The following is a 57687-nucleotide window of genomic DNA, read 5'->3' as shown; positions in this document are numbered from 1 at the left end:
TCCTTATCCATGAAAGAAGCTGGTCAGTGTACTTGCATACGCCAGGTCATTTTAACCAACATTTGTACATGTATAGCCAGCAATTACAGAAAGTTGCAGGACATCCAGAGACTCATAAGAAAGCCTCTGCCTCTTCTGGTAAAGCAGAAACGGACTCCAGCAGACAAATATTTACTCAGATCTGTGAGTCACAGATGCTGTAACTTCAGGTTACAGCTTCGTCTTCAAGCCTGCAAAGCACATCTAGTTCATCTTTACCAACTACAGCAGTCTGCTGTGCCTGCTTTTTTACTTTACTCCAAAAGTTGAAGCTCTATGACTTGATTCTGCATCCCTTTAGGTAGAGATATAGGATCCAGTTATGTACAGAATTTGATGATGCATATTTAAGAATGTAGTTAACTTTTCTGATATTTAGTATGAGGAAAAAGAGCAAGATTTGGCCAGTTTGTTATTTTTTGCGATGATCTGAATTTGACATATTCTTGTGCCCAGGGAAGAATCCAACACACGCTGAAGTTAGTGGAAGCATCGTGTTCTTTTTCCATAATAGATGCTCTCAAACTAGTTCTTTTCTGATGCATCAATATACATCAATATACTTTCTGTTCATCAACAAAGTGGAGGAAATTGCTATAGGTAGAAAGAAAAATTCTTAAAACATATCAAAAAGGTAAAATTCATCAAAAGTGTCTATTCCAAGACAATTAGCATGCACAATCTTCAAAAGATTAGTAGTTTAATGTATTCAGATGGTTCAGAAGACATGACTGTGTTCAGAGGGTATAATTTTTGGTGATGTGGTATGAGAGTTGCTGTCTACAGGGTGTAATGATCTGTGACCACAGACAAACTGACCCTAGGATCGTCAGCCAACCACAAACACAGCACTGGGATTTAAATGTGGCTTCCAAAACCACAAACCTCCACCCACTGAGCTAAAACAGCAACTCTACTAGATCAGCTAATAGAGAGGACTGATGAACAAACACACAAGGAGGTGCAACATGTTTTTATTGCAGCACACGTGTACTTCAGTGATCACATCATTAGCAGGTACCAGAAGGTTAGGCAAAATAAAAGCTTCTCACACACAGACAGAGGCCGTACAGAGGGAGATCTATATTTGACAGCAGCCTTGGGACATGCTTCGTCCCTTTTTAAATAGACGAGCATTCTCCCTGGCTAGTGTCCCCTTTGGAGCCTTTTCTCAGCCCTGCCTAATTCATAATGATTCAGTGTTTTCTGTCTTCATAACTAGAGGTGGAGCGTTGTGATAGAGCCAAATAAACAGGAAAGTAATGGATGTACTGGAGAAAACTAAAGGTTCAAAAGGCGAAGCAGCAAAGTTCCTAAACCCATGACTCTTATCTGGGGGGACGGGGGGGGAGAAAAAACCTAAATAGGGAGAAAGGGTATAATTTTCATAAACCAAGAGATGTTGTTCAACATTATCAGCTCCAACAATGAACTCCTCCCTTGCCAGGTTTCCATAAGAGCCTATTAAAACTGGAGAAAACAAAATGCTTCACGTGGCTAGCCTTCACCAGGAGCCTTTGTCACACTCAAGTCACTTGTGCTGCTATTATAATAAACTTAACAGGGGCAACATTTACAAATCTTCAACATCAATGTTAAAAATGAAGTGAGGAGGAAGGTGAAAAACAAGTCATCTTTGGTGGAAACTTTGAAAGATTGAAAGACTGACAACAACTAAACAGAGCTTTGCAAACGGGCCTTCAATTACTTCAATGCTTCATCCGATGAAATCCATATAGGATTTAGGATTCTCTTTTCCAAAATTCCTTGTATGTACAGACAACATATTTTTTAAAAATGCAGATGATGCCATCATATTGCAGAAATGTGACTAGCTGGAAATAACTGGGTTAAAAAACCATTCCAAATAAAAACCATCAAAAAATGTACTCACATTCTCCTGGATGTTTATATTAAAATCTCTAATTCCAAAGGATTTGAAATGAGTCGGTTCATTTTGTTCAATTAGCTCCGTGCTGAGTTTTGTTAAGAGGGGTCTCGGTTCCTCAGAGACATTTTTCAGAAAGCTTTCAAGTAATTTCAGTGAAAACCTTGTAAAATTAACAAGTCAGATCTTCAATGGGTATAAAATATCAGAACGCTATTGATCCTGCCATTCTGGATCAGGAGGAAATAGGGTTAGCTCATGTGAAACTACTGGCAAAAGAATAAAACCAGCTCTAATGGTTGTTTTCTCCTCCCATCCCAGTCTTTTGACTGCCTGTTAAATTGTTATCTGACCATTATATATTCAATGGCTACTTAAGCATCTAAATTCCAGAAAATCTTTTTTTAAAGTCAACACTGGCAGCTACAAAACTGCCATCTAGGACTATCAAAACTTAGCTCTTTTGGAGCCTATATTTCCATTGCTAATGTTGCTATGGTACCAAAACCTTTTTACTAGGTATGTACATATCTGTCTGTAATCTGACAGCAGTAAAATGCAGAGTTCCTTTCTCATAGCTCAACTCCTTCAGGGCTCATAAAATGTGCATTCCTTCACTTCTCTAAAAATAGAGTTTGATTTGGTAGATGATCGCACTTATCAACACCTCCCCATGTCCCCCCCTTCCCACACATTCCCAAGTTAGCTGAAAGAGCAATTCCTGTTTTACTCGATAGGCCAGTCATTAAAGCTCTGGGTGCTTTTAACATTTTTGATCCCTCCTTCACCAGAAGTTTTTTCCCACTCCCAGAAGACAACATAAACTGCCAGGCTGTGGTTATTCCAGGATGGTCTCTGTGTCGCTTCCTCCTGTAGTTCACAGAGAATAGTTAATTTTACGTTGAAGGACAAAAGGCATGAAAAAGTGAGAATGATTGTTAATGAGTTAAGGGACTCCTTGGAAAGGGCAGACTGGGACCCTTCACTTACTCAAATAAATTATTTCCGTAAAGTAGAGCGGCTTCACCAAGGCTATGTGAGAGCCTTGCATTAAGTCATTGCATTACTGCAGCACCCTAGAGCAGCGGTTTTAGGTTCCCTTCAGGCAAGGAAGGGGACTAGACTTCGAAGCCAGTCATCATACACAAAACAAGGACACTGAGAAATGACATAGATATCTATTACTAAAACCGTATCCTGATCTGGTGTTTTGGAAAGGACTGATCTGTTCGTATTATTCACTCAGATTGAATATCAACCAGAAAAGTCTTGCGAGTTTATAATTTTGCCTCCAGTTTATATTTAGAAGTCAAGCTATTTATTCCAGTAATAATAATTTTTTTCTGGCTTATGGAGTTAAAAAAAGGCTATTTTTGCTGATTTGTACCTTTGTAAAAATAGTCAATATGTTCATTTATTTTGGATTTTGGTTTTGAATACAAGTTTCTAAATAATTGACTGAAAAATATGTACTAATATTTTTGTATATATAGGGTAATATATTTAATGTGTTTATACTGTAACAAAATAGTCCCCTAAAACATTGGACACAGGAGCAAAGGCAGAATTATTTTTATGAAGAAACTTATAAGTTTTCCTAGTGAAATAGTTTGGGTCATACTTTGCTTCTGTGTTAGCAGAGGAAATAAAAACAAAAACATTCTTTTGGAAGTTTTGAATGATACCTGAGAAGTTCCAGGAATTTGCTATCAAATGCATTTAGTATCTTCTGGAACAAATTAGTAACATGAATCTGAGATCAAAAGTGTTTGTCACTTAGGAGCGGTCACTGTCTGTTCCCAAGGGGCAATTAATTGCACTAAATTCTGCTTTTCTACCTGTTAAGCCATAAAAACGTGATTATACAGCTCTTCACTAATGCCTCTGTAATGAGGTGTGGTTAGCTCAGCGCCATGGGAGGTTTGATTCCACTGATGGTTTCCTGTCCCTACATGAAGGATAGAGTTTTTTCAGTTGATGGAGGTGTGGGTTTTTTTCCCCTTTAATTCTTCCAGCTCCAGGGGAATGCAACAGCTAGAGATTAATGACATGATCTCAAACAAAGGTGCTGGAGTATTATTAAAGAGGTTGTAATCTATTCAGTACTCCAAATGGAGTCACATGGTGGAACTGCTGGGCCTTTTCCATCTCTTGACTGCCTGGAGTTCCCTCCAGTCTTGTGGTGAGGGGACCGGGCAACTGCCAAGGAACTAACGATCTTGGAGACAAGGGGAGGGGCCAGCAAAAAAAAAAAAAAAAAGGAAATGTTCAATTAACACCTATTTAGCTTTTATAATAATGCTCAGACATGATTATACTGTCTGGTGTTAGAGGCCTAGGTCTCATTAACAGCACTATATCTATTTATGTATGTTTTGGCAAAGAAGACTGAATCCTAGAATTTTTCATAATGACAACCTTGCTGTTGTTAACTTCACCCTACATTCTTGTGATTGTGCTTCATTCCAATATTTTCGTCCTTTTTTCCTACAAATAAATCTGTTGGATGTACAAGATTGTTTTGAAACCAACTGTTATTTTCTTCTGAAAATAAACATCTCTTTGCATTTCTCAGTAGGGGACATGCTTTGAGCTTACTCATGGTTTTCAAACTATTCCTTCAGAGTGCTTCAGGTCCAAGCTTTCCCTGTGCCTGCAGCTGATCCACAAAAAAATGGAGCCCTTTAAGAGCTACACCAAAAACATGGAGCTTCAGGCTCCCACCACGGGGCCTATGGTACAGCACATTTTCCCTATAAATTCAGATGTGCTCAGATGTGGTCACTCCTTGATAGAGCTGAGCCCATGCTTAAGTATCCCTATGATGCTCTTACTCTGATTTCCTACTTCTGTCCCTTGTGAGGAGTTTAATCAAGCCACTCACCTAACGAGCACCTAACAATGACAGCAAACCTCCAGGACAAGGTTTAGCACAAAGCACTGATGTCACAGATAGAAATAGCCTTGCTTTCATTTTGTCTCAAAGGTCCCCTAAATAAATTGTCAGCTGGAATGTGATCAGTAAGGGTTTTGTTTACCTTGCTTTCTAAAGGGAATTTGCACCCTGAGTAAACACTTCTGTTCCTGAATGTTCTAGGGTGGCCCTCTTTCCCTCTTCCTTCAGCGTTTCCCGATGGATACTTTAGACAGTTTCTCACTCAGTACTACCTGTTTTGTACTCCTCATGCACTCCCTCAACCGATTGAAACGAAGGCCCTGAATTCCTCTAGGCAGGAAGTTAAAAATGCTGCAGTGCCCACTCTCAACATAGCTAAGCCCTTTTGCTCAACTGTTTTAGTGAGTCCTCAGCAAGTGGGAGTGCAGGGTCCGCAGTCCAAGGACCTGAAGTAGTCGAGCAGTAATTCCTAAATGACGTGAGAAGTGTCCCCAACCAGAAAGTCCCTTCCCACACTGGCAGGTAGGTACATCTAGAGTAGGCAGCAGCGACAATTACACTCCTCGTATTTACTCACTGCTGACCTCAGTTTGCTTCCATGCTGCAGGAGGGAGTTGGAGCCAAGGTCCTGCTCCTTCAAGAAGGCCACGCTGTCCTCCTTGAGAAGACCGCAGTTTTGTGTCTTTCATAGCACATGGGCCTTGGCAGGTGATAGCCAACGTGCCAACTAGCAGTGTTACAATTGTAGGGTAAATGGGGGAAGCGACAGTTCCCATGTGCTAACAGGTTGCAGTTCTCTTTTTGGCAGGGTTGACATGGATCAGTTGATCAGCACGGCTCAAATGATACTGTCTACAGCATGTCACAGATATTGATAAGCCAACAGTTGTTCCTGTCACCTTTCATCCTAGTAAAAATAGTGCTATAGAAATAGAAACTGAAAAAAGTTCACTTTTTAATAAAATTCTCTTCTACCAAGGATCCAAAAAGGGCAATTTATATTAAAAGAAATTCAGTGTCATCTGTAATTTCAAATGGAATGGCACTTCAAGCACGCTGCACGTAAAAATTACAAAATGTGATTTTTAGATTATTTTGAGGACATTCTTATGTTAATAGAGATTAAACTGAAATGAAAATCTGGTTTTTTACAACTTTCAGTGGAATGAAAACATTTTTTAAAGAAAAGATGTTTTAAAAAAATAATTATCTTTGAATGAGTCAAAATACTTTTTTCTGATTTTGACTTTATATGTTACAACAATACAAAATAAGACCATAAAAAATAACACCATAAGAAAATAATGCCATAAAACCATTACAGTTTTACAAAATAACACCATAAGAAAAACATTATGTTGAAATTCCCCAAATGCCTTTATTTTCCATCAGGAAGGAAAAATTAGACTAATATGCTCCAACAGAAATTCAAACTTATGGATGAAAATTTTCCAAAATTGAGCTCTAGCTGATTTTCCTCTATACCTTATGAAACCATTACGGTCACTGCCTCTGTCAGAAGGATCACCTGGACTTGCACAGAGGACCATCAAACAAATTGTTGTCATAAGGTGTTGTCAGGGAAGCTCAAGCTGGAGTCCTAAAGCTACTATCATAGCTCTTTACTATTCTGCCATATTAATACAACCTCTGGATTTATTTTGTGAAGAATTACATTCTACTTTCAGAATAAGTATTCAGTTTTGTACAGTCTACTGTTTTATAGGATTTTGTCATAACTGATTACAAGATATGTTGATAAATAATGAGAGGAAACATAAAATGGTGAAATTTGAAGATTGCACAACTAGAATGACATAATTGGAAGAAACTCAGTCATTAACACTCCAGCATCGGCATAAAATAAGACACATGGCATAATCTGAACCCTCTGTACTTCTAGTCCAACACAAATATCACACAATTAAGCAGCAATAAAAAACATATAACATATATCTTGGCTAATACAGCTTCTGAAAAGATGATTCTTATATTGTCTGACTTGATGTGATGACAGCTGTAATACTGTATCCCATGGATTTACACATAGTTGTCTAGAACACTTTGTTTTAAGGAAAAAGAGTGGGTGGTGAAATTACCTTTGTTTAGTCATGTTGATTTTCACATGATCTTTAAGATACTCACATCTCATTAAGTAGACAGAGAACAAGAAGGCTCATTATGTGGAGAAACCTTAGCTTAGGCATTGGGATTTTTCCTTCACATTTTCAACTCATATAAATGTGATATGGTCTCTCCACTAAAGGTGCAGCATTAAAGCTCCCACAGATGGATTCGTGTCAGTAATACAGCATGAGACCATAGCCAGAATACACAAAATGAGCTTGAAGAACCCTTCAAATTTAAGCCATTTAATAAATAGCTCTTTTGTTTAAAAGCCGCATATATATGAAAAAAATAAGATATCATGAGGCACGCAGGCTTTAATGACACTTGTTTCAAATGTGACCATATCGCCTTATCCAACATTATGGCACTCTATTTCTCAACCCTACAGTTCCACAAAATATCTATTTTTTTTATTAACTCACTGAATTCAGATTACAGTGGTCTATAGGGACTAACTCTCCCTATTGTAAATATAATTCCTTCTGTCTACATAAAATGCATCATATCACTTTCTCTTTTTTATATGTCAATGCAGACAGTGGAGGGAAGGTTGTAAGTGGCAGACTATGGCTGGATGCCACTGTAATATTGAAAACAAAGCTGTCAGCTTCTTCCCTCTGCTAAAAACAAAGCAAATGGTGAAACTGGAAGATTGTGACTCTGCCTCCTTCCCTAAAAATCTTCCCTGGTAGGCTAAATATCTGAAAGTTCAAGTTTAGACAATATTTTGCTTTCCAAAATAAGGATTGATTGAATTAGTGGTTGAGCATGTGAATGAATCATGTCTTCAATGAAACTCCTTTGGCAGCTAATTGTTCTAATTCCTACACAATATTGAATACAAGCTGGAACTTGCTTCTATTTGTCATTCTCAATTTCTGAAGGTTGGCCATAAAAGGTCTCTTTGTCCCACCAAGGCCAGTGACAAAGTCCCCTCCAATCTGATCACCAGCCCTTGAGGCTTGACTGAAATACTGAATATCCACAGCCACCAAAAATAGATTCTGGCTCTGAATTCTTATGAGTAATGAATGAGTAAGCAGAGAGGCAGGCAAAATATCTAGATCCTCTAGTTTTCACACCTCTTGCACAGGTGTGAAAACCAGGGTCCTCTGTTCTGAAAGGAACTGAGTGAAGCTCGGTGGTATAAAACTGGTGTAAGATGGTGAAAAACTGAAATGAGAATGCTAAAGTTCTCCTACATTCCTTTTAACCCCCTAGCTGGTTTTAGGGGAAGGAAGTAAGCCAACTGCCGAGAAAAGAGGTGAGATGTCTTAAAGATGAAATTAGGCAGTAATGCATGTTGTCCAATGCATATATTAGAGGAAGGAGGAGCCATGCCTTACCCTTTGCCCCTCTGAGGGACACACTTCAGTCTGACGCTGGCTTCATTTTTACCCTTAGTTTTTTTTCTTTACTTGCTCACAGTCAGAAGAGCTATCATACAGTAGAAGTTAGAACTGGAAAAGACCCATGAGATTATTAAACTGTCTCCCAGCCAAGGCAGGACTGGTCTCAATAATATATCACTTTTTTCTTTTGTTCAGTACTGTCTTGTGCTTCATGTGACTGACTTATCTTGTACCTTCACTGTATTTGGAAAAAGTGGTGTGTATTGGAAGTACTCTGCTGCACTTTTCTTCTGTAAACTTTGGCTTCTAAGACCATTTTCTTTTAAAAAAAGGGATAAAATAAATCTCCTGTCCTTGACTGGCTATTAGAGGGCTGAATGTTTTTCAAAATGAAAAGTTGAAATAACAGTCCTAATGACAGAGTGATACAGAATGTGGGAGAAAGTTTATTTTGGTATGTAAAAGGGGGCCATAGAATTACAAGTTAAAGGGATTAAAAAGGATTTTACAAAAATGGTTTATCTTTGCCAGCAGATCATCTAAGCTAGAGGTTTCTTTCAACTGTCACTTTAGTTAAATCTAATGGGCATGTTTCTATCATCTTTATGTTTATTCTGCCTCCTACCTTTTATGCAATTCCTCTTTCTCTCACTTTCTCTGATTTCTGCCTTCCCTTGGCTTCCAGGCTATATGTCTGCTTCACTCTCATCTAGCTTTGTTGATCAAATCCTGCAGTTGTATCCTTACTTCTTACTCCTCCTTACTCTTATTGATCTACCAGATACAGTTTTTATACAAAATGTATCAGCAAGTTTATCTGTGTGCAAACAGTTCCCAAACTGTATTTTTTATTTCTTCCTCAAGTTCTAATCCCTATATCCAGACAGATTTATATCTTTTCCTTTGTCTTTAAAATCACCTTCTGGGAGCAAGTGAGAGAAATCACAGAAAAAAAAATGAGTAGGGTCTTACTTTCCCCTTTTTAGAACATACAGAGTCTAGGTGCACAGCTCAGATGTATGCAACTTGCAAATCTTAAACTTCTGAAATATAAGCGGAAGCTATTTGCTGAAGGAAGTGACAGGTGGGTTGTTTTGAACAATCTGATCCTGCGCATGAGGAGTCTCAGAACCAATTCAAGACAATATGGCAGACAAGCTTCCTCCTAATAACTGAACTTGTTTCCCTTCTCAAAAAATGTACGTCTCTAAAAAGACATTTCTATCTTGCTGAAAGAGCATGAAACTAAGCAGGGAAAAAAGGGACCTTAAGGCTATTTGGTATAGGTTTGTCTATTTAATTTTCAGTGGACCGTGTCAAGAATGAGACTGGCCAGATGCTAGGATCTGTAATCTCTTTCCTCTTTATCTACGTAAGCTATTTATCCAGCTGTATTTAAGCAAGTTTTTTTCTAATGCTTTCTTTATGAATGTGCATCTTTGCTGAGTATTTTAGCCGCTAATACTGCCATTATGTTGTTGACTATACTCACAGTCAGCTTACCTCCTAATTCAAAGTGAAATGACTGCTACAGACTTGATTTTTAAGTGGAACAAATTTACCATCCCATGGCTCTGTCTAGAAGGAACAGAGAAAGCACAAGACAGAGAACTTAGTTTGGATCCCATCTCTTCTAGCACTTGTTTACATCTCATGATTTCAGACAGAGAGTATCTGTTTCAGTCTTCACTATCCTCTTAATACAGTTGTTTCATCAGGGTTAAAATTCTCTGACTTTGTAGCTACCACTTCGCCCATTCCAACTGAATTATAGGTACAATATAGTTTTAAAAAATTTTGATGCTGACTAGTGATTAATTCTGGTGTCCAGCAGTTGGTTTTGTTGTTGGGGATAAACTGGGAAATTTTTCATCTTCTTCACAATGTCGGGAAAACCCAGATTGGTGGAGGACTTGGACCTGAATGCTGGTCATTTCTGTAGGAATGTTTCAGGTCATTCCAAGTTACAGCTCATACAGAAAAATAAAAGAGCCAAGTACCAGAAGCAAGAGAGAACTGGGATTTTGCTCATGGACCTTAAACCTAAAGAAGCTCATGTCCTGAGGTGTCACCTTGTGAGGTCCCTATTCTACTACATTTTCTACAGAAGAGGAGGGGAGGAGAGTCAGGGTGTTAGAGACTGTGGAAAAGCTACTTTGTGATTACACAATAGAAGAAGCACTGTAGCCTTGCTCTGGACCTCCTCAGACATAACAAGTGTTTTGTTAATGAAGTTGTGGCCTTGTCCATCTGTGTTCCTCCTTCTGATCAGCTCTCAGACCCTAGCCATGGTGGTGTGGCATGACAGGAAAGGGAGAAACCTGCAGTGCTGCTCCCACGACACACAGGGCTGGGCAGAGCTGAACCAGCTTCCACTGGAGTCACTGGCAAACTTTGCTGTCTGGGCTAGTGCCAGATCAGATCAATGGAGTTGTGCTCAATTGAAAGCCTTTTCATTTAAGGGATGGGATGGAACAAGAATGAACACCTCTGGTTACTAAAACATTTGCACAAACAGGACAAAACTTAGTTCCTGTTATAAATCACGTGGCAAATAATAAGAATTAGTCTTTTAACCAGTCTCATCAACCTGTTGCAATAGTTGCTTTAAGAACAACACTGATAGTGCTTGCACTTATATTTGCTGATGGCAGGTTCTTTTCACTCTAAACTCCCTTCATGGACTCGCAGCTTTCATAAACCTCGGTGCCAAGCGTAGCAGTGGAATGAGCATCAGGGCTTTCATTGCACAGCTTATGGGTAGAGAAAAACAGACAGAAACATTTTCTTTGGTTTTATCAGACCATGCATTCATTTGGCACCATTTACAGAAATGGTTCTCAAAGTGTAGCTTGCAGAGCACTCACTGGTGGTCCATGAAAAATTAGCTCATCACATAGTACATGTTTTGCTGCCTTTCTTCTCTTTTCTCAAAAAGACAGCCGAAACTGCATTAAGCACTGCTTTCCCAGTGCTTCTTCTCAAGGCAAGCAAATGCTGTACTACTTGCAGGAATGTTATAGGTTTCTGAACGCATTGGTTAAAAAAATCTATCAGTTCTTCCACTGGCATCTCCTGAAAGCACACAGCTGGCCCTCCTTAACTATCTGGCAAGCACCTGGTGCACAGCAATAAGAAATTATAATACTTGTATTCTTTTTTTAAAACATGACAAGGAGTCAATACAAAAACAAATCACAGTAATGCATGATTATTCCAACCTTGGTTTGTGCACAGTCAGCATGCTGAGATATTCCAAGCCAAGAGGATCTTTTCCTTGCTTTTAAAGAAAGATTTATTCATAAGGGTGAAGAGGGCAAATTCCCAACATTTCAGCCCTCAGCTGGCTTTTGTCAAGGGTTTCTAATGCACACACATGGTGAGGCTTGGCTAAGGCGCAGGGGAAAAAAGTTATGAAGTAAATTCTATGGATTGATATATATTCTTTGTAGTAATGTTAAGATTTGCCAAACTACTCATGGATGAGGAATGTGAAAGCTTAGGAGTATATGCAGATCTGCATATACTTTTACACGCACAGATAAATAGCGCTGTCTTTGTTCTGCCACTATGACTTTACTATTGTATTATCTTACTCTGCCATTAATTCCATTCAATACAGTCAGTAACCCTTTCAACTACACAGGTGGAATAAAAGTAACAAAATCTGACCTTCAATGACCCTAGCACTAGCGAGCTCACTTCCCTCCTTCCCCCACGTTACATGAAGGGTAAGACCCGTGCTTATCTGATGAGGCATTCCTTCATTTTAAATTTACAAAATACCCAAGGGGGAATATTCATTATAATGTTTAGCAAGCATTTGGGTTTATTTCTACTTCCCTTTTTGAATTTTTTCTGTACAAATGAGTAAGGTGAACACACGCTTCAGAGCTAGCTTCTATGAAGCTCTTTTGGGGGCTCACTCAGCCTATGTAATGTTAGAGAGAAAGTGATGTCCCTCCTCTCAGGTGAGGCATGTATTGTTCCATAATGAGTTGTGGGTTCTAGTCTGCGTTCCTGGGAATATTGTATTTTACATTCTATGTTTAAAAAGAAATGCATAAACTTATACATTTTGCATGCCAAAATCACTGCCTACAGCAGCCACAGTCCTGAGAGGAGGTGCTGGGATTTGTAGCTCTTCTAGTTAGGCGTCCAAACCAACACTTTTGTTTTCCCTTGGGCCTCTTGCATGACTCTTGCGTACTTGGCTGCTCAGCAGTGGCTTCTTTTGCTTGCCTACCCACCTTTTAACAAAGCTTTTCTGCACGTGTAAACTATTTTATTTGGGAGTCTACTGAAAGCATGAGAGAGGGGTTGAATTCCCTCAGGGTGAGGAAGAAACTGACTATAAGACCCCTGCTTCCTGTAGGAGTTATCTGACAAATAGACAGTATGGAAGAGAACTAAACATTTATAGAAGCAGCACTTGCTGCCGCCATTTTAGCCTCTTTTCTTCTTCCCTGACAGCAAACTCCATTCTCTAGAGCTCTTCGGACTCGTTGTCTTCTTCCTGGGAAGACACCTCCAGCTCTTCATGCTTGGGATGTCAAAATGCGGTTTTGCTTTCACTATTGAAAGGAGGTGAACAGGCTCTGCTTCTATACTAGCATATGCAGGTATTGTTGGTAGGAAGAAAGGACTATTTATCACGTTCTTCGATTTAGGAATTTCTATTCTGTATAAGTAGCTCTATAAATAAACAAGTGACTTTTGGGGATCTTGCCTTTTTTACCCAGGTGGTAAAAAAGGAGGTGCATGGACTATTATTTTAATATCCTCTTTGTGAGGAGGAATAAGATTTTCATCAATATAATGGTGAGCAATTTTGAAAATACATATCATATAAATAACATTTTGAACTACCATTTAAAACTAATTTATTAATATTGTGTTGAAAGCATATAAATTATATGACAATAATAGTAAAACATGTGTTGCAGTTTTAAGAACCAGTATTTTTTGATTGATGAAGACTCCAAAAGACTGTTTCAACATTGACAAGGATACCATTGACAAGGATATACTATAACACTATTGAGGTGGAAGAAAATGTTTTAAAAGTGATAAAAGTTTAAATGTCCTTAGAAAAAATACGTTGGACAAATAAAATATGACTGCAGGAATTCAGAGTAGAAACTCATTTCTGATACCACCAGTCAGGAGCAAAAGTTTTTCAGCATTGTTTATCTTTAGAAAATAAAGGCCTTTAATGCAGTTTATTTCTTAACACAAATCAGGTATTTTACTTATTTTGTCCTTTTCAGTTTAAAGACTTTTATGGGCTCTGTTTCTTTGGTAAATGCAGCTGTCAGAAATAAAACTCTTTACATTTAAAGTGAGCTCCACGTTATGATGTCTTCATTGTACAAAAACTTGAATAAACAGCATGTGCTAAAGTAGAAATTTCCAAAGACTCGAAGTTAAAATTATATTTTCCATTTGCTTAGTTTCATTCAGTTGTCACTTTCCTCCTTCTCATGTATTTTGTCCTTTTTTTACCCCCTCTCTCCAATTATAGAATCATAGAATCATAGAATCATAGAATTGTTGAGGTTGGAAAGGACCTTTAAGATCATCGAGTCCAACCTTTAGCCTACCCTGACAAGAGCCACTTCTAAACCATGTCCCTAAGTGCCCCATCTACCCTTTTTTTAAACACCTCCAGAGACGGTGAATCCACCACCTCCCTGGGCAGCCTATTCCAATGTTTAATAACCCTTTCAGTGAAAAAATGTCTCCTAATATCCAATCTAAACCTCCCCTGACGTAACTTGAACCCGTTTCCCCTCATCCTATCACTTGTCACCAGGGAGAAGAGGTCAGCCCCCATCTCTCTACAACCTCCTTTCAGGTAGTTGTAGAGGGTGATAAGGTCTCCCCTCAGCCTCCTCTTCTCCAGGCTATGTTTATACACCTTTTGGAGAAATGGATAGAGCTTGCAGGTACTTTAAAGTTCCTTCTCTCTTTAGCTGAGGTAAAGTGATACTACTTTAAAAAGTCTGGAAAAGCAGAAAGCAGAAGTTCTCAGTTTAGCAGAGGAGAAATTCCTGCTCCAATGGAATGAAAAAAAACTTTCACTGGGTTGCTTCAAAGGGTTGCTGCATACTTCTATATGTCTATATAGAAGTACATGCACCTAAATGGCAGTATTTACGAGGAGAGTTTCCCAGAAGGTACCACTACGTGGGTCTCTGTGAAGTTGTTATTAGCATCCACACACTAAGATACCAAATCAGAAGAAGAAAAAGAAAAAAAGAAAAAAAAAAAAAAATAGATCTTTTGTAATTTGCAGTAACGAAGTTATCAAATATGAAGATGATCCAATGACATCAGCATCCACAGGGCATGAGTGACAGGGTGTAAAGATGACACAAAAGAGAAACGCTGTCTGAGGGAGAGTAGGTAATCTGGTTCGGAGAGAAGGGAATTATCTGCATCAAAACTGACCACCATATAGATATGGGAAACATCTGAGGAGAATAGCATAAAGGTAAAAAGAAATTAAAATACCTTGTACAGAGGAATAAAAATCTGAAAAGAGACAGCAAAGGTGAAAAATCTATGTATATATCAAAGATTGCAGACTGTAGTTAAAATGTTTTTTGGATGTGGAAGGGTAATAAATGGATACAAATAAAAGGAAAGGTAGTTTAAAAAGTTAGCTTTTATTTTTCCTGAAACCCTCCTCACAACTTTGTCAGAGAAGCTATGAGTAACAGAAGATAAATGAATACAATTCAGGTTGAGTTTATTCCCACAAAAGAGTAGATGAACTATGTTCCTGGGTGAATAAGTAACAGAAATTATAGAAATTAATAGAATTTGGGTATAGAGCATCTTTTTTTTTTCTTTTTTTTATTAAAAGCATGTCACTCTATTGATCTTATGAAGAAAGTTTATGCTTTGGAAAGAAGAGAAGCAAAACTGGTGAGGAATTTAACACTGTTTTCAAGCAGTGGAGGATCTTCCATTGCTGTGCATTGTCCATCCAGGCTGTGCCACTATCTGGGTACCCATGGCAAGTGCCTTCACCATCAATTGAGCTCTAGATAGTTAAAACACTCCCTAACGTACAGGGCTATCCCACTGCCTTTCCTTCCTGGACTATCCTTTCTGAAGAGTTTATACCCATCCATTGCAGCACTCCAGTGGTATGAGTCATCCCACCATCTTTCTGTGATGGCAATTATATCATACTTTTCCTGATGCACGATGGCTTGTTACCCATGCTGCATGCATTGGTGTAGATGCACTTCAGTTGGGCTATTGATCCCGACATATTTTTTGGGGGAAAAGCCCTAATTCACACATGGCCATTATCAAACACTTCTGTGGTTTCTAACACATCAATAACCCTTGCGTCTTTGCTACTGTATGGATCTCCATCCCCTGCCTCCACTGAGATCGCAGACCAAAGAACCTCGCTAGCACACTGTCCCTCAAATATTGCCGTGCTGCCCCCACGCTTATCTCTATCAAGTCCGGTTTTATCCCTTTCCCCCTTCAAATCTAGTTTAAAGCGCTTTCAGTGAGCCCTGCTAACTCATGTGCAGAGTTCCTTTTCCCCCTTTTAGACAGATGTACCCTGTCTGTTGCCAGCAGGCCTGGTGTCATGTAAACCGACCCACGATCAAAAAAACCCAAAATTCTGGAGGTGACACTGGGCTCAGAGCCAGGTATTGATCTTCTGGCTCTTACTGTTTCTCCCCTCATCATTTCCTGCAACTGGAATGACAGAGGAAAATATTACTTGTGCTCCTGATTCCTTAACCAGTCATCCCAATGCCCTGAAGTCTCTCTTGATTGCCCTTGGACTTCTTGTTGCAACTTCATTGCTGCCTACCCAAGAAATCAATAATCTGAGGGCTGTACCAGGGTAGGAAGCTTTCTCTTCACATCTTTAACCCAGGCCCCAGGGAGGCAGCAGACTTCTCTAAAAAATGGGTCCGGACTCCATATTGGGTTCCCTTTAGAAGGGAGTCTCTTATGACAAGGACCTGTCTTTTTTTCTTTATGGAAGCAGTTTTGATGCAGGGGGTAGGTCAACTTAACCTCAGCGACACCTCCAAGCTAGATGAAACATTGTCCTTGTTATTGCTCAGTTCCACTTGCAGAGCTTCATACCTATTATGCAAAGGCACCTGGGAAGCTGGGGTAGTCACAGAGGGGATGTGCATAGGTGAGATGTTTCCCACCTATGGCTTTTGAGTTGCGATACAGTTTGAAAGGTATTATGTTCAAACCTTTTGCTGGAGCTTTGTCATACAACCATCAAGGCTGCTTTGGTGTGAAGGTTTCATGATACGGCTGTGGGAGGAAGTGAAACAGACTCTGCAGATATAAACATCGCAACATCATCATGAGGTCCAGCTGTAGGGCTTATGTGGCTTTGTTCAGCAAGGAACAGTATTCTTTTCTGGTATTCTGACACCGCCACAGACATCTTCTGTTTTTGAGGCACTCAGACCATCTCTTGCTCCCAGCTCAGTGAGCTGTACTGTTCTCAGGCATTACATTTTGGTATACAGCTCCAAGTGACTACACTGGGGTTAGAAGAATGGATGAAATAGATACAGTTGCTAAAAACCAGTGTGCTTATTTTTGCTTATGTACATACCCAAAATAATCAAACTGATATGTAAAAGAGAAATATTTTCCACTACCTGCAAGAGGAAAAATCCTTCAGGAGATGGCTAATGCCAAATATTTTTCCATGTCTGACATAACAGCAGGATTCTGGCATTGCCCATAGGAAAAAAGACCACATGTCTGTGCACATTCAACACACCCATAGGGAGACACTGTTTTTTTGCAGACTGCCACCTCAGTTATGTTTGGCACATATGTTTTGCACTGGAAAATAGAAAATGTTGGTGGTATACAGCATACTAAACAGAAAGTAGACTTTCTATTGGGAAGGAGTGAAGAAGAGCTTCACTAGCAGCTCATGCAGCTATGGAAAGAGCTGAAGATTTTGAGAAAAGCAAAAAAAAAAAAAAAGTAAAACCATCAATTCTGTGTAATTAAAATAGCAAACATGGGGAGAAATTTATATGGCGAGATCTGCAGGTAGATCACAGTAAGTATGAAGAATTTATCGACACATCTGATCCAGCAAACAAGGAGGAAATACAAAGACTCTTTGAAAAATGATGCAGAAAAAATGGTGCCAAAATTAAATCCAACTTAAAGCAGCAAGCTAAGGCTCCTACAGTGCCTAAATAGATATAGGGATATTAAAAGTTTAGAGAAGACAAAATGGTACTTAAATAATGCAAATTATTTATTCACCTCCTACATGGAAATTAGCATGTCCCTCTCTGTGCTCTACTCCACATTCTCGTACAACAGTATGGTCAAGTGTAGACTCATCTGCCATGACTGCTAATAAAAGTGAATTTCAATACATTCAGTTACAGAGGAGACTTTGGATGTGATCCGGGTGGAAAAATCTCCTATCATTATGCAAGATCCTTGTCAGTCGAAACTACTGTCACCTTACTGTTGCCAGTGTCTACAAAAGAATGCAAAACAGTACTTTTAGGCTGTAGCTGCAGATGTATGGACTGCAGATTGAGCAAGACTGTAGAGACTTTTGGGTTTGCAGACGTAAGTTCAAACTTTTTTGACAAAAAATGCAGTGGAGCAAGTCCACTGCTAGATTTCACAGACAAAATCAAATAAACCTGTCTTGCCTCAGATGAAAAGGGGATTCAAAACGATGGAGCTAGAGCTCTGGGTGAAATCCCACAGAAAATAAAAAAAGCTATAAGCACTGCCAAGTTGAGAAAATATATTCTCAATTTCTATTATCTGTTAAGGAGAACTCTTTATGGCATTTTCCATTACATATTTTCATGATGTTGCTATAACGGCCTGTCATATGTGTAAGGAATGCCACTGCTACAACGGTCCCCCAGTCAAACGTAAGGGACTATGTTAAAGACACAGGAAAAATTTGCTTGGATGACCGAGAAATTTTCAGGTTATTGTGTTACTAACATAAAAGAAAACAGAAAAAAAAAAACCAAACAGAAAAAAAAGTCAAAGAATATCAAATTAACATCTCTGATGTCGAAGTCACTGGGGACTTGCTGAATTAGAGATTAAGACAGACCCAAAAACTTGTTAAAACTAGGCTCTGAGGCACTGTGTGATTTCATGAGAAGGAAGCTGTCTGCCTCTCTCCTAGGTTGTAAATGGCTGGGATGCCACGTTGACTGTCTGTGGATATACGGGGTTGTCACCCTGTGGATGTATACCATGTTGGCATGGTAGATATTTTCTCAAAAATTAAAAAAAACTGGATCTCCTAGTTTACATGAGAGGTTCTCAGGCTGACAATAACCACGGTGCAATAACATAAAGGCATCCCAAACCACAGTACTACTATAACGTGGACTTGCTGCCTCCTGACAACAGTGATACCATTCTTCCATTCCTCCCGCTGAAGTCACAGTTTAGAGCACCTCATGCTATGTCTAAACTGTGGACTGTGCGACTGATATCAAGTTCACACACCTGAGATCACACACCCCAACTATATCCACTCTCCATATTGGAGTGAGAGTTGCATACACATCAGCTCCTCCATGTCCTGGCTTCTGTAAGTGAAAAATCAAGGTGTGAAGGCCTGCTGGAAACCATGATTAGAAAACTGGGAGACTGAGACAGGGCACCAGTGGGAACCTTCAGTGGTCAGTTCTGTTTCAGCCTCAGATCCAGATAAAAGGGCAACAGAGAGAAAATTAAAAAGAATATAGTGGACTGATGTGCCAATTTATATGTCAAGGAAAAGATGGGAGAGAAGCAAGACAGGAACAGAGTAAAACAAACCAAATCAAGTCCATCCAGACATAAGAAATTTGGCACTACCACTTGTTCTTTTTGTTGTAGTCCAAACAGTACTGGGCTCAGATCAGGCAGAGATGAGCAACAACACTGAATATTATTGGCCAGCTACTGACATTTGTCATAATCCTATTGCAATTGCCCAGAGAGTGCCAACAGCTCGGGCTATATTTATTCATAATAGCACATAATATTAATCCCAAATTTCAGTGAACTTCTACATCACAAACAGGTGTGATGAAAAGCATACAATATCATTAAACAAAACAGAGCATACTAGAGAAAATGCATTGCAACATTCTGAAAGAACCTGCTCTTCCTTCTATTCTTTCCCATTTTCTGTGAGATTGTATCCTCCCAGTTGAATCTCTAAATTAATGATGTATAAAATAACTTTGTGTCATGCTGAATTATAAGAAAAGTGGGTTTTGTTGTGTCCAGTTTGTGAAGGATGAACCAAGGATTTTCACGCTGACTTTTAATAGCTTTTGTCATACCAGCTCTTAATATTTTAAAAATGCCTTCTCTTTCTCCCTCTGTTCTCCCCTGTCGTCATGTTATAGCTTCCTTTTTTCTTTTAAATATATGTTTTGGGCTTTTAATTTTCAAATGTAGCTTTTACAGCTTTGGTACCACCTTGGGAGGAAGAAGAATTACTCAGGTACTGGAGACTTACTCTTTTCCTGACTGCAGCATTGTTTCTTCCATGGAAGAGAACTTGGCCAAACTGACAATTGTACGTCCCTGATTTTCTGTGGATGTCTCCTTTGGTCACTGTTCAGATTTTTCTTCTTGGACAGAGGCACATAAGAAAACAATCCCCGACCACTAATCCTGATGAAGAGTTCAAGTTTTCAATACCAAAAGATAGGCTCGTATCCATATAGGCGGATACATAAAGACAGCTTTCAAGTACACAATGGAGCTCAGGTGTAAAGGATATGCACTTATATAAATATATTCAAACTGAGTTTAAATTCAGTTTAGATATGTCCTTTACTGTCTCACTGAAAACTTGTCTTCTTCAGGGAACAAATCAACAAAAGAAATGACAACGATGCCTCAAAAGAACACCAAGTGTAAATACTGATAATTTTACTTATTTATTTAAATGCATAGATGTTACAAAATAGATCAAAACGATGTACACTTCTTTATAGGTTCAAAGCATTAGAAGTTGAAACAGGGATACAAATTTATATCTCAGGTATAACGTATATAGCATCATATGACAATATGAAAGAAATGTTATATTGATAAGTTCACTGCAAGACGTGTTACACAACAAGCTTTCTTCTCTGAAAAACCAGATATAACCCCACCCATATAATTATCAAAAAAATCTAAACACGAAATGATGAAAATATATAATAAGAGGGGTGAAAGGACATTTCACTGAATAAACACTGAACATTTTTTTTGGCTTGGGTTCAGATAGAAAGCATAGAAATGTCATAATCTTCCAATCCTCAACATCTTCAATCCCCAGAAAAATCTTTCCTTATTGTATATGGAAAAAAGCCACTGTAGATGGTTTGCTTCTTAAATGAACCCTGCCTTTAAGCACCATTTCAAATACGTAAGAGCACCCTACATGAAACAAAGATGTTTTAACTCCTCAGAGCTATTAGATTCCAATATTACCATTCACTCTTAAGGAACAAGTTTGTTTACCTTAAATATTGCATCTAAGCTACTTCCTGACTTACATGATGATCTATTGAAGCTGTAGCAAGCTTGCAGCACAATGAACAGCCCAGTGATTTAAATAACGATTGCTGTTGTGAGCTAAACATATAACCTGAGGGATAGTCCCTCTCTTCTGCTGGCCAAAAAACCTCCTAGTGTAATTTATCTGGATTGTCAGTATGAGGGATTTTTAAAGAATTTACAACCTGATTGCCAAATGATAAGGTGCCAAAATCTTTTTCCACTCTGGATTTTGTCTTTTGGCAGAAGACAAGGAGATAATACTATATTGCAACCATTTCAGTCTGGTTTTCTCACACTTCACACTCAGGGGAGCTCAGCAGAGTGGGGATAACTATCAAAAGTTTATGTCTGTTCCACTGACTTGTGTGAATTTAAAAATGCATTGCCTTGTAATATGAGAAAAAAATATCTTTTCTAATAGAAAATAACTATATCCTGAGCAAAACTCAGTAAATGAAGTTTCAGCAGCAAGAAAGTCTTGAAATTACCAATAGTAATGAATTATTTTTTTCTTTTCTTGAATTTACCAGATGGGTCATTGCTATGTTTTTCTTGATTTTAAATTTATTTTCTATTGAAAGAAAGCAGTTTGAGAAAGCTGTGGTTATTTCAGGTTACTATTGTCAGAAGTTTAATGTTCTTATGAATCCAAATGGGAAGGTTTGTGCACTTTGAGACCATCAAACCAATTATGATCTGACAACCACAGCATATGAATTTTCTATTCTGCACAGTTTTAAAAAGCACCATAAAAATGCTGTGTGCTTGGATTCTAGGAGATCATTTCATTCTAGAAGAGGAAAGCAACAGTTTTTTCTTGAAAACTTAGCACTAATGGGCAAATTTCAACAGTAATTTGGATTTTAAAACTCTTATTTTATTAGGGATCATTAGAATTTTGTATCTGAGTGATGAGGCTTCCCAGCCCTGCTTTTTAAGAACTATATCTGATTTAACACCTCTAAAAGTTCTTCTGACATCTGAATACTTCTATTGTACCACATGCTCAGAAAACTTTATGATAGGTAACCAACAGCCAATACAACAATACAACTGTGATTGTTCTGTACTTACAAATCACATAAAATTAAGAAACGGAGGAGTTATGCAATGGACATCATTTCTCAAAGAAAAAAGACAGACTAATTCATGTGCCTTTAAAATCAAGGCCAAAATTCTGAAGGAAGCAAACTCAATTTGCATACGTTTGTTTTTAAAAAATCCTAAAACCTTTTGGATTCCTAGGAAATCAAACCAATATATTGGTATTCTCAACCACAAGAGGGCATCCATGCTTGCAACCTGAGCCTTGAAGATCATATATGAACAGATGTATCTATCTACCTATCTATCCATCTACCTATAGACACAGACAAGGATATAGACATATTTCTTGCTGTTAGGTCCCAGCTGTGGTACAGAACGCATTTGCTCTGGGAGGTTTCTTCTTTCAGAATCACATGGTATTTCCCAGTGTTGGTAGGGGATAGCACGTGAAGTCTAATTCTGCTGTCCATAAAGCTCTCATGGAATCCAGCTTCCTCACTCCTGCAAAAGTTATGTTAAACCTCCCGTGGTTTCTACTGAGGCCTGATCCAACTCATTTCAAATTCAGAGGGGAACAAACTGATGTCAGAGAAGCTTCCCAAGGACAAGTGTGCAAGGTCAAGCCTAGATTTTCTGAAGTCATTTCTTACCCCGGAGAGAGAGGATTTGGGATCACTAAAACCTGCTCAGCATCAATCTGAAGTCATGACTGCCGGAGATCTTACTCTCCCCGTAATTCGTTCCACAGGCACTTCACTGTTGTGCTGAGGGGAGGGTGCTGTTTGTTTTGGTTTTGAACAGGAATACATTTTCCTCTCTGATGCACATAAAACTCTCATTAGAGCCTGAAACAACCGTAAAAAAGCAAATCTTTGAAAGCAAATGGTAGTATATGATATGCTTAGCTGAAAAAGATCTCACAAACGCTGGAGTGTCTATGGTAATATTGGAAGTAAACCTCATCTTCCACAAAAATAATGTATAACTTCAGCACCAGAACATATAGGTTAGCACCAAAAGGTATCAATTGCTACCCATCATCTCAGATGTTTAAATGAGGCAAAAAATCACAAGTAGATATTATAAACAGCTGCACTCAATAATTATGATATCAGTTACTTCATTTTTACTCTTATGCCTCTCACAGTATTTTGACTAAAAATATTTTTAGCCTTGTTTTAATGTGTGTATATTTTCATAACTTTATATTTAGAACAGAACAAAAGTCTGAGCTAATTTCTCTGTCTTTAAAGGCACACCACTCTGCTTGGAAGGAATTAGCACAAATCTTCAGGCTAGAACAGCAGCTGGGGGTCGTTTGCCTCAGCATAACCTTGCACTCATCAAGAATTTCCCTCAGCATGGATCAGAGCAGATATACTGCCAAAGACATCTGAAGCCTTCCACACATTTCAGTACTTTTGTTCTAGCAGCGCTTGGTGTCAGGTAATCAATCAGGCAGCACTGACACTGGCAATCAAAGCAGAGCTTTACTGGCATTGCCATTACCCAACCCAAGAGAAAAAAAGATGATAGAATCTGGGGCGATTCAAATCACTAATACAGAAAGGCCTTCACTAAACTTCCTATTAAATAAAGTGGAAGGGCAAATTTCGTGTGGTAATCAAATATCTGATGAGCTGTAAACCTCTCTGTCCACTGAAAAATATTCAGCAAGTACTTGAGCGCTTGTGGCTGGTTTTATCAGGAGCTGCTTGTATGAAATAGCTTATACCCAGATCGTTTTTTGCTGCTGTCATTACAGTGTTATTACAATAATTAATCCCTAGCACCATTATGGGATGTTGTGAAAAAACCTGCATACCTGTTTGTTAAAAGCAAAGTTTTCTATATCCACAGAAAACAAAATATTCCACAAAATCAAGGTATTTGTAGCAACTTAAAAAGTAACAGATACGATAACATATATACCCGTTATAATAATTTCAGCTGAATTACAGAATTATAAATTAATTTACAATGTCTACTCCTGTTTGGAAAGTGTACCATACAACATACGTGTTGCAAATTCCAAAGTGCATAGTCATTTACTCTTAGACCTACTGTTGTAGCTCCATGGCTTAACCTGAACTTTTGCTTATGCTCTGCTTCCATTTTTGCATTTAAAAAAAAGTAATAATGAAAATGGCTAGATGCGCTATTTTAACTTTGCAGTCTTTACTTCTGGAGATTTCTTATGCAGAACAAAACTGTATTTGCCCCATGCATCCTTGTCAAAAACTGGGTTGGCTGAGGGCTAGTGACCCACCTAGTAGTATTGTCTCACTGAACTCTTTCAATGTGTAAATAGATGATGCATGGAGGTTGTGTTTCACTCCCAAAACAGGACTGGATTTTACTCAGCCAAAGTTCTTGACTGATTGAGCACTGTCTGAGTCCAAGCCCCTTTGAAACCAAAAGGAAAACCATTTATATTGTAACTGTTAGGATAACAGTTAGTAGAATATTACAAGTGTTGTTCTTTTAAGACATGGACACATCACATTTTAAGACGATACACTTGCCTAGTTATTGTCCTGTCAGATACAGAAGTGTCACTAACCAGAAATGTCTGAAGAGTCACAGATCAGTTGCTGATGTTCTATGAGGGATCAGATTATGGGTAGAAGGTGAGGGGCTGTTACGTTTCATATGCTGTAGAGCCCATTCCCCACACACAGCTATCTTGCTGGACAAAAAGAATAACTAACGTGAAGAATTTAAACTCTGATCTTTCTTTTTATATTGCCAATACAATACCTCATATTCTGGTGACAGACTGTCTCCAACACCCTCAAACAGGCTGAATTAGTAGTGACTTAAAGACACATACATATGTATCACTAGTGAAACTATCCTCTGTTGTTCTGCTTGCTCTACTCAGTATTGCTTTTCAAAGTTCATAAATTTCAGAGGTCTAAATGTAGCAGTGCAAGCAGACTAAACACATATATTTGAAGTGGAGTACATTCTGCCCTGTGATACAAAGCCAAAACTCGAGGCTATTTCAATGACATAGTAGTTGTGGCAGACATTTGATTTCCTCCTTTTTTCAATCTGTTTTTTTAAGAAAACTACCTGTATAATATTCTAGCTTAAAGTGTAGGTCCTCTTTCTAAACGTTTCAGTAAGCACCCATAAAGGCATTCTCTTTTTGGCAGGAAAGGTATGAATGAACAGATTTGGGGTTTATTAATTCAGGAAATAGTGCAATATATTTTAAAGGACATTGTCAATTGCTCTAGAAATTTCGAATTTTTGTCACAAATCTGTATGAAGTTTTAAAGTTGCCTCATGTCTTTTATTTGGAAATCCTCTTACCTATTTTTACGTCTGATCTCTCCTTGAAAGTTTCACCTGGCTGAGTTTCAGTCAGAGGGGATAGCACATATACTGGCAAACTTAAAGTGTAAAGGACAGTATGGATGTCATGTATTGATATAAGTTGTTTTGTAGCAATGTATTTCTTTACCTTCATGTACAAGAATAAATATACTGCTGCAGAGCACCACTGTACCATTATGGCTCTGTTCGCAAACACAGAAAGGTAGAGTTAGGCTGTGTTATTATACCAGTATATTTGAAGTGACGTAGCTTTCTATCTGGTTAAGACTTTAGGCATGTGAGTTAACAGCCACTGCATCTTGGCCAGTGTTGTTCCTCATTCTCTCTAATTTTCCTGTCTGCACACAGGCATCGTTGATGATAGCAGCAGCCGTGTGCTGAACTCTTGAAATGCCATAAACGAATTGATGTTGTGCATGAGGTAGGTAATATCCTGCAGTTTCTCTTGCACATATGTTTTCCTCTGCTTGGAGTCCCGTTGACATTGCAGGTGAAAGCACAGGTGTAAATGGGAGGAACCACTGGGAGCGTGAGGACAATTTGCTGCCTCGCACGTCACACTCCATTTTGAAAGTACAGTATTAAACAATGACCCTTCTCTTTCTGGAGATATTCTTTTTTAAAGGAAGTCGTATTCTATCTTCTAATGCGCTTTTAACAGAACCTAATCTTCAGGAAGCTACACTTGCTAAGGTGAAAATTAGTTTGCTCTCCGTTAACAAAATGTTAATCTAAAAGGGTTAATGTGAGTCTTAAATCCCAAAGTGTTAAAACCAAATTATACTATACTTTGAAAGCTAATTATACAAAAGCATACAAAAAGAAAACATCAGAGTATTATTACAGTATCTCTCTATATATAAAATGTGCAAATTTCAATATACAAGCTTCTTGTTACTCATCCTTTTTTTTAAAAAAATAATGTAAACCTTAACTTATTTAAACCAGTATAAGTAGTTTGATGTTACTCCTGGGAAACAAAGGTTGTCGGTACAAGAACCTCCATAGCTTGGAGGACAAGCAGAACACGGAACTCCTACTTTATATGGCGCTTCTCCAATCCAATTTCCCCTGAAAATATAAAAGGAAAAAGAATGCTTAGTAATTTCAGAGAGGAAGAAAAAAAATCATTAAATCATACTTGTTTTGAGTGACTAAAGTTAATGTCTTCAGTGATATCCTATAAACGCCCTGTTACTGAAAACTTACATTAATCATAGAATCATCTATGTTGGAAGGGACCTTAAAGATCATCGAGTCCAACCACTAACCTAACACTGACAAAATATATTAAAAAATATATTTCTGCAGGTTACTGACAAACATTGATCTACTGATTCCCAAAAAACAGCAGAACAACCATGTCACCCCAGGCCAGTGTCTGTGATGAAGTCCCAGTCCTCTCGCTTTTGCTACAGCCAAGTGACTTTTGACACTGCAAGCCTAGGACAGAGTATTTTTTACTGGGGGGCTCCATTATGAGAAATTAGCAACATAAACATTGGTGCAAGGTTTTCCTTGAGCACTTTTTTGTCTGGAAGTTATCTTAAAAGCTTGGGTTTGGAAGGTGGAAAAATGAACTGAGTGAAACCTTATTCTCAGGTTGCCTGAGTCCACATTGTGAAGCTCTGACACTGAATTTGGGGTTAGAGAAAAGGGAAGATGAAAACTATTTGTACCAGTGATGTATTAAAAAGAACTGTATTTGGACATTTGTAGGGGTCTCATAGGTGTTAATGGGAGGAGAAAGAGGGCTCCCATCTGGTGAACAGAGCTGACTAATAGAGCCCCGGGGGAAAGGGGTACAAGTCTGGATAGTGATCATGTGAAAAGAGGTAACTGAAAGATCTAGGAACATCTGAAAAAATGCATCCAGACTTTTAGGTGCTTATATAAACCCCAGCCTTTTAAGGATTCATGTAACACTCGTGATGTAGGCAGAAAGGAAGTTAAAATTAGATTTTTATTTAAATGTTATGTCTCACTGAGCACAGAACTTTCCTCTAGTTTGCATGTGACGTGGTATAGCAGTGAGTAATGCAAGTATTTATGAAAAATTTTCTCATCCCCCACCTCCCAGCCAATAGTATTGGATCAAAAACCCTGGTCTGGGTTGCGCCTTGGAAGAAAGCAGGAATCTCTCAAATAATTTGCTCATTCCTACTTCTCTTCCAAATGGGTACAGCAGACTGAGTGCTCAGGAAATATATTTAGTTTGATAACAGATATGGAAATCCAGAAAGAGTTTGCTGAAAGCTGATTTCTGCTTTATTTGCTATGCAACGTGTGGCTGATTTGTGTGAGTCTGTTAGATAAACAGGTGCAGAGCCTTTCTAAATTTTGTAATTACCCTCCTTAACTTTTTTTCATTATTTCAGAAGCATAGATATTTTTCATCATTACAGCATGGCATCAGGGAAAATTACTGGAGTTCCAAATCCTAAACCTTTACTAAATTCCAATATCAATAACTCGAGTCAGGGCTGTTATATTCACCCCCTTATTCTTCAGAGGAGTTTCTGATGTGCTGGTTACTCAGAAGGATGCAGCCTTTATCAACTGGCAAAGAGACTTTTGAATGCGTGCCAAAGGACTCTAAGCCCAATGTCCTTAAATCAATTTAACTAATTCTTAGGAATATAAACTTAAGCCAGACAAGACCACTCAATATCCTTTTTGTGACTGTGCAAGAAGTAGATGTGAAACCCACGGTTCCACTACCTACGAATCAAAGGTCTACTCAAAGTTTCATCCAGAGAGGAAGCTTGTAAGTCCAGGCTTTGGTTTGCTGTTTGAGAAACAGTGGAAGTTTTAGACTGAGAAAATATAAAAATGTCATTAACACATTGTTAATGTATTAATGATACAGAAACAATGCATCAGTTTTCAATAATGCCTAATGCATTCTTTTCCTACATATGAAGATGAGACATGTATTCTAGGAAGTTTGTAAATTTTAGTATTTGTTTTCAAATGGAGATATATAAAGAACAGTATTTGGGTTTCTCTTATAAACTTTGATTTCACCTAGTCCATGTTGTGGAGCTAAAAGTCAGGTACAGTTTTTGCCGCCTGATACCCCTCACATTCATTTCTTACCACCCTTTTCTAGTAGGTATTAAAGACAAAAGGACAGAGAAATCTCCTTGATTTCCAAAGGGTTTTTTTTCCAAGTTTTCTTACTAAATCCTATCTTTTTTTTAAGTTGTAAAATCTTTAAAAATTCTTTTACTCATGTAACAGCTAGGATAATGACATATTCTTGCATATTCTTTACCACAAATGGATCCGTGCCACTGAGAGTTTATGGAAAACATGCTCAATTAATTATACTTACATTCCTATACAGATCTATGGCTTTGCCTAACATTATACAGTCAGAGGAACCAGCTATTTACACTGTCCATGCTGCTTTTGAAGCACTCGTCCAAACCAGACCTCAAACCAAAGCTCTCCCAGAGCCACACTTTATTGATTCATTCTGCACCCAGACGTAAGCTTGGAATGATATCTAGGAAATGCTGGGAGAAAATTAATTTCTTAATTTCAACCTAACACAGTTCTCTGCACCGCTACCTGATTTAGGGCCCCCTGTGAGTGTCTATGACCTATACTCCGAAGGACCCTCATACGGAAGGTAAAATGAGATTTGTAGACACCGAGCTTAGGTAGATGGACTTAGTGGGAAACCTGTGCTATGGAGGCCGTTATGCAGCATGGTCACAAGCAAAGGTACGTTATGGGCAACAACATGTGTTCACAGTAAATCAAGGGCCTGAGCTACAGTGGAATTGCTTACCTGAGGAAGTCTAGCTCACCACAGGTATATATAACAGAGTGAAGAAATGAGGAATTGAAAGTAAAGTGCAGACAGCACAAAGGAGGAAGACAAAAAGAATTTTAATAATAACAACAACAATAACAGAAAACAAGTTTTTGGCTTCATTCCATACACATCAAGTTATTTCCTTTTCTTCCTGGTATACCGAAGTCATGCATTTGCAGTACGTTCAGATGTAAAGTTAGAATGAAGGAGCAGCCCGCAGAAAAAGCACAAATAGAAGTCAAGCTGCAGAAAAGGGAATAAGCAGCCCTATGACAGGACCAAAACATGCATAAAGTATAAAAATAAACAATATTAAAAGAAAGCAACTCACTTTGGGGCATAGTTGCATACCAAGTAAACAGCTCGTCGCCAAACAGATCCCCAGACGTTCATATTGTGGCATGTGTGGATTGCGCAGCCTATACGATTGGAAGTGGCCCAAACCATCTGAATAAATATTTATTATTGGTGAAGTCCAAATTGAAAAGAAATATATATATACATTTATTTGAGAGAGAGCTATAAATACATCACAGAAAAGTCCAGCTTTGGACGGTAGATATTGAATAGAAGAATGTAATTTATATAACCTGTGTGTAATGGGTGCACATGGGTCCATAACATCGCATGGGGCACCTGGGGTTGCAATCCTGAGGATAAGGGAAAGCATAATCCTTCACCTCATCATACCATGGCTTTACCAGCTGGAGAATAGATCGATACCTGGGTTTGTTTAAAAGACAGAAAGAAAAACAAATCATTTTAGATTTAGGTATTTTGGAACTTTCTCCTGCTAATCCCTCTGATGGAAGTCATCTAAATACACATTTCTCCATGCATCACTAGGGGTGCAGTATTAAGCAATAATACACTTAAGCCAAATGAACACAGATGGATATCAACTACTGCTAGAATACTGGATGACACTTGCAACAATCTAGGATCTGTATCTCAAAAGCTGTTCAAAGGCTAACAAAATAACTGGTTTTTAGGGTATCTGCATACCTTCCAGTTCTTACAGACAGGTTCTGGCCCAAGAATCTCAGTAAGTAGGAAGGTCCATGGTCCCAAATGCATGTAGCAGCCCAAGCCTCTGCAGATTTAGCAAGAGTTTCATCCCAAACCTGACAAAATAAAATATCCTTAGCAGCAGAACTGAAAAAACAAATAGTGACCACAGTGCAAGAACACAAGAAGCAAGTATCTTCAGTCACAAATATACTATCATAACACATCAGATTTGTAACCTAGGCAGAGAGCTCTTGAATTCAGAAAACTGTGGGGTAGGTAGCACGTACAGAATCTAGCAGGATTTGCCCTAACGCTGCACAGAAATCCCATCCACATCATGAGAGGAAGCCAAGTATTCAGATCTCTTCCTTATTTCTGGAAAAGCCCTTCCCTGAGCAGGCATTCTCCTGACATTTTCCCTTCCGTGTTGATGAGATCCATGTGTGGAGAGGAGTGAAACATTGGATGGGACTCAGATGGAAGTTAAAGAGAAGGAGGGGCACACAGGGAAGAACAATCCAGCACAGGTATTGCATACTCCACAAAACCCCAACAACACATTTGAAATAGGATCTCAGGAGTATCTATAGCCAGAGAGAGTGTGTGTGGCAGCTTTTCGTATTTGACACCACAAGGTCAAGAAAAGGGATTCCACACAGGCAAAGACTATGGATAGTTTCCAGGTGTGGTATGAGTTCCATCATTTTATTCTGCATGGGAGCTGACACTGCTCCCTGCCTGGAATAAAAAGGTAACAGCTCTGTAAGAGACGATTTGACTTCTTAAATTCTCCTCCAATGGTAGGAACATGACAAGTGAACACTGTCTCCTTTATATGCTTTTCCTGCTCACATGCTTGATTTCTGACTCCACTGTTTCCTCCACAGCAAATACATTTGCCTCAGCAATAACAGAGATATCAGCAATAGAACCTACTGCGCTGCTGGAGCTCCAGATAAAGAATATCTCACTATTACAAGTACACACAAATCCTAGTATATCTTTGTGTTTGAGTGATACCCAAATAGGGTCTAGATCCTGGAATTAGAAGTGCATTTTGAATACTCCAAGTGGAGTGTTTTGGTGCAGGACAGTTTTAGTGAACTGCAAGTAGAAAGGCAGGAAAAGAAAGCGGTAAAATTGCCTACCCAGCCCATCACAGCTTTTTAAACAGAAACCCAAACCCATAAATCTTGAGTGGCTATGAAACAAAGTATGGTCTCTGAGTGGTATGAAATAACAGGCAAGGTCAGAAATAAACTTGTCTAAGGATAAGGTGGTCCACATCACAAATATTTTCTGTTCTATGAGCTAATAATGATTTCTAACACTGAATTCATAGTTTTAATTTCTCAAACCTGCAGAGTGAAAAGACTGACCAAAGATCCTGGACTAGGACAGTAATTCATGCCCTGACTCTGTCTGGTAGTTCGTGAAATTTCTCTAAGTGAAAAGGACAAAACTTAGGAAATTGTACGACATCATTGCTATATCATTGAACCAAGCTTTTGCTACTATGGAGTGAGTGAGGTACCTCTAGATTAAAGCTGAAGAAGTGCAACAGAAATCAGCAGGAACCCTAAATACAAATGATCTTCCATTCAAGTGGAAGCACCTTATGGAAAGGAAGATGGATGGTGCATAAAACAGAGGAGATTTACTTTACACCTGTTCGTAAAAGGTCCCAGAAGAACGTCAAAGCAAATTGCCAGTAAAGGGACAAAACAGAGAAGTGTTAGGAAGAACATGCTAAGAAGGAATGGTCTTCAAGCCAGAAAATACTTTGACTTCAGCTCTGAAAAATGAAGGGAGTTTCTAGGAGGAGTTAGAGATAAGTCTATAACTCAGGAAGAGAAGGCTAAGCTGGAGCACTAGGGTACAAGAGAGGGGACCTGGGGCTCCTACGGCACCATCCGAAACCCAGGAAATGCTCTAGGGCCCAAGAGGGAGAAAACCGCATACAGATATTTGTTCTGCTTTGTATCTCTTACGTTCAATCAATTAGCTGCACGTGGCCAGTATACAAATAACTCTTTACAAACCCTGTGGTACATCAGTGGTCCCAAAAAGAAGGCTTGAAGAGGAGGCAACAACAGGTACAAGCATAAAAATGTGCCTAGGAAGTGTGCCTGAGCGCGGGGCCACAGTCGGCATTTGGAGCCTGCCCAGGCCCAGGGTAACGGAGGAGCAGATGGATCCAGCGCGTGGGTCCAAACACAGCTGCCTGGTGTGCAGCCATAAGGGGCAGCTCCGCCAGGACTATGACACCCCATAAACACCCTCCTTTGCTGGGATTAATCATGCTTCTGGCACGAGCGCTCCCTGCCAGGAGGCTGAACATGAGGTTTGCGTGCTTGCTCCCAAGTGACCTGGCTGCAGTCCCACAATAATCTAAATGTGTACTGTATTTGCACAAACAGCACCAAGCTCCTGATTTCCACCCAGCATATTTTCACGTACTAAACTGCCTTGCAAAATAGCATGTTAGGTGTTTGAAAGAAATGTGAAGACTGGATTAGGTTTTCACTATTAATGCCCTCTCTAAAGCAGGCATGGCCCTTGCCTTGGACTGTGAGAATACTGCTAGTCCACTTTAATTCCTCCTTAGCTTCATTTTTTAGTTCTCAGGAATCATCTGCAGCATTTGATTGGTAAAGTTTTAGGGGGTTGTTTCAAACTCAGTTAAAAAGTTGTGGGTTTGGCAAGTAAGCATTACTATGATATATAGTGTGCTCTGCTTTCCATTATCTATTCACTCTTGACCACTCTCTGGTCATATGAAATTTTTGTCAAACATAAAAAAAGAGAGAGAAAGAGAAATAAAAAAAAAAGAAAGGAAGAAAATAATAAATAAGGGCAGGGGAGCAAATGCAGCATCTTTTAATTTTCTCCATTCCTTCATTAGCAGGCTGGTGAAAAGCCCTTGTACAGAGTCCCCTCCTGCTATGTAAATAATTTGTATTTCATGGGAGAAGATGAAGTGCTTCACCTTCCTTACTTTATTTTACTTTCCTAGAAGTAAAGGTGGTCTCAGTCCCTCTAGGACTAGCTCTAGATCATCTCCACAAGAAAAGGCAAATAATTAATATAGGCTGAAGCACAAAAATTATTATCTCATAATGACCTAAAATCTAATCTGTAAGACACTGTACTGTTAGTTCACTCCTTTCAAAAGAAGTCTGATCCACACTTGTACTAATTTGTATGTCAGTTCAGTCCCCTATTTTGGGCATGTAAGAGAACAGGGAAAAGACATTTAGATTTTTGAACCCTGTTGTACATAGATAAATAGCATATAAAGAAATAGAAAAATATCCTAAAAATAGAAAACAGAGTAACTTGAAAGCCAGAGGAGCAGTTTCTGTATAAGGAGAAATTAAAAATCTCGAGGAAATTAGCAAAGAGTTTAAAAAAGTACTGCAATAAACAAAATTATAAACTCTGAAATGATGGCCAACCCAGTGTTTCTATTAACCATGTTAGAGAAAGCTGCCTGACATGAACACAAGATTGCAAAAGGGAAAAAGGAGAAAGATTTGCATACTCAGTGGGTCAACATCTGAGGAGGTGACTCATCCTCAAATGCTAATCATGCAAACCCCCAGTGCCAAACTATGCTCATTCTCTCCCCGGGGATAGCAAATCGTCATTTGCTAGGTCCTTAGTACTTGGGGAAGCAGTCACCTTCCTTCCATCCAGGATAAAGATCCCCCCCCAAGCTCTTTGGATCACTGATTTGGTCCAGCATAGAAAACCTCCCCACTCGTCAACTGGGTCTGACTGAGCTGCGATGGAGTTAAAGCATCTCACCACACTTCCACTGGCAACTTGAAGCAAACATCCTTTGGCCAATTTCTTTCCTCAGCCAAAGATTATTTTCCTAGAAAGCTGTCCGACTGTGCTTTCCGCACTGTTCCCTGGAAAACTACACTTCAAAACTACACTTCAACTTGAAAATTGTCAAGCGGACTGAATAGAGGGAACAGGCTAGTGCTTCTACATGGGGAGTTTCAACACCAGAGACCACCTTATGAGCCTTTATGAGGCAGCTCTGGGGTGTTCTCTGCACTCACACGGCACACACTGGTTGAGAGTTAGGAATAAAATCTCAGCATTAATAAAGTCAGCAGGAATTTTGCCAGTGAACCCATTCACCCAAGATCAAGGGTTTTTGTTTGTTTCACTCTGTAAACAAATAGTAAAATAAATGCTTTTATTCTAATAATGTATAACAAGCAACGGAGTGTAAAATGAAATCTCTTTAATGTTGAATGTAATTTTTTGAAGCCCAAAAAGCGAGCTTCCTTTCCCAAAGGAAGCCTTTTAATGTTGTGGGTCACAGTTCCCTCGTATCCTCCCTTTCTATAGCTGTTTCTATAGCTGCCTCTCAGTTGTTCTTAGATAATTTGTATGTAGAAGGGATGGAGTTGCCGTTTCATTCTTTGTTGGAACAGCTTTGTTGGAACAGGAGGTCCTGGTCACAACTATCCTCTTAGGTATTAAAAAGATGGTGAAGCTGTATAAACATCACAATGAAGAAAAAGAAGAGAAGCAACTACAATATTACAAAGATCTGTCCACAACATTTGTTGAAAAATAATTGGCCGTTCCCTTCCTACAGTGACAACTATGCTTTAATTTGAGGAATGGTGTACAAACCCATTTTTGACTATAATTTGAACTCAGAAACGCAGCTGTTCTTCTCATTCTCATTACAGTCAGAATTTCCTCCTAATACCAATAGCTTTCTCTTGACACCCTATTCAACACATGTCTTCTCCTGTTGCAGAACAGGAGAAAAAGCCGAAAGCAACAAGGTACTTCAGACAGCAACCCCGCTACTTTATCTGTAAATAGAAAACATTGAACAAGTGTATGCAAAACAAATTACACAGAGCTCTCTTAATTCAAATCACTTGTGCTTACTGCAAACTTTCTAAAGGACTGCTACACCACTGGAAACAAACTGCCACCCCAAATACATATACCCTGTGGTAATTTTATTTGAAAAGTAAAAAGTTTCATACTCCTAGTTTTAAGTGCACTACTGCAACATCTATTAGCACAGCTTGAACATGCAAACTTTGCTGAGAACATCTGTGAATGATGAATATATGAAGTCATGGTTAAATTACACTGACCAAAACAGAGCAGGTATTCAAAGCAGCGTTCCCAGGGTCTGCAGCCCATCATTGGTGCTAATGAAACATCAGGCCTTGGGATTTTGATGGTATCAAGAACCCATATCATTTGGGACCTGTATCTTTATTAAAGCGGGGGGCGTATATTCACTATAGGCCTTCAGTATGACTAGGTGACATAGTAATGTCAGACCCTCCTTAAGGACCTTCTCTTTTCATGGAGCACCTCTCAGTTTCACTGCCCAACAGGCTGGAGTCCTTCTAATCTGGCTTCATAATATTTGTACTGTGTAATTACATAAAGGTTAGGAAACTAAATCTTTTTCTTGTGTAAGGTCTGATTCAGGACCTCTGGATATCATAGAATCCCAGAATCATAGAATGGTTTGGGTTGGAAGGGACCTTAAAGATCATCTAGTTCCAACCCTCTTGCCAAGGGGCAGGGACACCTCCCACTAGACCAGGTCCCTCAAAGCCCCATCCAACCTGGCCTTGAACACTTCCAGGGATGGGGCATCCACAACTTCTCTGGGCAACCTGTTCCAGTGTCTCACCACCCTCACAGGAAATAATTCCTTCCTAATATCTAATCTAAATCTCCCCTCTTTCAGTTTGAAACCGTACCCCTTGTCCTATTGCTACATTCCCTGATAAAGAGTCCCTCCCCATCTTTCCTGTAGGCCCCTTTTAAGTACTGGAAGGCTGCTATAAGGTCTCCCTGGAGCCTTCTCTTCTCCAGGCTGAACAACCCCAATTCTCTCAGCCTGTCCTCATAGCATAGGCACTCCAGCCCTTCTTGGCCTTCCTCTGGACTTGCTCCAACAGGTCCATGTCCTTCTTGTGCTGGGGGCTTCAGAGATAGATGTGGTACTCCAGGTGGGGTCTCATGAGAGCGGAGTAGAGGGGCAGAATCGCCTCCCTCAACCTGCTGGCCACGCTTCTTTTGATGCAGCCCGGGATGCAGTTGGCCTTCTGGGACACAAGCACACATTGCTGGGTCACGTTGAGCTTCTCATCAACCAACTCCCCCAAGTCAGTGAATATCAGTGAAGCTCATCACATGACTGTATTTTTTCCTTAAATTAACCTGTCTCTGTAAGACAGTTCAAATGCAGCCACCACAACATTTCTGCCTGGAACCAGTACTAAAACACTGGGTTTTAAGCTGACTTTGCAAGATGTCAGTTTGCAGTCCACAGGGCTCTAGGAAGCAGACTGTGTCCCTTAGAGCTCAGCTTGGCCATCCAAAGGATGCCAACACCTGGAGAAAAGGCTACATCAGGTCATTTTCTGAGAGTATTTTCATAGCTGGAAGAGCTAGAAACATAATACAGGATATAGGTGCATTTAATGAACACTAATTTCATAATTTGCTAAAATAGGAGGAAAAGCTCAATCATAAAAGTGGCCATGTATTACTTTAGTTTCTTGGTCATATGCCTCAAGGTTTCTCATTGCTTTAGAGAGAACATTTTAAACATTTTGTAAAAAGAGAGGAAAGAGAAGGTTTCCTTATTCTGTCAAGGCTTTCTCTCATATTATGAGTGGTGCAAAAGAGTTCTGGAATGTTATAGATCATCCAAAGTATCACTAGCTAAGTCAAGAAAAGAAAGGATGAATGTCTTGGAACTTCACACAGATCCTTGATTGATACTTTTCTTAAAAACAGACAATCCCTACTCCTGCAAGTGTAAAAATGTTATATTCCTAAATTGCTTTTAGGTATATCAGAAAATGTTAATTACTTTTTTCCCATTTCTGCAAGAGGATCATAGAATCATAGAATCATAGAATTGTTGAGGTTGGAAGGGACCTTTAAGATCATCGAGTCCAACCTTTAGCCTACCCTGACAAGAGCCACTTCTAAACCATGTCCCTCAGTGCCCCATCTACCCTTTTTTTAAACACCTCCAGAGACGGTGAATCCACCACCTCCCTGGGCAGCCTATTCCAATGTTTAATAACCCTTTCAGTGAAAAAATGTCTCCTAATATCTAATCTAAACCTCCCCTGACGTAACTTGAACCCGTTTCCCCTCGTCCTATCACTTGTCACCAGGGAGAAGAGGTCAGCCCCCATCTCTCTACAACCTCCTTTCAGGTAGTTGTAGAGGGTGATAAGGTCTCCCCTCAGCCTCCTCTTCTCCAGGCTAAACAACCCCAGCTCCCTCAGTCGTTCTTCATAAGGTTTGTCCTCCAGGCCCCTCACCAGCTTTGTAGCCCTTCTCTGGACACGCTCCAACACCTCAATGTCCCTCTTGTAGCGAGGGGCCCAAAACTGAACGCAGTACTCGAGGTAGGGCCTCACCAGTGCCGAGTACAGGGGGATGACCACTTCCCTAGTCCGGCTCACCACACTATTCCTGATACAGGCTAGGATGCTGTTGGCCTTCTTGGCCACCTGGGCACACTGCTGGCTCATATTCAGCCGGCTGTCAACCAACACCCCCAGGTCCTTTTCTGTCGAGCTGCTTTCAAGCCATTCTGCCCCAATCCTGTAACGCTGCATGGGGTTGTTGTGTCCCAAGTGCAGGACCCGGCATTTGGCCTTGTTGAACCTCATGCCATTGGTCTCAGCCCATCGGTCCAGCCTGTCCAGATCCCTCTGCAGAGCCAACCTACCCTCAAGCAGATCAACACGCCCGCCCAGCTTAGTGTCATCTGCGAACTTACTGAGGGTGCATTCAATCCCTTCATCCAGATAATGAGGATATCTCCTCATTATTTGAAAAATAATCAGAATTTCAACATTTCATAATTTTAAAATGGAAAAATAATGTCTGCTTTATAAATATCAAAATGGGCATCCATTTCTATTACTTCTCTTCAACACGTTGTCAAAGAAAAAAATAAAGAAAATTCATAATTTTGACTTACCATGTTGCTGATACCTCTCCTTAGATTTATGATCTCATTGATAAAATCTGCAAAACATGCTGTGATTTTTTTTTTCCACAGAAAGCAATTACTGGCTTCTTCCTAAGTCATCAGTAAGATCTGTCAACACTTTTACTGCATTTACTTTCCTTAAGAGTGATGTTACACCACCTTTTTCTGATAACTCACTACTTCAAAAGTAAAAATAAAGTACATGCAGATAAACTATTTATTTCAGCTTTCTTACAGGTAGAAAAAAGGACTGATTCAAGCAGTAGAATACCTCCCACGTAAAACAGATACTTAAACCAGTCATATCTTTAGAGCTGAGAAGGTAAACTGAAAACTAACGTTTTAGTTGCCCCCCCTAAAGCTGCCACATCTGAGAAAGGATGGCTGATACTGTCACCTGGAATTGCACCCCTTTGTAAGTTGTTCTTAAAGTTCAGAATTTGGAAGAAGAGAAAGTTAAGATACATTATTCCTGGCAAATATGGGGAGTGAGAGAAAAAAATATCAACCTACCCTTTCATAGTCTAGTTCTTCATTATGCAATGTGTGGAGAAAGAGTATTATTCAGATGGGGATGACCATCTAGCCAAGGGTGCTTTTCCATGAGAAAGCTGAAACTTTTATAATTATTTTTTTTCCTGATTTTCAGAGGTAAAAATTAATCTGTTTTCAGATTAATCAGATACCATCCCTGAAGTTCAGAATACAGATTTCCAGTGACAAAAGGAAACACCTGACTCAGTATTGCTCTATCTTTATGCGTGCCTTTTTGTATGAGAAAGATACATCAGTATGGAAGCAATGAACTCTCCTCTTCTCTGCAATTGGTCTGAAATGGTTATTAATGGTAACAGATAGCCAGAATTTGTGATGTAAATACAAAGTGAGCAAAATACACAGTGACACACTGTATTAATACCTTTCTCATTCTATGTGGATATGTTTGGAAGTTTGGATGGAAGGAAGATGGATGTTTGGATGGATGGAAGACGGATGTCTAGAAGTTTGGAAGCATTTAACTTGTCACAAAGAAAACACGAAAAAAAAGGGAGAAGTAGGAGCACTCCTTCCCTGAGACTGACATCCGACAGACTGTGTAGCTAGGAGAGATGGGATAACTGTGGAATCCATAAAGATGGGTTTTTAACCTGGGTCTGCTCATCATCATCTTAAAGCATTCAAGCAATACAGAACTGTGCTTCCATTCTTCTTTTGCCATCATAATCCTTAATCTTTCCTGGCTCAGTTTTATTGCCAGAAGCAAGGAAGCTCTTGCACAAGAGTACAGGAGAACCTCAGCAGGGCATTGATCTCAATATTAAATACCAGCAGCAGCCCTCAGTACTTTACTGTGGGGTTTTTTAATATGACCTATCAGCAAAGAAAATATTCTGCATATTTCTCAGTGGCAAAGCAAGTACTTTAAGCAAAACATATACAACCTGGTTACTCACTACCCTTGTGGGAATTCCATGAGTGCCCATCGGGCAAGGGCTACTTGCCCATAATGCCACGACAGTTGCGGTGTGACTGGCCCCTCATCTGGCTGCCATCAACGGCACAGCCGGAGTGACAAGCATCAGGTATAGGTTCGAGCACAAATCCAGAGCTAACAGGTCTTTGTCTAGGTGTTTTAATCACTCTCCTCTTCAACAGCTTCTTTCCACAACTGCACTTACATGATGAGATCGCAAATGAAATGTTTGGATATGCAATTTGAATACAGTTGCATGGCAACACTGTCACGTTTTGCCATAATAGAAAGTGGCAATTTGTCAGTCCTGGCATCTTATTCATCATTAATATAAGTTTACTGTGGACTCGTATTCGTGTCTTCAGATTGTTATTTGGCACCAACGAATCCACAGTGGCTCCTCTGCACTTCAGAAAGGTGCCCAGTAGGACCTTCTTTTAGCAGAGATCAGTCAAAAACCTAACATTTCTACCTCAGGCTTCTGATTTTGTTCTCCATTAGCCCTGTGCTTCTGCTTGTTTGCTCAGGTGAAGATCAGAAGGTCTTACTTCCAAAACGTCAGCAAGTGCGAAAGAAGAAAACCTTGATTCAAGCCATTTCTTCCTGTGAGAAAAACGTTGGGAAGCTGAGGGATGAAATCCGACATCTCCAGCCCATCTGTGCAGCTGCACTCCACAGCTGCTAGCGCAAGTCCCAGAGCGGATTAGCAGATGCAGGCTGCTACCCTGCAACATGCAGGTCTTGTCCTCATGGGTCATTCAGCCGTGCAGCCTTGCGCCGGCCGTACCGCTTGCACGTGCGGTGGCCCTTCCTCACAAATCCCACACCATCGTGCAGGGCATGCAGGGGACCCTCGCACAGCTTCTCCCCTTCTCTTTTGTACAGTCAAACCTGTAGCATTTTCAGGTTCAGAGACTTTCTGTAGGACCCCCCACCACGTCCACTACCCCAAATCTGGCACAAAGCTTAATAAAACAACCCACCAGCCCTTCTGCCTGCACGCTTTTTCAGTGGAGTGACTGAAAGAGCCTCGTCTCTTTGCCCTCACTTTTTTCAATACATACTGTGTGATGAAAACATATGAGCTCATTGGAATTTATAGACAGATTTGGCAAACTGTATATATTTACTTGGGCTCTGAGATCATTTGGACTCTAGGCTTTCTCTCTCTCTCTCTCTCTAAGAATATGAATACTTTTCGCTCTCAGCTGCCACCTGTTAGAAATTTTACTGTGCATACTGTAATCGGTGCCTACCACACGTGCAAGTCTTTTCCTAAATGCATTAGGTGCTAATTAGAAAGTTTACACAGAAAATTGCCAAAGTCTACCCAGTAGAGAAAAAAAAATCTTGATGGGAATCGCAGTTCTGTACTTCATTCTTTTGCAAATAAATAGAGGGTTAATACATCAAGCTGCTTGTCCAATACTCCGCTGCAACTCAAAGAAAAATTGTGCAATGTTTTATAGTCAATTTGCCCTCATATAACCAAACCTCCAAACATCTGATTCACGTTTTTGAAGGGCTCAGTACTAGAAGGTCTGTCTTATAGTAATCAGGGCATCACCAGACAGATGTCCAAGAAACCTCATTGCCAAAAATTCTTTTCTTATGAAAATTCAAGTCTATATTTTATACAAAAGTTTATATTCCTGGGTGTCTATATGGTCCAAATTCAAACTCCTATCATTTGAAGCTTGACCACTGCTAATAGTCAATTTGTTTCTTCTAAAGGTTGTCCGCATTTCTTTTCATGTTTGGCACCAGGCTTTTAAACAATAAGAAACAAAGAAAATTGGTAGGCTGTCAGATTTAATAACAATAAGCTTCCCTGATATGCTATTATTTGTTTAGCTTTTGGAAAAGTTAAATATCAGAGCTACATATCTTAAAATATTCAGTGCTTTCTTAACCTACTGCAAGGCATATTTCAATTGGCAAGAGCTTATCTCAGAAGTGGTAACAAAAAGGACCAAACTTTGTCTAGCTCCATGTCACCCTGACAATTGGTCATAAGTCTGAGGAGGAAGGTGTCTGACCTCTATCATTTTAAATACAATCAGAGCAAATTGCCTTTGCTCAAAACCACAAAATGTGAATGAAAAATGTATTTCTTTTGTGGTGTTTTGTTTCTATTCTATATGAAAAAAAATCCCCATTTTTTACTATTTTTGTTACTAACCACTGAAGTTTTTTATTAAAACAAAAAAATGTTCTTAATTTCTTTAAAAGTTTTCAGAGAAAATACTTATTATTTTCTAAGTAGCTCTAACTGAAAGATATGGCAGCATGACACAAAAGAAAACACATAGCAGCTTCTTCTTTCTGCAGGATAAAAAATAAGAACAATAGTTCTTTATTCTCGGAAGAAGAAAGCTCAGTTTAAGATTCTTTCTCTTAACATGGTTTAACAGGTATCACAGTACAGATAGAGATGTAAAACCAGTTCATTCTCAGATGAGTTCAAACAGACCTCAAACCCCATCCCATGGCACCTGCAGATGTATTCATACGTGGAGGTGCCTGTGCTGAAGACAATATTCTGTGTACAAAAAGCAAACAAGTGGTTATCCTAGGGTTTCCATCTTTTGCTGCCCTTAGGATACAAATTTCCACAGACCTGAATAGACAATTCTTTTCAGATTTTTCTTTTCAGGTACAGAAAGAGGATTAAAATGTTGAGAGGTTTAAGGTTACTATCATCTCCATTCATGTATGAAACAAAATACTGTGTACTTTGGATCAAGACTCTTGTGAAAAATGCCCTGTCTCTGTTTTTAGCCAAGAAGTTCAAGAGGTGCTACATTTAATAATAAAGGAATGTCTAATTCTGAGGGCTCTGGGCAGGCTGCTTTTCTATTTGAGACTTTACTCGGCTGTTTTTTGTTTGCTTAAACTCCTAGAAGGCTTTCTACTAATACTAAATTTAAATAATGTAAATGTTCTCATCTAAAACACTATCAAGATGGATGTTTTAAAATTCTTATGTATAAAACATTGGAAAGGAGCTCTAATACCAAAGCAAGTTTAACACAGTTATTTTTTATCACAATATTTATCAACAATAGCGTTTTGGGGGAAGTTCTTCAGATTTTTCAAGGAGTGCTTTCCAGGAAAGGTCCTCTATCATTCACTCTGAACATAACTGATGGCTTTTGTAGTTCTTATAGCTACCATCCACTTTGATTTGACCTTAGGGGAACACCGGTTTAGCTACTGAGAGTGAATGGGAGTTCCTAGCCTTTTGGAGATGAAACTCCGCTAGAAAAATGAGCAGCATCCTGCATCTCACTGATAGCCAACGAGTAGTATAGTGCTGCATTATTGACAGTGGTTCAGTAGAAAACGGTTAAGTGGATAAACTCACCTGTGAGGCAAAAGAGAGCCAGGCAACTCTATTGTGCCAAAATTAGCAGAAAGTAAACTCCATCTATGCTTGCTTTCTTTCAGCTTACTGACAGTTGCGATGCTTTACCTTCACCGCAGAGAAAGGCTGAGTATGCTGCAAAATGAGTGCTTCCTTTCAAAGTTGTCACGCAGACAGGCATCCCTAACTGTAACCATGAAACCACATCAGTTCTTTCTGTTCTCTTCTAATTTTCCGAGAGGATTGATATTCCAGAATTCATTAGCCCATGTTCTTCAGACACTCCTGGTACTGGATTTTGGCGACATGCTGATGCATGGCTAAACAGAAACGTAAGTGCTAAGAGGGAGAAACTGGAGCCAGTGAACACATTTCACCATTACATCCCTTCTTATTTGTTCTCACCTCACTTGTGAATTCCCAGCATAGAGCAAGCTAAAAGCCATGGCAAACTGGGATAGGTGGACTACACTGGGGAAGCTCTGAACTCCTTGTTATCTCTACTCCCAGAAGACTGGCATCTTAGATACTTGGATTTACTTTATGGTCTGTCATGATGAAAAGCAGATTAAGATCTTTGTACCCTGACTCACCATCTGATTACTTTATTTCAACCTTCACTGTGTATATAGGATTTACAGGAACAGGGCTATTCAACAGCTGCCAGTAAGGCTTCTAGAGTAAATTCTCCATTGCGTTACGGCACTTGTGTCTTTAAACACGCATAGTTAAAATGATGGGCCTAATCTGCTTTGACATTCCAGGGTGCTGTTCACTTATTTAACCAAAGAGCTGTAAATGGAGTGCAACTGTAATGTGCTGCAATATGCAGAAGTATTGTAAGACATGCACATGGAAATTAAGGAAACATTATATACATGCATGCATTTTAATTAATGCCAAGAACACTGTCAGTAAACAGGTAAAGGGTAATATTTGAAATAAAAACGGAGAGAAATTCGATTGGGCAGTTAAAAAGTGCATATAAAGATTAATTATCTGACTTTTAGAGGGAAATATTTAGGTTAGACATTTGGAAATCATTTCTATCCCTAAGGTAAAATATTTGCCAAGAGATGTGACTGAGACAGCATCACTATATGTGTTCAGAAGTAGACAAGATGAAAACCATATGTATTTAATGCAGAAGGAAGTCCTGCAACAGGGAAGGGATAAACTATATGAATTAAGAGATCCTATCCAACTAATTAGACATAAATCTTGAAGGAACTAGCCCTGCAATCCTTATTCACAGACATGGATGATTTCAGTAGGACTGTGTAGATGAGCCAGGGCAAACGACTCAAGAACAAAATGTCCTCTAAGATTTAGAATGGTTTGTAAGAAATCACACTGACAACAGCAAAAAATAGGTAAACAAGTTGAGAAGCTTATTTATCAGAAATGCTTTTGAATTGGAGAGAAAATCAAACTAAATCACTTTTTCCATGTCCATAGGAAAGGCTTGAGGTATTAAATAGGGCTTTGGAAAACTTGAAGTAGGCTTTTTTTTTCATTTTGTCTTACCCATCACTTACTGCATATTCACAGAGCATTTTTAAGATCACTTTGACAGAAAGAAAATTTTATCAAGACTTTCAAAGTTAGGAGTGAAATAATAATGCAGTTATTTAGATTTGTGACCACCAAGTGGGCTATTTACTTCCTTCTCTGACCTGACTTTGTAAGTTGTCTGCAGATCTTTGTGGACAGGAAGCAAAGTCTCCAAATTCATCACCTCAGGAAAGAGGGTCACTCCTGGGCCACAGAGTGAACAAATCTCCCCCATGACTCACATGGACTCCCTCACAGGACTACAGTAGCTTCTCTTGGAAAACAATTTAATTTCTTTTAGAACAACAGTTCATTTCCTTTGTCCATTTTATCGCAGTCTTTCATGTGGATTTACTAGAAATGAATAGCCTCAGATTCTCCATTACCTCCCAGCTCCTCTGTCACCCGCTCATGAGAAACTATCTTTATGCTGCCGTGAAATAACTCCAGGGTATGCAAACTAACTCATTTCAGGCTCGTCTGGGAATCTTTTACTATTTGGAGTCCTACAAGGTGACATGTTCGATGTGGGGCAGATTTTCCCCACTATAAAAGTGCATTTACGCAATTACTGAACAAAAAGGAATTGAAACTATATCAGAACATCTTCTATACATCAGCAGGCTCAAGTTTACCTAGAGCATTTTTCTGCTCTTAAAATCTTCACACAGCATTCCACAAACATTCAGCTTCGTGTTTTTGACTGTGCAGTCCTGCCCCACCTATTATACTTCAGACATGCTACCGTCAGTCTACTAATGACTCTGTTGATCAGTACTGGGCTCAGAACGCATCCTTGCAAAGCCAGCAGTGAACTACTCACACTTTGTCTTTTGATATGGCTCTTTAACAAGTTACACCTTAGAGTACTCTTAATGAGATCAGATTTTCTCACTTTGCCTGTGGGAATGCCATGGAGGGCAGTGTTCAATGCTCATTAATGCCCAGCTCTATCAGAGTTTCTGCTTCCGCTCGGTGCATGCAAAGCTGTAAAGAGAATGCCTGTATGGAAGCACCTGCTCGACCAGCTTTTGCCTGCACAGTGACATGGCTTACAACAAAGACCATATGGACTTTTATGAAACTGGCCTGAAGTGGGGATGATTGCAGGGAAGGTAAAAATAACATTTGATTTTCATAGAAACAGGTATTTCATTAAGAACATTTGGGGATCCTAAAGATAGTACCAATGCATACTAAATGACATGTTTTATAGAACCAAATTTCAGCTGGCAACGTGTTGCAAATCTTTACTGGCCTACCAAGTAGGTGAGATGTTCTAGCAAGGAGACATAGGCCTCTACAGCACAGAATTAGCATTCAGGGAAAGGGATTTGCTTGTTCACAGACTTCCCCTGAAACTGCAGATTTACATACCTTTCACACTAGGGAGCTGCAGGTGATTCTATACCTGGCTTCTTCTGAATCATGAATTTTATGGAACCTTTCTGCTTTCTCCAGAAAAAGTATGCAAAGCTAAGTGGATGATTTTCACCCTTTGCCAGGCCAAAAGGATGGTGTCATCTTTCTTTCTGCAGGTATGGCACCAGCTTTTAGAGCACAAGCAAAGACTGGAGAATGATAGTCTTAGTTAGGATGAAGAGAGAGTTGGGGTTGTTCAGCCTGGAGAAGAGAAGGCTACGAAGAGACCTTATAGAGGCCTCCCAGTACCTGAAGGGGGCCTACAAGAAAGCTGGGGAGGGGCTGTTTGCAAGGGCATGTAGCGATAGGACGAGGGATAGAGCAGGGCAGGTTTAGATTAGACATTAGGAAGAAGTTCTTTACAATGAGGGTGGTGAGACACTGGCACAGGTTGCCCAGAGAGGTGGTGGAGGCCCCATCCCTGGAGACATTCAAGCCCAGGCTGGATGAGGCTCTGAGCAACCTGATCTAGTTAAAGATGTCCCTGCTACTGCAGGGGGGTTGGACTAGATGGCCTTTAAAGGCCCCTTCCAAACCAACACATTCTATGATTCTATGAAGAAGAATGAAGGATATCATAAGAAGAACGAAATTTAAAAAAAAGAGGCCATTACTTCTACATTATAGGCCTGAAAAGTTGTTTCCTTTCTCTTTCACTTTCCTTCACATACACCCTGAATCTAGTCTTGTACTTGCAGAAAAACTTCCAATTGAAGGCATCAGCAATACCAGAACCAGAACCAAAAGAAGTACTACTATAAAGTGTGACTCATAGGGTGCTGATATCCCAAGAGAAAGATTACTCAAGGTCTCATTGGTATAAGAGACGCTTGTTTCTTTTGCTAGGTACTGATAATAGAACAATGGCTCCCATCATTGCTTTTGACTCCCCAGTTGCCCGCTTACACTAGGGACCACATATAACAGCAGGCTGGAGCAGCACTGACACCCGCTGCTCCCAAAGAGAATTAAAACACTCCCCCAGCTCTGTTATGGCAGTGCTCATCTGAACCTCCCCTGCCTAACGTGTGTGCATTCAAAGCCATTCTTTGAGACCTCTCATCCCAAGTCCTACAGCACACAAACTTTCAAGACAGTAGGGGCAGAAAGAATAATGTCCAAGGAGTTCAAAGTATCTATAAGTGCACTGAACGTGTGAGAAGTACACCAGGGGAAGGAACAGAATGCTTCAAGGTGAAAAGCCCAAAAAAGGTTGAGTGTGGAGAACTGGAATCATAACAACAAGCCCATACAGCTAAACCCCGTGCTCTTACCAGTGGAGAAGAAAAAGCAAATGGAACGGCACAGAAGTGAGAATGTCATACAGCAACTCACGAGAAGAACAGAGCTCCTAACTGTTGTGGACAGGACACTAACAGAATTAGGAAAAAAGAACAAAACAAAATTTAATATGACTGTGGGGAGACAAAAGATGAGAAAACATCTTTTTCTTGTGCTTCCAAACTGCTTAGTCCTTCTCTACTTCAACACACTTACAAGGGACTTCCACAATTTACTGCATCTGTAAGTAATTCCAGCTCTCTAACATGTGACATCCTCTTTAGTCATTGTTAGGGGAAATGGGAAAGGCCATTTTCATCACCACCACTGCACTTTTCCGTAGTATTCAGGACAGGAACACACGCTCTGTAAGGTTCTTTCAAGCACAGTGCACGTTGGCTGCTGGTAATGACAATGTGTTTGTTGTCTTATTTATGAAAATGAGTATTGAGTGACACAACATCTTTTATATATAACTGCAGCAACCTTATGTCCCCGTAAGACACAACAGATGCTGTGCCATACACTGAACTATACAGAGACCAAAGAATGAACTAAACAAAGTCAAATGGGCATTACTGATACAGGGGTCCCCAGTCTTGGTATGGCTTACAGCACCATGTCACCTTTAAGATCTCCCTACCAAAACCTTTCTGTAGCCACACAGGTAAAAAGTTAAATAGATGCTGCCATGGCTACAAAGCAGATGGCAGAGCAAGCTATGTGGGATGTTGCTCACTGGGGTTTTTTTGCCCTGTAATGGGGACACGCACAGACTGACTAAATTCTGACAGAGAATTGGTGGCAAAGGGGTTGGCTGCCATTTGGGAATCCAAGTTCAAGTTGCGCTTTGGATCATTACCTATGTAGCTTGAGGTGCTGCTCTGAATTCCACTGCACGAAATCACAAAGTACTTTCACACTAGGAAACCAAGAGTGAAAGAAAGCCTCAGACCTTGCCATTGAGACTACTGATGGGGCTGATGCTGACGGGAACACGGGTACCCCTTATGGCTGGATGGTACTGGTAAAAGCAATAGGAAGAAGGGCAAGGAAAGGAATAGCATGTAAGCTGTAAAGACCACAGCTTGAGTCTTGATTTTGTATTAAACCTTGCACTGCACCATTGCAGAGCAAAGCTGCAGCAGAATACCCAACCAATGTGGGTAAAATCTTGGCAGTTTATGCATATGAGCACATTAAAACAGATTTCATCAAGGCAGCTTGCTTTCTCTTTTGAAGTTTTTTTTTATGGAACAGACTAAGAACACTGCACTTAAAAAACTCATGGGAATATGACGGGGTGCTGGCTTCACTTAAGCAAACTGCAGGAGCACATTTCTAAAACACACAAGCCAAGGAAGGGCATGGTAGGCTGCCATTCCCTCAGACATTACAACAAAGTTTATTTATGCAGAATCAAAGGAAACGTCAGTGGAGAGCACAGCAATGAAAATGATGACTGAGCTTGACTTCTGACCTCTCTGTTTTTTCTGTCTCTGACCTTTCCACTTAACCAAACTTCAAACTCAGCCTACGGTATGGCAACAGGTCTTCATCCTGCAATGTTTTGAGTGCATTCATCATTTTGAGGTGCTGCTGGGATGTGCTAAGCAGCTTATATGATCAAATCCAGATTTAGGTAACATCTGTGATAGAAAGATGTCCAAATTGTTAGTCATTAGCTGCTAAAAAGGAGGAGCTGTTATTACTGCTATACCCTTTTTATGTCAAGCTGATGGTGTCCTGTTTCTCAAACCTGTTAACCGTCTGTTGTCATATGAGAAACTCTGTGACTTTAAGCAGATATTATGGTGCTGACACAATTTGTCTGTGCTTTCAAAACAGTATGAATACCTTAATTAGAAGGTAAAAAAAAACTTTGCTTGGCCAACCTATGTTTAATATTAGAGCTCCACAGTATGCATGCATTCAAAGTTGGAACACAGAATAGCAAACACGCTGCTTTAGCTAGTAGTGCCAAGTATGAAATCACAGTGAATGAATAACTTCTATCATACCTGCAGGGAACAGATAATTCACATAATGAGTATTTGCCAATAAGGGGAAAAGGTGCCTGCCACAAACATAACACTTTGAGCACACTGAAATCCTATGTACTAGAGCAACATTTAAAAGCAGCCTTGTATTTCATGGAAAAATAAAAGTATTAGGTGCACACAAACAATATACAGTAAGTAAAACACATGTGCGTGAGAAAAACAGCGGACCAGATGAATTACTTTGATGACACAGTTTTACCGTATTGTCTCCAAAAGTATTATGCACGAAAGAAATTATAAATTGTCATTGGCTACCTTTTTGCATACATCAGGACGATGACTTTCAGTGTACTCCACAAAAGCAATGGGACTACTAATGATCAGCACTTTAAAGACGTGTGATCACATACTATTCCTCAGGCCAACAAGCAGTTAGCTCACAACTTCATTTACTTGGGTCCCAGAAGCTTCATTAGGACTATTCACAGAAATGAAAATTCAACAGCGCAAGTAAAAGGTTCAGAGTTCAGGATTTAGCTTTTGCTTGATTAAGTTAATGCTACTTTTAAAATGTAAGGAAAGAACATTTTAGTAAGCAATAACAGTTAAAAATCATTTGTCTACTTAACTAAACCCTCATAATTTGTTTAAGAAAATGAAATCACTGATTTACAGTTCGTTTTACTCTCAAATAAACAAAGTTCACTTACCATATATTCCATGTTGGAAGCAGGTGGGAAGACTTTGCCTCTGACTTGATTATGGTAATCAAGAATGGCAATCATGTCATTTTGCGAAATGTAGCGCTTCCGCCTGGCTTTGGGAATTTTTGCAGAGTCCAGATGGGCTGCCAAAGCTGTCTCAATGTCAGTGAAATTATTGTCTGACAGGAGTAGGTCAGTGGAGTTGGGTAACACTAATGCACTTGTTTCACAGAGAATGGAAAATAAGAAAGCACAACTGATTGCAGCGATTGCTGTCATTTTGGGGCCAAAGGAGAGAGATAGGCCACAGAGGTACTCTGCTTTAAGTCAGGGCAGTAGAAAACAGATCTGTAGAAGAGAAGATGTCAAAGATGTGATTCTGAACATCTGGGTAGCCAGACAAAGTGAACTGGCAGCCTGTCATCAGAAATATGATTCTGTCTCTCAGCTCAATCACAAAAACAATCCAGTCAGAACACGTTACTGAGCAATTTTCCATAACCATATTATCATTAAGTGATATGTTCTTACTACAAACACACCAAATGAAGCATCATTATACCATGAATTACATGATCAGAGCTAGTAGTATTCCTGAAATAGTAACAGTGCTATCACACCAGATCAGTCCATAAACCACACTATAAATCTTAAATGGGGAGTCTGCAAGAAACCTCACAGAATGTTTTTCACTGAAAATGAAAAATACATCCTAGGCTATGCCTACCCTATATGCATGGATTGTTTTGACACAATGTGGCACAGATAAACTAGTAGGCAAAAGAAAACATATACAGCATGAGAGCAGGACGTCTTAGAAATAGCATTCAAATCTTAACTTCAGCAAAAATGTGATGAGCATTGATAAAACTGCATGCAAAGCAAACTTATTGAGCTGAATGGCTTACCTCTGGATAATACCAAGAAAAAAAAAAAGAATACAGTCTATTGTTCTCCCAGTATATATAGCACTCTCCTATATGATGATCTGAACCTTTGTGAAGGAGTGTCTCTTATTACAAACCCCCAAAGAACAAAACTCTGCTGGTTTTGAAGCTTCTGGCCACAGGAGCTGCTAACAGCTTTTATATGTTGCAGCCTGTATGAGCCAGAGCAGGCAGCTTCTCTAAAGGTCTCTGCTTAGCCAAAAGGCGAGGGGAGGAGCTCTGCAGAGCACACAGGCAGCGATTGGGCGGCATCCCCGGACTGTAGGTGGTTTGGATATTCAGTCACACCCCCAGTTTCTATAGTACAAAGAGGCAACATGCAAGACTCTCTTTTTTTTTTTCGGTACTTCCTACCTTTTTTTTTTTTTTCCCCTCCGTGATTGTTTTGTGGGTTTGTTGTTTGGTTTTTTTCCCCCCTCATTTCACGCGCATCGTGCTGGCTTGGCCGACGGTATTTCACGCAGCTCTCGGAGCCCCCAAAGGAGCCGCACGAAGAGAGTTCGCAAAGCGCTGTTGCCCCCAGTCACAGGAAACGGAACCTCTGCCACGCCGTCCCCCCCGACCCCGTCCCGCGGGGCAGGCGGCCCCGGTGCCCCGCCGTGTCCGTGGCTGGCAGCGCGGGGGAAGCAGGCGGGAGGCGGCCGCCGCTCCATCCCTCGCCGAGCACGGCGGATGCTCGGGGCGCCGCTCCTCCCCGCCTGCCCGCTCCCCCTCCGTCCTCCTCTCCCGCCCGCTCCCCCTCAGAGGCACAGACAGACGCGGGACAAAACTCTGGGCAGGTTGTGGCTGACCCGTAGCGGTTACCTGAACGTCCGCCCGTGAGAAACTACCGGAGCAGCAGGACCGAAAGCTCTCGCCAGTGCCTGGGAGACATCTGTTTCACATTAACTAGCATATAGCTGGAATTATTTAGGCACAGAATGGTCCAGCCACTCACACAGCAGAGCTGAGGGCACAGCACTGAGGCCATGACGAAAGCTCGCAGAGAGAAGCAGCCGCGGCCAGCAATTGTGTACTGGGGACAGGGGATGGGAGCAACACAATGTCAGGCTGATCCCCCACCAGGGCTAAGCGACCTGGGGCAACCCGTAAAATGAGGTGCTTAAAAATGGAATTGCAATGTTTTGCGACGTCATAAAGGACAGAGGAGAGAGAAACACAAACGGTTTGTTGTTACACCAAAACTTATCGAGGGCTCAAAAGTTTCAGTAGCTCTATTAGGGAAGCAATATGGGAATTAAGTATTAAGGAAGCGAAGTCCAGTAGTTAGAGCACGGGGCTGGCAGCCAACACTCACGCTCTCCTTTTGGCTCTGCTACTCACTCGCTGTGTGGCCTAACCCAAGCCATTTAATCTCTGTGTGCAATCTCTACAATGGTATAATAGTCTTTTACAGACATGTTGTAAGGCTCAAATAACTGGTGTTTGGTAATGTACTTTGTGTTGAAAGGTGTTAAGTAAGTATAAAGTATCATCACTAGTTATATTACTATACGTACATCCAGCCTGTCCAAAACTGCCGCTTACAATGCAGCTGCAGGTATTCCTTTACGTGACTATACATGAAACTTTAACACATCATTTGCCTTTGCAGGACTAGATGTTGGATGATTCGTTTAATCCAATTTTCTTTCTTCTGAAATGAAGCGCATATTTGTTTATGTTAATGTCAAGAACTGCCCTCCCATTGTTTGAATACAAGGGGAAGAATTCTCAGCTCCTTTGAATTGCCGCAGGTCCTTTGATTTCATCTGAGCTGCAATAAGTTATCAAAGGGAAGACACCAGCTTAACATCTCAGGAAGTTCAGAGGGTAGATTTTACTAGTTAGTCACATTTTAGATTGCTGTAATTATTTCCTCATACTCAACCTGTGGCAGTACTTGGAGGCTGTTATGACGTAGAGCTCTACAGCTATTGTAAAATAGCCATTACATTCACAGCTATAAAATTGAGCAGTACTTGCCTAAGAACAGGCCAGTTTATGAGATTACTTTTATTTCCATTGCTTGTGGTTATTGCCTAATTATTTGTTTCCATGTCTAACAGGCAGTCAGTGTAACTACTCATCTAACTGTAGCAAAAAAGGTTATGAGCAATACTAACATGTACAATAGCAAAAAGTATATTGTCAACATGAAAGATCTTACGGCACGAGAGTGCCTTGACCCAGCCTCTTGCACTGATAAGTTCTCAAAAAAAAAAGCAGTGGCAAATAGTGAAAGAGCAATAGTAACTCTCAAGCTTGACAATTAAGGTACTTTACACAGTCACCTGCCTGTGTGCATTCAGTTTTCTTCTGAAAGAAATGAGTCAATGACCTGACATGCAGTGAAAAATAGCAAGAAAGACTAAGGAAGCCACACTAAAGTCCTCATGAAGGTCCGTGCCAAGAAGAGGAATGGATAAAATGAGGAAGAACGAAGAAAAGAAGCATCAAAGATGTCTGCAAGCTTGTAAGGAGAAAAATGAAAAGTGGATGGAACCATCTGCAATATGCACAAAAAGAACTATTTCCTGACTCTTCAGCCCACTCAGAAAATTCTGACAAAGAGAGAACAATCAGACCAGTGACAAAAGACGATTACAGGCCAGAGAGAGACATTAGTGAGACCATGGAATGAGTCAAAATATCTGTAAACCTAATTAAGAACAGAATGTGCCAGCCGGGGCAGCCACAACACGGTTACTGAGCAGCCTGAAAAAAAAAAAAAGGCAATAATTCTTGTACTTAATGTCGGCAAATGTTACCAATGAAGAAAGTTATACAATCAAGAAGGAGAAAGAATGTAGAAGAAATGAAGAAAGAAAAATAACTCAGTTTATCTTCTGAAAGACTCTCTCTGTCCTGGGAAATGGACTGTATTTTAAGGTTTGACTAGAAAAGGCCTACTTTTTCACAGAAACAGTGTTCACACATAAGAAAAAAGCAGAAATGGCAATACAACTTATTAGCATAAAATCTATATTTTATCTGGGAGGTAGGCTGTACAGAGGCATGGGACAAAGAGAACAGGATATAAGTAGGATATAAGTTTATTAAATGTACCGTCTTTGTCTTCATTGCACAATAAAAGTGATGATTCACAACACTCTTAGTTCTTCTGCAGTGTATTCCTTGGATTAAAAATAAAAATTCTGATCTTCTAATCATCCATTACTCAACAAAGTAGCATGAACTTTATCATTTTGACTGACATTTATTTTAGTAAATTAATTATGACTGTATAAAAGCCAAACTGTCATAATTTAAGAAGAGCGTTTTTGCACCAAATTAATGTTATGCTGGTTGCTAACATTACACAATTAAACTTGAAACATTTAGTATAACTTTCTTTTTTCCTAACTACCTTAGAAATACCTGCCTGGGATTCCAGATACGTTTGATATTATAAATTTAATGCCAGACAATTCATTCATAGAATTAAAACCCAAAGTGCCTGTTTTTCCCTGTTCCGTATCTCCAGGCACAGTAAAGATCAAGAAGTCTCATATGTTCAAGTTTATGCCTTGTATTTTTGATAATTCATCAGACTGATATCCATCATAAGAGACAATGAAGCATTGAGAAGCTAAGTAGCATGCCTATAGTTACTCAAGAATCATGTGGAGAGCGGTACTTTGACCTGAGCTCTGCCAAGTCCTAGACTACAGATCTACTTTACCTCTGGGTCATCGTGGAAAAGAAGTTTCCTACTGTATCTCAAGGAAAAAGAAAAAAGAAAAAAAAGAAAGGAGGCCTTTAAAGAAGGGATTTTTAGCACAGGTGAAGTGAGAATAGGAAGCATAAATTCCTCACTCAAGAATGCTTTGGCGTTATCTACTTCCTTCTGGCAGTATGGCGGCGGAAATGTCATCAGCTACAGCAGTGTCATAAGTGAAGTCTCAAATCACAAGCCAATCAGGACTATAGCAGTAGTTTTCAGTTTAAGATCGTAACAACTAACTATAGGTGTCCAAAGAGCTATCTAAGCTCCTGAAAAAATAATGGCAGCTGAGGAACAGTGGAGCCTAGAAACGACTTCAGCTCACCAAGGTAGATTTTATGTAGCCCAGGCGTAGACTTCTAGTTTCATTTAAGATGCAAGTTGAACCAGGGGAGGTTTAGGATGGATATTAGAAAAATTTTCTTCACAGAAAGGGTTATCAAACATTGTAACAGGCTGCCCAGGGAAGTGATTGAATCACTGTCCCTGGCGGTATTTAAAAGATGGGTAGATGTGGTGCCTGGGGACATCTTTTAGTGGTGGTTTTGGTAGTGTTAGGTTACTGGTTGGACTCTATGATCTTAAAGGTCCCTTCTGACCTAGATGATTCTATGTCCAGGCATTTGAGGTGTCTGCTTCACAGATATGACATGGGACTTAAGAAGATCTGTGTCTTTTTGAAGTACAAAAGGTGGCCAGATGAGGACATCTCAAGTTGCGTGAGACGCCCACCCTGGCAGGTTGCTTGCACAACTCTTTTAACATCAGTGACTGTATTGACCATATCTTTGTTGACTACACTGGGGGCTTAAGCACTCTACTTATATATAGACACTAATTTTGGTGTCCTCATCTTGACCTGAATCCTATCCAGTATACCAACGCATAGTAGATCCAAATTCCACCCAGAAATCAAAGCTTTAGACAAAGAAGATAGAACAAGTATAATATGGAAAACCATATTCTCAGTATTAAACATTTCTCCTGAATTTCCAAACAAGTTTAAAATATAACTTCCATCAAGCACAAGTATTAATGTTCTTAATATACTGTGGAGCCAATGGCACAGGATTGGGCGGCAACAGCAAAAAAATTGGCATATGTAAGGCCCATGAAACAATTTGCTCAGGTTTATCTATTGTTACTGGAAGTGTATCAACGGCCTAGAAAAGAATTAGAAGAAAATGAGGAACAATTATTTATAATGGGAGGAAATGCTAATTACATGTAGCAAGAACTCTACTTTGCCAAGAAATTACTGCTGAATAAAGTGGATGCTAAAGAGCTGTGCCAGGCATAATATAACATTTCTTAGAAATGAGGTAATTAGCACACTTTGAGGCACTGATAAAATCAGTATTCTTCCCACTAATATATCAGGAGAAACCACTGGCCGTGGAGAAGAGAAGCAGAAGGGTTAAGAATTTACGAGGTTAAGTGTACTTGTCACATTAAGCACACATTTTCCAGACTTTCTTTTGGTTATTGTGTCACATTTCACTACTCTGGGCATTGCTATGGTGTTCTTTTAGGAATCTTATCATAACCAGCATAATGAAAATAGATGAATGCATCAGTGCTTAACTTCTTTGGACAGATAAATTATAAAACAAAATCTCCCTAACCGTCAGCGTAGTGTCTGCAGGGCTTGTCTTGTGGGCTCGTCATGACCAAACCTAAACATTTTTTTGTGTTCTCTCATAGCTCTTTGATAATGTAGTCCCTTTATATGGTGCTTTAAGCATCTTTATAATTGAAAATGCAGTTGAAAAATCCAGTGTATACCACTACTAAAAAAGGCAACATTTCTCATTCCAAGTGCAGAAGTTCATGTTTCCTTCCTGCTGGATTGAAGCATCCTTTTTAGAACTTTGAAGAATACTGAAGTCAAAAAGAATAATATTTAGGGGGGTGTTCAACATCTTTCAACTGCAAACCAGGTCCTGATTCTAACATTGTGTCATTTTCAAAACTTTTAATATTTCTTTTTTTAATAGAAAGATATGTAGCAACTTGGCACCACTTTTGAAGAATGGGTGTGTATATTCTGCAGTATTTTTACTGACCTTTAGAGGATTCATTTTCCTTCATATGCACTTCTGTAAGTAAAAGAACCTTCTAAATGATATTTGACCTGCATGTGCCCAAATGAACTTTGCTTAAGGAAATTAAATTTAAACCTGAAGAAGTTTCTAAATATTTACTCTGAAGGCAATAAGGTTGACCAGTTCACTGTATTGGAAGCAGAAAAAGTAACATCAATTTCTGGATGAGTTGCTGACCTTCTTTATGACTCTGGGCAATGTAGTTTACTGCTTACAACTTCAGGCAAGTGTCTAAATATGTATCTCTAAATGCTTTCCTGTCTTTTTTCTACCATCTCATCTATTTGTATGAAACAGATAAACTTTTAAGGCCCGGAGTAGAATGTAGTAGTGTGTGAGTATTGCAATTTTTAACCTTTTGTGTGTGTGTGTGATAGAGGATCTGCTTAGATCTCTCTCTCTCTCACCTTCACAAGCTTTTTATTTTTATGTTGCTAACTTGTTCAGCATTACAAGACATTCTGACACTAGTTTCCCACAGACCACCATCTGAGGACATCAAGGAAGAACCATTTCTCAAAACATGCAAGATGAATCGTGAGTCATTAAACGCGTAATAGCTAATAAACTAAACATTTCAATGCATTAAAAATTCCCCAGAAATGCAATTTAAAAATAAAAAAAAAGGTAAGCAGAAGGCATTTTTATAGATCTAGATAGATATAGATATAGATATAGATATAGATATAGATATAGATATAGATATAGATATAGATATAGATATAGATATAGATATATACTGTTGGGACAAAGATATGAGGAGGATTTATTATTCCAGAAAAGCAAAATGGCATAAGGCAGTTATCAGACCATTCTACAGATATTTTAGGAAAACAGAACTCCTAGAGAGAAAGAGCGTTTTGAAAGATATCAGTTTCCTATGAAAACTCAAAGAGAGGATGAAACATTTCAAACATTTATAACAGATTTGAGACTGTTGAGTTAAACATGTAATTTTGAGGTTTTATGGAATCCCTAATTCAAGACTAAA

General features: G+C 39.5%; 1 protein-coding gene across 1 annotated transcript; it reads right to left on the bottom strand.

Annotated features, from left to right (window-relative positions):
• Positions 1 to 26202: 26202 nt before the first annotated feature.
• Positions 26203 to 50963, bottom strand: PI15 (peptidase inhibitor 15). Its single transcript, XM_063324022.1, has 6 exons — positions 50847 to 50963; positions 49945 to 50286; positions 30099 to 30217; positions 29684 to 29816; positions 29425 to 29540; positions 26203 to 26338 (listed from the first exon to the last, which is right to left on the bottom strand). Exons 2-6 carry the CDS (start codon positions 50215 to 50217, stop codon positions 26203 to 26205), a joined length of 777 nt encoding a protein of 258 aa, XP_063180092.1. The 5' UTR covers positions 50218 to 50286; positions 50847 to 50963.
• Between the last annotated feature and the right edge of the window lie 6724 nt (positions 50964 to 57687).

This window comes from Chroicocephalus ridibundus, chromosome 2, assembly GCF_963924245.1.
Source record: "Chroicocephalus ridibundus chromosome 2, bChrRid1.1, whole genome shotgun sequence".
Classification (NCBI taxonomy): domain Eukaryota; kingdom Metazoa; phylum Chordata; class Aves; order Charadriiformes; family Laridae; genus Chroicocephalus; species Chroicocephalus ridibundus.
The sequence above is the reverse complement of the archived record's forward strand: the minus strand, read 5'-3'. Positions and strand labels throughout refer to the sequence as shown.

Bases quoted from the DNA above. Each gene is read 5' to 3' on its own strand.
- PI15 (XM_063324022.1), bottom strand. From the start codon at position 50,217: ATGACAGCAATCGCTGCAATCAGTTGTGCTTTCTTATTTTCCATTCTC. The intron at 29,541-29,683 runs GTTATATAAATT...ATATTTATTCAG, and splicing joins TGTGCACCCATTACACACAG to ATGGTTTGGGCCACTTCCAA. The intron at 26,339-29,424 runs GTGAGTTGCTTT...TTATATTTTCAG, and splicing joins GTATGCAACTATGCCCCAAA to GGGAAATTGGATTGGAGAAG.